The sequence below is a fragment of the Erithacus rubecula genome, assembly GCF_903797595.1.
Source record: "Erithacus rubecula genome assembly, chromosome: 28".
Lineage (NCBI taxonomy): Eukaryota > Metazoa > Chordata > Aves > Passeriformes > Muscicapidae > Erithacus > Erithacus rubecula.
In genome coordinates this window covers 3,839,249-3,900,196 of record NC_136680.1, presented here as the reverse complement: position 1 = coordinate 3,900,196, position 60,948 = coordinate 3,839,249, and the positions used below count along the sequence as shown (strand labels likewise).

General features: G+C 55.4%; 3 protein-coding genes and 1 long non-coding RNA gene across 6 annotated transcripts in view; 1 reads left to right on the top strand and 3 right to left on the bottom strand.

Moving 5' to 3' along the window:
* Positions 1 to 1,133: 1,133 nt before the first annotated feature.
* BTBD2 (BTB domain containing 2) lies at positions 1,134 to 26,117 on the bottom strand. The gene is made up of 9 exons (XM_079328572.1): positions 25,496 to 26,117; positions 18,801 to 18,920; positions 15,287 to 15,443; positions 11,618 to 11,723; positions 10,605 to 10,802; positions 6,905 to 7,097; positions 5,354 to 5,441; positions 4,281 to 4,427; positions 1,134 to 3,797 (listed from the first exon to the last, which is right to left on the bottom strand). The coding sequence occupies exons 1-9, from the start codon at positions 26,080 to 26,082 to the stop codon at positions 3,636 to 3,638; spliced, it is 1,758 nt and encodes a 585-aa protein (XP_079184698.1). The 5' UTR covers positions 26,083 to 26,117; the 3' UTR covers positions 1,134 to 3,635.
* Positions 26,118 to 26,152: 35 nt separating this feature from the next.
* LOC306813313 lies at positions 26,153 to 27,706 on the top strand. Its single transcript, XR_013776967.1, has 2 exons — positions 26,153 to 26,342; positions 27,287 to 27,706. It is a non-coding gene; the product is annotated as an uncharacterized lncRNA (long non-coding RNA).
* A 5,234-nt stretch (positions 27,707 to 32,940) lies between these two features.
* MKNK2 (MAPK interacting serine/threonine kinase 2) lies at positions 32,941 to 44,657 on the bottom strand. Its single transcript, XM_079328581.1, is given in 15 exon segments — positions 32,941 to 36,379; positions 36,381 to 36,534; positions 36,795 to 36,838; positions 36,939 to 37,103; positions 37,192 to 37,386; positions 38,830 to 38,925; positions 39,198 to 39,253; positions 39,591 to 39,695; positions 39,775 to 39,848; positions 40,841 to 40,920; positions 41,789 to 41,886; positions 42,004 to 42,105; positions 42,252 to 42,333; positions 44,259 to 44,449; positions 44,533 to 44,657. Coding segments are annotated over 14 exon segments (1,413 nt in total). The 5' UTR covers positions 44,307 to 44,449; positions 44,533 to 44,657; the 3' UTR covers positions 32,941 to 36,265.
* A 9,954-nt stretch (positions 44,658 to 54,611) lies between these two features.
* The window catches only part of MOB3A (MOB kinase activator 3A), a 13,376-nt gene continuing 7,039 nt past the window's right edge, over positions 54,612 to 60,948 (bottom strand). For all 3 annotated transcript variants that reach the window (XM_079328632.1, XM_079328631.1, XM_079328630.1), the window contains exons 2-4: positions 57,690 to 58,213; positions 55,744 to 55,946; positions 54,612 to 54,877 (exon numbers count right to left, since the gene is read on the bottom strand). In XM_079328632.1, the coding sequence (XP_079184758.1) occupies positions 54,848 to 54,877; positions 55,744 to 55,946; positions 57,690 to 58,107 (651 nt within the window). In that variant the 5' untranslated portion in view covers positions 58,108 to 58,213 and the 3' untranslated portion in view covers positions 54,612 to 54,847. The remainder of the gene's footprint in view (positions 54,878 to 55,743; positions 55,947 to 57,689; positions 58,214 to 60,948) is intronic.

The following is a 60,948-nucleotide window of genomic DNA, read 5'->3' as shown; positions in this document are numbered from 1 at the left end:
GCAGGAGGAAAAGCTCGGGGGAAACAGGTCAGGGGAGCAGCAGCAAAGCCGATGGCTCTGGGCAGCCCTCCCCAGGCTCCCGGCGGATGCTCCTGCAAAGCCCGGGAGTGAGGAAGGGGATGGTGCAGGGCAGTTCCCAGCTGAGCCCGGTGCTCCGGGGTTGGAATGAGGGTCCAGCCTGGAACCGCAGCCCAGAGACAGGAGCTGGGGGAGCCCTTGGCATCGAGGCTGAGGAGAATGGCCAAGACACGGTGCTGAGCCCAGCACACAGCACCGCGCGCCTTGCTGAGAGCAGATGGGCTGGGCCGGGCTGGGCCGGGCTGGGCTGGGCTGGGCTGGGCTGGGCTGGGGCCAGGCTGGGCTGGGCCGGGCTGGGCTGGGTTGGGTTGGGTTGGGTTGGGTTCGGGCCGGGCTGGGCCGGGCTGGGCTGGGGCCAGGCTGGGCTGGGCCGGGCTGGGCTGGGCTGGGCTGGGCTGGGGCCAGGCTGGGCTGGGCCGGGGTGGGCTGGGCTGGGCCGGGCCGGGCTGGGGTGGGCCGGGCTGGGCTGGGCTGGCTGGGCTGGGTTGGGTTGGGTTCGGGCCGGGCTGGGCTGGGTTGGGGCCGGGCTGGACCGGGCCGGGCTGGGCTGGGTTGGGGCCGGGCCGGGTCAGGCTGCACTCCCGTTCCTGGCACTGCAGCCAAGGAAACTGTCTGTCCCTGGCTCACCATGGCCCCACCGCTCCCTCCGGGCAAAGGGCAGGGCCCTGGTGGCCCCATGGTGCTGACAGTGGGAGCTGTGCTGGGCACAGCCCTCAATCCCTGCTCCAGCTGCCCCACAGCCTCTCCCTGCTGGGAATCACAAGCCAGAGGATCTGCCTTTCCCCCCCGAGGCACCTGCAAAGGCTGAGGCAGCTTTTAGTGCATTTAATTGTCAAAAACCTCCAATTCAGGTTTAAGAAATTCAGTCATAAAATGACATAAACCTGACCAGAGTTGTGCCATCCTGCTGCCCTCCTACCGCCCCCTCATCCCCTGAGGGTCTGCACTCCTCACACTGATCACTGGGCTCTCTTCAGGATGCCCGAGGATCCGGCCCAGATTTCCCCTCCACCCTTCCAGTGGCCATCATCCTCCTCCAATCACAAAGAAACTCCTTAAAGACAACCTCGATGTCTTTATTGTTTTCCTATTTACAAATCACAAAGCTGGCCAAAAAGCAGAGTGTGAACACGGGACGAGAGCATCGGATACATTCATCAAATAGCACAGGAGCCGGGCGGGGCCCGCTCTGCTGGAAGGTGACGTGGTACAACAGAATGGCTCATACTGCTGGGAACAGGCATGTCCAACAAGGAATTACATTCATCTATCTACAAAAGCCAGAATTGCAGCAAACTGCGGAAAAGCCATAAAGAACAGAAGTTGCTCAGGTGTAGTTCAGAGTTTGACTCCTCTCCCTCTGTGACAGGACAAGCTGCCAGACCTGCCCCACACAGGGAGGGCAGGAAGGTGGGATTAGAGAAGAGAGTTCGTGTAACAAAATAATAATAATGAGAACAGAACTTCCAGGGAACAGCCAGCGGGAGGCTCCTACTGCAGCTGGGCAGGGCTAGCCCGAGCCCTGCTCTTCCCAGAGCTCTGCTTCTCTCAAATTCCAATTATTCCACTATTTCCACCTGCACCCAATGCCCCGAGGTGCAGAACTCAGATGAGACCCCTCGGGGAAGGTGCAGGCCCCAGCACAGGCCTGGCTGCCAGCAGTGACACTCCCACCACCTTTGGGAGAGGGGCAGTGACAGGAGCACAGTCACTGACATCCCAAGGGACACAGAGCACGGGCTGTGAATCCATCTCACAACACTGTTTGCATTGCACAGAGTCGGGTTCAGTCCCCAGGTCATGGACCCAAGGTTGGAGTTTTTTCTATTATTTTAGTACTGGCCGTATTAGAACCATTACACCAGGGAGCAGGCTGACAATAGAGCTCACACCACCTCCCTGGAGCACAGAACACTCTGGGCATCTCTAACAGCTACTGGTGAGGAGCTGCAGGGCATTCCCAGGCTGCTGCTGCACGGCTCAGGAGGAGACTCCAGCCAGCAGTCTCAGGATCCTGGCTGGGGCAGCAGGAGAAGCCATGCTCCAGCCAAGGACAGCCAGGTTTTGCCTTCCAGCAGTGAAATCCAGTGGCAGCAGCTGCCCAGAGGGGCAATGGCTCCGTGTGCTGGAGCAGGAGGTCAGAGTTGGGGCCCTGAGGCAGCACCACCTCAGGCAGTCCCACACAGACTCCAGTGGCTCTAGTATTTCTGCCAGGCTGAGCTTAATTCCAGCTTCCTCTGCAGAGGAGAGGAGGAAGAGTCTCATCGTCTTCACTCGTGGGCAGTGAGGGCAGGGCTGGTCAGGCAGCCCAGGACCAGCCACCCTCTCTGTGGCAGCCAGGGGGAAAAGCAGCTGGCCCTGAACAGGTACAAGGGGTATCTTCAAGGTCACCGAGCTCCACAGCTCAACAGGTGATGTCTGTGATCTCCCTCCTGTGCCTGGCCAACAGGCAGTGTGCTAACACACATCAGCACAGAGAATATTCCACGTTTCCCTGAACCATTTGGTAAATCCTTGAACATCTGCTGCATTATAGGTAACAGACAGATGCACATCCAGCCTCTCTTCCTGCTTCCATCAGGGCAGCAGGGGTGGGGCAGCAATGCATATGAACAGAGAGAAATGCATGGAAACATGCATGGAAACTGCAGGAATGCCCAGGACCAGGTGAGGCAAGTGCCCTTCTGCTTCAACTGACAAACCCTGGCACTCTGCAAAGGACAAGGACCAGGAACAACAGAGCTGGGGCTGCCCAGGGTGAGCAGAGCACTACTCAGCCTGGGATGTGCCAGGGGTTTGGAAGCAGCACCATGGGGACTCACAAAGCAGGAGGGGCTGCCTGGCCAGGCTGCTGCCCCTTACCACCCTGCAGGGAGGTCACCTCGCTGCCACCAACTGCACGAGGTGGGATTGTCACAGGTGGGTGAGAAGAGCAGGAAATCGTCACGGTGCCTCTGGAGGAGCTCAGGGTTCAGGTCTCCAAGCCTGTGTAGTGCTGGGACAGCAAAACCTCAGGGAAAAGGCCACGTGCCAGGACTTGTGAAGGCGGCTCTGTGTGCTGAGGCTGCTGGGAGGGAGGGAAGGTGCCGGACAAGGGCTGGCCAAGCCCTGCAGTCTGGCCTGGACTGCTGAGCTGGAGCAGAGCAGGGGCCACCCAGCCCTGCCTGAGGCTGTCTGCAGGACCATCTCTCATGGCAAGTGAAACCACAACCAGAGCCACTCGCTGCCTCGCTTCTGACCGGTGGAAAAGCATCTACATTCATTACAGTCCAAAAAACGCACGTTGTTAGATAGGGTTAATCAGGAGGTGAAGAACAACAAGCCACAGACAACCTACGAATGGTACTGGGACAGCAGCTGGTCTGCACTGGGACACCAGCTCGCCTGGCACCTGAGAGCAGCAGCAGCACTAGCACAAGGCAGAACATGAGCTTTGAAATGATTTCACCGAGACCTTTGGCTAGTGTGGCTCCAATTGGTGTGGTCAAACTCAGCCAGAGATTTAGTTTGGGAGGTGACGGGGAAGAGTCGAGTCCAGGGCAGGCTGGGCAGTGGCACTATGTGTAGAAGATGATTTCTGGGATTTGTCCATCCTCCACAGAGGTGCCATTGTTGTTCCCAGCCGCGTAACAGAACGTAAAGCAGGTTTTGGCTCCTGTTGTTGGTGATTCATGGATCACTTTGCGCAGTCCTTTGGTTCCATAGTGGGAATCTGGACCCTGCAGGGGTCATGGAAGACAAGAACAGGTCAGGACCCTGCCCAGGCTCTCTGGTGGGTTTGGAGCTGTGGAGATCTCAGTTCCTCATTTTTCCTTCTGAATTTGTACCTCAGGTACTCTGAGCTCAATCTCATCTCTATCAGAACTTAATGCTAATTTAACCAGGTCTCAACAGCTAAATATGAACTTTTTGAGACCACTGCAGCAGGCTCTGGATTACACACCTGCAGAACTCACAGCTCAACTGCACATACCAAAGAAATCACCCCATCCTCTCCTCAGTGAAACACCTGTTTAGTGCTGTGAGACAAGTCAAAAACCAACTCTGAATGCTCACGGTGAACAAGCTCATGGCAGCAGCAGGTCAGAGACCCTGGAGATTGAACCAGTGGCCTCCAAGGACACAGAGCCAGGCCCAGGTTACACTGAAGGTGCAGAGCAGGTGCCTCAGCTGCCTGCAGCTCAGCCCACCCCGTGTGGTACCTTGAGAGTAGCACAGGCCGTGTAGTTGACGTTGGGCAAGATCTCCACAGGCTCCTTGAACATGACGCGGAAGGTGTTGGAGGATCCGTCGCAGCTGAAGCCGGTGTCGTTCTGCCCCAGCACCGTGTTGCTGTCTGTGTGGATGATCTGCAACACAGGCTCAGCCTTCAGCTGCAGGGCTGGGCACTGCCAGCCCTGCCCACGTCAGTCCCTGAGCTGGGCTGAGCCCCAGGCACTCCCAGATTGAGCAGTGCTGTGATGACTGCACTGCCCATTACTCGTGTCCCTCATCAATGCTACGATCACAGAACTACAGAATTCCACATTTGGGTTGGAAGGGACCTTAAGGATGATCCATCTCCAACCCCCTGCCAGGGGCAAGGATGTCACCCACTATCCCAGGTTGCTCCAAGCCACATCCTGGACCTGAACTTTCAGGGATGGGGCAGCCACAGCTGCTCTGAGCTCCCCACATAGCTCAGACAGCCCAGGACACCCCCTCCTCACCCCCCAGCTGCAGAGCACTGCAAGCCCACACTGTGCTTAGACCCTTCTCCTCCAAGAGCTCAGGGCAGCAGGATGAACCCTGACAATGAAGGAAGAAATGCTGACAGCCTGTGCTCATCACACCTGCCCTGTGTGCTGCAGTAACTCTCCTGAGGACAGCCCTTCTCCAGTGACCCACACTGGGTTGGCACGTGTCACCCACAACAGCCACACAGCACCCAGGGACCCACCTGGTCTTTGCACAAGATCATGATGGACTTGAGACAACTGAGCCTCCCCAGCCTGCTCAGGGTGGGAATCATGCACAGCTGCCTCCCAAACTGCCTCCCAAGTGGCCCAGACTGGGAGCAGGCCTGGGGAGATGCTGCAATGACGTGTGCAATAGAATCAAGAGCAATAATCCTTCAGATCCCCAGTGCCCCATCTGGCCCTTGCTACATCTGCCAGCCCCTCTCCCCAGGGACACACACAATCCCTCTGAACCTCAGGTTTTGTTACACATTCACTAAAATGTGTTTGCCAGCCCCTAAAACAGCCAGGATTTTTAAGGTAGCAGAGAGAATTACCTGTATATTTACTTGATAATCCGTCGGCCCGTGTATGGATCCGTATAATCCAAACCCAACTACAAATATCCTTTTGTTTACTGAGAACCTGCAGGAACAGAGCAGGAAAGTCACTCCAAACTTGCCACTCCTGTACTGCTCCAATATAAAGCCAATGCACAGATACCTCCACTTGTGCTGATTTTACATCTATGATTTCATCAAATCTGCACAGATTTATGTGGAGCCCTTACTAAGAGGTGAAACCCTGCACAGAAACCATCAGCTGCACACTCACACCTCTGACTGGCCCAGTGGGCTTGTGTGAAACACAAACCTGCACAATGCCATCACCAAATTTCAGGGTCCAGGCTCAGGAAGTGTTTCCAAGTTGTGGCAAAACATCAGCACCCCCCAAACACCTGCCAGGCCCAGCAGGGCAGCCTGGGAGTGTGGAACAGTGCCCACCTCACAGTGCTCTGTCCAGCAAACACCACTGGGTATTTCACTGCTGAGCCCTGGGGAACTGTTCATGTGCTGCTGGGTGTTTGCTGCATTCCAAACTTACCAAGAGCAGATATAAAGATTCAGTCACTCCTGAGTGCAGGAATCCCTGGAAGGAATCCCCAAGGAAGAAGGGGAAGGGTATTTACCCCACTACAGCTCCAGTGCCTTCCAAGCTGACAGCAGCATTTCTTCATCTATTCACCAACTGTTTTAGCCCTGTTGTGTTTGCAGAACAACACTTGGGGCAGGCTGGAAGCCTCTGCTCTGCAGCAGCATGGAATGTTCAGTGTTGGAACTGCCCCTGATGTTGCAGAGGCTGAACCTGAAGTCAAGCCCAAGCTCCAAAAGGTCTGTGAGCATTAGAGGTGGGAGCAGGAAGGGTTTGGAGCTGGCAGCAGTTCCCACTGACAGGGCTGAATGGACCAGAGGATCTCACCAACAGCTCCAGTGCAACAGAACCATCCTAAAAATTGTGAAGAGCTTCATTGCTGTGAGTCCCCTTCCACCCAAGATAAGCACAAATCAGGAAAGAACCAAGGCTTCCTGATTCCTTCCTGTCTTGCTCTCATTCCCTGGTCACACAAGCCTTGAAAAGTACCATTTTCCAGCCACACCTGCCAGTCTCTGTCACCATAACTGGGCTCTGCTGGTTCTCCACAAGCTCAGGTCTGAAAAACGGGATGTCCCAACCCCTCTCTCCCACAGGAGAGGTTAAGAGGCTTCAACGAGCCACAGTGACACCTGGAGCAGGGAACCAACCAGACGGAGCACTTGTTACCTGTGCTCCACGAAGCATGGCAGGGGGACAACTGATGACAACTTATATATGTGTCCCTAAGCTGCAGGAAGCCTTTGGGGGTTTTTTTCACTCCCTTTCCAGGGACCTGTGCTGGGAGCCACATTTTCTGGAAACCTTTGCCAAGTGGCAGCAACACACAGGTGAGTGCATCAGGGGTTTGGGGTTCACACGTGGGAAGTCAGGGTGCAGCACAGAACCTCGAGTGTTCAGGGCTAAAGCAGTGGGAAGCTCAGGAACAGGAGCCCAGGGTGGGGATGGCAGCTGACCTGATCCTGTCACTCGTCCCACTGTACCCCCAGCGGCTCTCCACCTGCTGGAAGCGGCTGATACTGCACTCCTTGCCCCGCAGGCAGCACCGCGGCCGGTCAATGAACTCCACCCGCGGCTTCGGGTTCACCGTGAAGTGCAGGAACAGGCTCACCACCTCCCGGTCCGTCAGGATCCCCGACTGGGCAGGCCCTGCACAGGGGAGGGAAGGGGCAGTGCTGTCAGCCTGAGGAAACACAGAGCCTGGGATATCCTACAGCAGGAGGGACCCTCAGGGATCATCAGCCCAGCCCCCCCAACAACCCCCCCTGAGCATCCCTGAGAGTGTCCAAACGCTCCTGCAGCTCTGGCAGCCTTGGGACCATTCCCTGGGGAGCCTGGGCAGTGCCAGCACCCTCGGGGGGAAGAACCTTTCCCTGAGCTCCATGCCAAGGCCTGACACAGCTCCAGCCCTTGCTGGGCTCCTGTTCCTGTCCCAGAGCAGAGCTCAGCCCCTGCCCCTCTGCCTCCCCTGGGCAGGAGCTGCAGCCCCCGAGGAGTCTCCCCTCAGTCTCCTCTGCTCCAGCTGAACCAGCCCAGTGCCCTCAGCTGCTCCTCAGCCCTTCCCCAGCTCCCTGTCCCTAATTTGGACACTCTTCAACAGCTCTGGGTCCTTCTGATCTCGTGGGCTCCAGAACTGCATAAGCAGAAGGAATCCCTCTGGGATTTTCATGGGGAAACAAGCCTGACTTGCATCTGGGAACAGGCTAAACCCCCAGCACAGATGGGATCCCAGTGCTGCATCAGGATATTCAATCCCAGACAAAGGTGCTGCCCATTATCCACAAGGCAGTCATGGGCTCCAGAGCCTTCATGGAACTGTGAATAACTGCCCAGCTCTGTGGAGCCCAAATGTACTGGGCTACCAAAAAAACCCAAAAGCTGATCCTTGACTGAATCCTTCTGGAAATTATAACATTGGTAAGAGACAGGGATTTCCATACATTCACACCAGTGGTTCAGACATGATGGAGGAGGGAGAGGGACTGCCATGCACTTACCATCAACTCAAAAAGCTGAAGAGTATTTTTACTCAAGACAAAGGTGGTTCAGCTCATTCCTTCAGGCATTTAATCCACGTTCTGCATTTTAATACCTTTATTGTAGAACCTTGGGAAAAATGCTAATGATTTTAGCAAGAGCTGGAGCACGTTCTCATCTTTTCTCCACTAACAAGACATTTTTTCCAGAGTGATCACAGAATCACAGAGCAGTTTGGGTTGGAAGGGACCTTAAAGCTCATCCAGTTCCACCCCCTGCCATGGGCCAGGACACCTTCCACTATCCCAGGGTGAACCAATCCCCAGGGTCCAACCCAGCCTTGGACACTGCCAGGGATCCAGGGGCAGCCACAGCTGCTCAGGGCAAACAATTCATGATGCTAAAGTCAATCTTTGCAAACTACTTCAAATACTTTCAAAAGTGAAGCTGGATAAAAATTAGTCTATCAGCCTAACACTCAAAAGCCTCTCTACAGCTGTTTGCACAAGGCTTTGAACAGAAACAAGACTCTGAGCACTGGGGAAACAACAGCAGTTAAATGCTCTTAAGTGTGGTGAGCAAATTCCCAGCTACTTGTAGGTCCAAAACTACTTGTAGCTGGTTAAATTCAGCATGATGTTACCCAGACATAACCTGGTCCAATTATGCAATGGGGAGAGACTCAAGAATTCAAGGAAGTTGACTCCTCAAAAGTAAATGAGCCTTTGGATCCTTTGTTCAGCAAAAATCAGCCTCATTGATCGTGTCTGAACTTATCCCACGTTGCTGCAACTCACTTCTGCAATGTTTCAAATTACCTGCTCTAAGGGGAGGGAGGAACACATTTGCCAGTTAAAACATCTTCATGCAAAACCCCACGTTTGATACCAGATTATACAATAAACTGGTGAAACCACTGCTGTAAAATTCCCTTTTTTTGGCTTCTGAGTAAGAGGGGTGTGGAGGGAAAAGGCTTCCCTCTCCTATCTCTACTGTGATCACACAGAAATCAGAGTGACTGAGAAAGCCAGCAAAAGGACAAAGCTGAAGGAATTCCAAGTTAATTCCTTGTTTAAGGAACAGCTGATAATTGCAGTCCCCCAGATTTAGGGGTTTCATCTTCTAGATTAAAGTGGATGAAGAAAACTTGAGAATTTCTCTTAAAGCACAAAGGTCCAAGAGGGACAGTTTGTGACACACAATATGGGGAGGGGCACTGGCACTCCCAGCTCAAAGCCTTCAACCCAAACACACCAAAATTAACACATTCCTGCCAGAGACAGAATGATACAAGGTCACAAAGAAGGGTTGAAAGAAATGGGATCTGCAGAAAAATGCAAAGACCTCTGCTTCACTAAGCAAGCTCCTTCTTAAGAAACCCACATCCCTAGGGCCACATCACAGCTGTGACAGGCCAAGCAGAGTGGGGACCAGATTTTCTCCTTACTAACAGCTCTCCTCACTGGGAACAGGGACATGAAGACTGACCAGCTGACGCCAGCACTGCCCTGAGAAGTGACCTGCAAAGGAAGGGGGTCAGTGCCCCTGTTTGCTTCTGTGTACACAGCACTGCAGTCTGAAATGAGTTACAGTCTGGAAAATGGCTCCACTGTGTCTTTTTAGCATGAAAACTACTTAAGCTATTTGCCAGCTTCCAATCCCTGGGGAAGCACCAGAGGATAAAGTGAAAGACAACAAAAAATGAAAACAAAACAAGGCAATCTATAGTCCAAGCTGTGAAATGAGTTAGACATCTCTGTGGATCAAGATCTTAATGTAAACTTGAAAAATGCTTTGAGACATAGACTAAACAACACCAAGCCTGAGCTCAAAGAACATTTTCAAAGTTTTTCAGATATGGAGCTCTGCTCTGAACAGGATTGGCAAGATGGGGCCAACACCACCACAGGAAGAGTATGGGGAGAAACATCCCCATTTCTCTTTGGGAACAGGATGTGATCAACACTAATTATTTGCAACTCCACTAGCTTTGTGTAATTTAAATGTTCAGGGTGGCTGGAAAGTGGAGCAGGTGAAGCCCAGTTTGGATCTTTGCTCTCAGCTGAATGGGACAGCAACCATCCAACCACCCAACCAAGCCATGAGAGCAAAGACAGCTGTGATCCCCCTGCTCCTCCCAGGGGAGCACCACAGACTGTAGAATGAGTAAATGGGCATGGATAAAAATGGCATTTTGACAGTAGATTTTGTAATCATACAATCACAGAAGAGTGTTAGAAGGGACCTTAAATCTCATCAAGTTCCACCCCTTGTCATAGGCAGGGACACCTTCCACTATCCAAGAGCACTCCAAGCCCTGTCCAGCCTGGCCATGGATGCTTCCATGGATGGTGCAGCCACAGCTGCTCTGAGCAGTCTGTGCCAGGGCCTCACACCTTATACTAGAGAATTTCTTTCTGATATCCAGCCTAACCCTGCCTTCCTTCAGGAGGCTACCACTCCAGGCCCTTATGAAATGACCCTTTCCAGCCATCTTGTAAACCCCTTTTAGGTTGAGAATGGGAGAGAATGAGGGAAAACGGGGAGGAATAGGGAGGTAATCTCATATTTCAATCACTACAGGATACACAGAGAAAACCTTCTTTGATGTGATTTGACTCTCTGTAGCTGAGGAAAAGCAAAGACCAGGATTGTCCAGAAACACCTTTGTTGAGTTACCTGCTGCAAACTCCTCAATAGTCATCAGTGGGAAGCGGATAAGGGAGAGAGCTTTGCCCAGAACCTTGCGCTTGTTCTCTGGAATCACCTGGAGCTGCTGCCGCTGACACTCGGCCTCCGACCAGCGCACCACGGCGTTGAACAGCCGAACCTCCCGGATCCCCAGCGTGTCCCTCTCCAGCACTGCCACCAGCGTGTCTGCAGGCACAACAACAGGCACAGCTTCAGCCCCGAGCCCCCAGTCAGCCCCTTGCACCTCGCCAGGAGGCTGCTACACACAGCCAAGGTGAAAGAAGAAGTGGCTGAACCAAGAGCATCTCCCAAAAGTGCTGCCTGCAGCCTCTGAGGAAGATTTATCAGCATATTCCATCAGCAAGGAACTTAGTGGAGCAACAAACAGAGCCCATTTAATTGGCATGTTAATGCAAGTGCAGGAGGATGAATTGCAACTTGCTTGACGTCAAATTTGGATGAAACAAGCAGCATGAAAGCCAGAAGGTGACCCGTGCCTTACCTCCACAGCCCATCTCATTAGAGGAAGGTTAAAGCCTGAATTTTAATGTTCATTAACTGTGCCCAGCAAGTTTGGAAACTGTAGATGGTAATTAAAATGGCCAGTCCTTGCTTCCAAAAACACACCACCTTTTTAACTCCAAAACCTGACGAAGACTTGGGGAACAAAGCCAACTCTACAAAAAAAGGCAAGTTTACACCCACCCAAAACCTGCCAACATCAACACAGGAAGCAGGCTTTGTGTCATGCCCAGAAAACTCAAGTTGCACCAAAGTAAGCAGACTACTAAAACCAGGGCATTTCTGCAGGCAAGGCAGAAAACTCTTTGGCAAATTCCCTGTCTCCAGCCACTGTGTGCCAGAGACTGTTCAACTGATTGCTCCAGAACAGCCAAGCCACAAGTGCCAAGCATTATTAACCTGTAACAACTTTGGAGACAAGCTGGTTATGAAAGCAGGGAGAGAGAGAGAGAGGGAAGGAGGGGTGGAAAAGCACTTACCCAGGTCAATGTCTGTAAACCCCTCTGCATTGATGGCATCTGAGGTGTTCTTGTCTATGTTCTCCAGGCACAGGCTGGCCAGCTGGGGCTCATCAAACAGCCGGGCCTAGGCAGGAAAGAGCATCATTAACAGAAAAGGTATTTTAAAGTTTACACTAAAAACCCCCCTTCCCCTGCCACAGCCCATCTTCATTAGCAATACCATGGCTGACTGCACCAGGAATCCACTGGGCCTTTCACAAGCAGTTAAGCATGACAAGGCAAACACTAGAAAATTCTGTGTTTGGCAGCAGCCCTGGTTCAGCTGTGCATGTCTTCAGGCACGTCTTTGTTCTAACACAGCCTGGGTGCAGGCACTGATCGTGCTCTCCAGCACCACACTGACCCTGTCAGCTGAGCACAGGCAGTTTGTACATCATTCTTCTATTTACAAGAAAGCTTTGCCCACTGACTCCAGGCCTGCTTGCTCCAGGAATAATGCAGAGGCAGCTTATTCTGTAAGAACAGCCACACTGATCTCGTGTATTAGCAAGAAAAAGCTGCAGCAGCAGTGCCAGTGTGTCCTGGGGAGCCCTACAGGGTACACAGCCTACTTAGTGCATTTCCATGTTTTGCACAGAAACAGCTACTCTAATCCAGTTACCTTAAAAAATCTGTCCCAAAATAGGTTACTATTCCAGCAAAGCCTGTACACAGCCTGGAGGGCCACTCAGAATTTTTCTGCCCAACTGAAGTGAAGTCCTGTAATGATTTGCCACCACTTCAGGTCACCCTGGACTGCCACGTGTGTCACCAGCCCTGTGCCCAGCATCAGCAGAAATGAGTGGAACACACAAAAACCACTAAATGACCTCTTACTTCAGTATTTTGGTTCTGTTGTTTAGGAATGAACTGCCTTGACATCACACCCAACAAGAACACACCAGGACTTGAACACACTGCCACAGGTAAGGTTTAAAACTCATGTTTTGGGCTGGGAATTCCATCATTCAGGAGGCACCTTCAAGCACCTTCTGCTTCTTCCCTGCTTGTGGCACACAGAGCTCAGCAAGTCCAACCTTTGTGCTGAGACATCAAGTGCAAGAAGCTGAAACAATTTCTTGGGGCCCAGGGAAACTTTAGCAGTTGTCACCTGCTCCAGGGGCTGGAGGGCTGCCAGTGCCTTTACACTCTTGGCATCAAGAGCTGTGACTGACTCAGACTTTACTACTCCAGTGGCTCTTCAGACATGTGAGGACTTTGATTATGCTCACAGAGCTCTCCCCCACAGCAGCTCCAGGCAAGTTTTATTTCCTTGCTGATCAAAGTGACACTTGGATGTGTGTCTGGCATGAGAGAGGATCACTGTTCACTATAAGGCACAATCAATGAGAAAAGCTGTTTGCCTCTGATATTTCTGCTACTGATCAGCAGCTGCTTGAGACAGACAGTGACACAGCTGCTGGACCAGCAGATTGGGCAAATACACAAAAGGAGGTTTGGGGCTCTACCTGGGATCTCAGGTCCATGATGTTAGGAGTATTAAGCAATGCCTTGTACAAGATACATCTCAGGTCTGTAATTTACTGAAGAGGTTGCTGGTTCAATGCAGTGGAAGCAGAAAACAGGCAAGTTTTCACACTGCAGAACCAGAAACAACAGGATTATGAAAAGAGATCCTTCCAGTGAGGTGCAGCCAGTCATGGAGATCAGGCACATTTCTCAAGCAAGACCTGCCTCAAACATCTCAGACTTGATACAGAGAAACAGTGAACATAAAACTAGATGGGAATCATCAGTGATGATTATACAGAATGAACAAGCCACAAACAAAAGGAATGAGGAAAGCCTTCCTGCATCCTGCATTTCACATGCCTCAGTGGCACCAAGAGATTGTCAGGCAGTATTTTGGTTTTGGTAACTGAAACACAAGGGTATCTTTCTCCTTTGCCAAAGGATCTTTGTGAACTGCAAGGAAGTCACCACAAACCTAAATATTATCTTGCCAAAGCTACAAACTCAAGTGCAGAGACACAGGGAGCCACAAAAAATCTCTGCAGAAAGAATACCTGCAAAAGCCAACACCTCTAACCCACTGTGAGGCAATGGCTAACTTAAACTGCCACCCCAAAACTTCAGCCTACAGGAAAGATCTGTTCACAGCTCCTGCTAACACCTTCTCATCTTTCAGATTTGCAGCTGCTGAACCCAAAGAACAGGGGAGCTGCAGCCAAGGAGCTGCAATTGTCCCACCATGCATCAGATGGGAGCACAGATTTGGCTGCCATTGCCCAATCAAGGCCCTTCAAGTCCTGAATCTGCTTCATGGAAGTGCAGTGTGGATCCCCCTCGGCCTCAGGGGCTGCCTCATCTGTTCATGGCCTGTGGAAAAGGGCCAGGTTAAAGAGGATGTGTGAAGGCCATGGAGTGTTGCAGCAGCAGCTGAACCCAAGAAGTGACAAGTGTCTGCAACAGCAGTGTGACATGGAACTACTCTGAGAACTGATCCAAATATTTAAACTAAACAAAAAAAAAATCCCAGCCTAATGCCAAGCAGTGACTGCTTCAGTATCTGCAAAACTGCCACCCACATGGTACCTACAGCCACAGCCTGAGAGACACTCATACTCCTGACAAGGGGGAGAAATGCAGCAGACAGGGATGCTGGGCAAGGCAGGCAACCCCTCAGAGTCAGACCATCTTAGTGTGCTGGTTCATAACTCAGTGCAGCTGGGAAACTCCTCTGCAGGCTCTATTTAACATCAGACATCCCAGCAGCTCTCCTGAGCTGGCTGATGAGAAATATCCCTCCAGAGCCACTCCAGGCTGCCATTCATAAAGGAAAGAAACTCACACACAATGCCTGTGTGCTTCTTATTCCTACAGCTCCCAGAACAGGGTGTCCCTGGCAGTGCCAGACTCCACCACACAGGTGACAGCACTCTGGATGTCACCAATATGGCATCAGAAAGAAGACAGGGCTGGGAAATGGGGAAGACAGTAATGCTCGTTTAATCAACCTGGATGCAAAGTCTGATCTTTTCCAAACTAAGCAGAAGTTGTAAACATTGTCTCCTACTTTGCTGCTTCAAGAGTCAAATGGAAGGTGGAGGAGCCCAACCCTCAGAGACTGGATCAGACCCAGGGCCAAGGAACAGCTGCTCTGACATTCTGGGCCTGTGAGCCTTCAGTGCAGGAGGCTGAGGAAGAGAGTACCTTGCTCCTCTCCCAGGAAAATAAACCAAAGCACTCAGGAAGAAGTTTTCTTTCACCCCCACTTCAGGGAATGTATTGCAGAGAAGTCCTTCAAGGAATGGCTGAGCAGCCAGACACAGCACTGAGAGAAAGCTCAGCATTACCAGTCCTGATTCTGTAACACACGGAAATCCTCTCATTTCACTTTTCTTCTTGGCAGATGAAATCTTTCCACCCTGTTAACTCCATCCCCAGCTCACACTCTGGAAGGAACCACCTGCCACAGTGAAACAGAAAGATCTGAAACAGCAGCAACGTTTGCTGTATTTTACTGTTCTTTCTAAGAACCTGCTCAGCAGTGCTGGACTCCTGGGAGGAAGAATTCAAAACAAACCACAACTGCTCCACTTTGGATGATCAACTCTGTAACATCCAGAAAATTCACATTTTCTGACAGTGCTTGACCTTGCTGAAGGCAGATGATCACAAGCTCACCTGAGTTAACAGCATGAATGCATTGTCTGCTCGGAGGTTTTTTTTGAGAAACTCCACACAATGAGCTTCAAGGGCTGGAACTGCATATTTCTTAGCTGTGTAAAGTGTTGTCATAACAGTCTCTGGTCCAATCTGAACTTCGTCTGAGTAAAGGAATCTGAAAACATGCAAACAAACAAGGCTGTGGTGAATTTAGGTAACAGAGTAAAACCCCTGCAATTCACAGAAAACATGTTTGTGCCTCTGCCCGTCACCCTGGTTCATTTCCTCTACTGAAGAGACAGAAGGGTTTTCACATCCTTTGCACTGACTCTGGTTTACCAAGATTTTTAATTTTTTTTTGTAACAGACATTTTACAGTGTAACTTTTAACAGCTGGGATTTCCACTGAAGCAGCTCAAACCACCTTGCATCCCACCACCAGTGAGCTCTTAGCTTGCCATTTATACCAGGTTAAAAGAGCTTCTGGCCAAGTGCACCCCTTAAAATTCGCATTTTTGTCTGTCCAATTAGAATAAACAAGGACAAAGATTCAACTTTGCCTGCCTCCCTCAGAAGAGAAACTCCATTTTACACTACTAATTCAGAAGTGCTGAGAAGCACTCAGACATATCCATCCACTCCACACAAGGTGCTTTACCCAGACCCCCCTTTCTCATCTCTTCACTTTATAGACTGAACTGTTTCATTTCATGACACAGATGTTTAAGTACAGCTCACAGTGTAACTTCAACATAAAACAGGAGTTAATTGCAGTGAAAAACAAGGAGTGCCATGCTGCAGCAAAGCACCAGCCTTCACTCTTAGGCCAAAACAAGGAAATACATTCATGGTCTGAAAAACAAAGGAAACCTGACTGAACCCCCTCATACCTGAACTCACTGACAGATATAGCAGGAACTGAGCTCAGTAAAACCAGTGACTGCTGTTAGTCCTTATCACAGAATCCCAGAATAGTTTGGATTGGAAGGGACCTTAAAGACTGTCTTGTTCCAGCCCCTGCCATGGGCAGGGACACCTTCCACAGGTCACTCCAAACCCTGCCCAGCCTGGCCTGGGACACTGCCAGGGATCCAGGGGCAGCCACAGCTGTTCTGGGCACCCTGTGCCAGGGCTCCCCACCCTCCCAGGGAACAATTCCTGCCCAATATCCCATCCAGCCCTGCCCTCTGGCACTGGCAGCCATTCCCTGTGTCCTGTCCCTCCATCCCTTGTCCCCAGTCCCTCTCCAGCTCTCCCTGAGCCTTCTCTCCTCCAGGCTGAACAGCCTATGCAGAGTTTTTTTTTTACTGTATCTCCTTTAGTGGAGAAGTTTCCAGTCAGGACCTCAAAGGCACAAAGCACAGAAATGCAATACTCTGTTAACTGTGCTTGGCATCCTTATTCCACAGGATATTTTGCAAACTCCAGCAATCTCTTGCTCTGCATTTCTCTGAAGGGCACACAGCAGCAGGTTGTGTGGCTGCTACTCCTGGAAGCTTCATGCAGCAGCAGGGCTCTTCCAGGGGGGTGCAAGGCAGCATTCCCATCTGCAGCAGAGCAGCTCCTGCTCCTGCAGCTAGAGGAGCAGGATGCCATTCAGGGAAGCATCAACAGTGTGATCCACAGGCAGGGAAGCACTCCCACTGCTGAAAGCAGGCTTTTGTGCTGCTCCAGGGCATTTGTCAATAGCAGCCTCATGCCACAGGTTCATCAATGTATTTGGCACACATCCCTTCCCAGCCCCATCTGCACTGAGCAATCCTTTCTGTTCCAAGATTAAGAGAACACAGTGGCTCTAAAACCAATTATTTGTTTACTTCAGTGACTGTGTCAGTATTTATTTACCACAATCCAGGATATGCTAAGAGGGACAACAAGAGAGGCTCAAACTGTAAAAAAGCCAAGTATCAATTTAAAAGAACATTTAGCCTGCAACCCCAGACAATCAGATGCATTCTCATCTTTGGGTTAACATGAAAAGAATAATATTGAAAAAGAATCTCTTACACAACTACAGCAGACCTATTAAAGGTGACTAACCCACAAACTCCATCACAATCCAGCATTCAGACTGGACCTTCTGCAGAACATTCAGGATGGGCACTTTGTCCCTGGATAAGCTCCTGATCCTACAGCATTAGATCATGGCTTGGACCAAGTCCAGAGACATATGTAAGGATCAGCTGCCATTCCAGATCAGTGTTTGGGGGGACTGCTTTTACTCCAGGAATTCATACCACATACTTGGTCAGCTTTCTCCTGGAAGCAGCACCCAAACTTCCTCTAGCACATTCAAGCTCTGAGCATTTTAAAAGCTATTTAAAAATTCTTTTCTAGATTTAAGCACCCAAGATGTCACTGAACCATGGGCACAGCTCAGAGGGCACTGTGGCAATCCACCAATAACTTCTTCCATAAAAAACATAAATATTTCTGTTAAAATCCACCTAAACACATCACTCTGTCTTTTGAGATGATGGGTCTGTTCTGAAATGTCTCTGTTTAACCAAGTGCTGAAATCTCAGCACTGGCAGGGAAACAACAGGATTTTTGCCTCTAATTCACTGGATATTTGGGCCTCACTAAGATTTAAAGATAGTTACAAGCTCTGCACTCCAGAGAGATCCACATGGCTGACAGGCACACACCAATTAGAAGGATTCCCCACCTGCTGGTGTCAGTGAGCAAAAGGGGAAGGGGCTTGGGGCTCCCAGTTATTTCTGCCCTTTCATTCTAGCCCAGATCAATTTTGAATTATTCCAAGGTAACACAGGCAAAACCAAAGCACTTTCTGAAGGTAAAGCAAAAAGTGTGCCAGAGCTATATATAGTGACTGCTCCCAGTAGGAAGCAAGGGGGGAACATGTCAAGAGCACAGGACTGGAAACCCCTGGAAGTAGGTTACAGAAATCCTATGGAAACAGGACAATGACTTTCCAGCATCCATTCAGGATGGCTGCTGCATGTTGTACAGTACCAGCCAAGCTTAAAGGAATTGGTGAATAGGATGTTACAGCCCCTTCCTCCTCCTCCTCCAGCACACAAACTTCCAACACACACTGGAAATGTAAATTCAAGCCCAGCTCTCCAAAAGAGGAATAAAATCCACACAAAGGGTGATATGACATGGAATGGCTGACAGTATTACACACCCCTGCTTACCTGTTACAACTTGCTCACGACCTAAACAAGCTCCAAGTCTCTATAACTTACAGGGCTTTCAAAAGATCACTTTTCCTCTCTTCTCTCAAAGAGCATTTGGATTAAACCAAACCAATTAATGAATAAGAAGCTATAACACAATGGCCAATATTATTTATATTTTTATATAAATATCTATGCAGCTACAGTAGACTTTTACCCAAGAAAACAGGGATTTAACTACCATTGAGCAAATCAAAGAGGCATTTCATTTTGGAAGTTAACAATCTCCTCCTCGCTCTACAAATACTTCCCTGCTTTCATTAAAAACATGTTTTTCTACACTAAATCTGTGCATCCCACAGTTACCCTGTGCTTTGGAAGCAGCTTACTTGAGCAGGGCTAGGAAGGCAGCAGGCTCCACATCAGGCAGCTCAATCTCTGTAGAGGTTGTGGCCATGCCACCATTGAACATGGCATCGAAGACAGCGCTGCCCACGGCCAGCACGAACCTAACGTGGAAAAAACACACATGCAAATAAAACCTTCTGTTAAATCATATTTATATTTAAAAAATAAATCCCAGGCTGGTTGCTAATCCCCAAAGCCACCCTCAGGGAAAGCAAATTGTTTGTGGAGTTAAAGCAAAAGTGTTTTGCAAGAGCAGGGAGGGTCAGGGTTGCTGCTCCTTAACTGCAAATCACCAAACTTCCTTCTGAGCCCTGTCCTGGCATACTGCACAGTAATGGTTCCCCAAAGGCCAGATTTGGGGAATTATGGCACAGAATACACATGGCTGCTTTTTAAGCTCCCTCTAGGAGCCTATGTATCATCCCAAGGTAGAGAAGCAAAGAAGTAGCAAAGTTAAAGAGTACAAGTTTTTCCTGTAAACAGAACCCAAGCCTTGCTGCAATCCCCCACAGTCACCTACTGGAAACACTTATGGAAAACTTGTCATTGCACACTATCCATCCCCTTCTGCAGGCCCAGGCACACGTGTTTGGTGATGGCAGAATAAACTCACAAAACACAAAATGGCACCAGCAACTGCAGATCCCAAGTCTTGGCACAGGAGCTGCCCTCCCCAGCTGCTGAGTCCTTCCATGGGTAACTGGGCTCAGCCCAGAGGGAAGAGCAATCCTCCCTCAGAGCCAGCCAGCACAGCAAGGTGCACACAAACCCTCCAGCACTGCTGGGAGCTCACGTGGGAATTACTGGCACAGAGAAGGATGTTACCAGCTCTAAAGGGACTGGAAGCAGGAACTTGCACAAAACAGGTTTGAGACCAAAAAGTATGTCCCAGCACTCCCATGCAAACAAGGTGATTCCCCCCTGACAGACAACATCTCCTGTTTTAGGAGGAGGCCCAGTCTGGGCTGCTGAGGGGCCTGTGTACATTTAGGCTGCTGTACCTGCCTCAGGACTTAGAAAGCCATTTTGAGAACTTTCTTGTTCAAAAATGCAGAGATGAGCTTTTGCCATGAAGGATTCTGTGTCTGTCACCGTGCAGCTCCCTGAAGTTTAACTGAAGGTCACAGCTCAGTGTGGGGAAGCAGAGCAGCCCAAGCTGCAGGAGATGGCTACAACCACTTCTCTACCAACCAGGAAAAGAAAAAAGCTGGAATATTCCAGGCTCTTGCTGCAGTGGTTTGATGCAAACTTCCAGAGAAGCAGCAAGAACTGCAGGCAGAAATCCATACAAGACAGCAGGCATGGGGCAGAAACCTCCAGCCCAAGGAATGTCCAGCACTAAAGGGGAATTTCAGTCAGATTTAATAGGAAACAACCTTTTAAAAGTAGGAAATTTCCATTCAAATAATGTTTTCATTTTCTCACTTTTCACTCCCCTCCCATCCAGAGGGGACTTCCCAGGGATACAATGGAGTGAAGCTCCATGGATGTGCCAGGCTTGTTTGCTGTGACAGAGTTTGGCTGAACGAGCTGGCTTATTGTTCCTGATGGCTCAGGGAGCCTGGGATAAACCACAGTGGCTACAAAAAAGTACACACATGCATATTTCTGTCAAACCATTCCTAAGAAAAATGTCAAGAACAAATAAAAACCTTCCTCACAATACTAGAATTGCCAGATGAAACAAAAATCCTTGTTCCTCCAAAAGCAGTGATGGTGGCAATACAATTGCTGGCTTTGTCTGATACTAAAAATTAACATATATTAATTGCACTCTCAAATTTTCATTCTCACAGCCAGCCCAGTATAGGTCCTCAACGAGCAAGAGCTTTCAGAAGCTATTTGAAAAGGGCATTCATTAAAAAAAAAAAAAAAAACAAACCCTCAAATGTTTGCTTCCATTCAGCTGGGGACAAATCAGTCAGATTTTGTAAACTGCTGAGCCTTAATAGGATTCCAGGAGGTGCCAGAGAAACACAGGACTCCACATTTGAAGTTCTCTTAAAACATTAAGAGAACATAATTAACATTAGAAAATCCCTCTCTTTCTCTCCAGTGTTTTCTTGCTCTTCCTAAAACAAACATTTAAAGCTGCTCTACAGACACTCCAGGAAAGCAGGGATGTACACCATTCCTCCTGCAGAGCTTCCCCCAACTATGCAGGTCTCAGGAGGAAGAGATGGGGTTTGTTTCAGATAGGAAAATACAACAGAAGGTTATTTTTAAACACTTTAGTGGCCAAAACAGAGTGGACTACTGAAAGGAGGCAGAAAAATAAGCTGAAACAGAATGAAAGAATTAAGAAAGCAACACCTGATTTCTCTTTATTCCCTTTGCATCAGGAAGAGCAAAAGTAAATTGACTGTCAGCAATAAGAGTCATGGGAACTTCCCTGAGATTAATTTGATTTGTCTTTAAAAGGATCCAAAGCTGACCCCATAGGCTGTCAAAGGCCTGCAAGAAAATGTCTTTCCTTCTGCTATTTTGCTTCCTACAACTTTCACTGCTCCATGTTCACCTTGGCATCTCCACCTGTCACCTGGTTTCATCTGCACACCCACCAGTGCTGTTCCCTTTCTAGGCACTACAGCAACACCAATGAAAGAAACCACTCAAAACCCACAACTACCCCACTGCTGCTGCACAGCTCCCTCCTCCATCTGCACCACTGCAGAGAAACCTTAAAATATCTATTCCAGAAGAGCTGGCACAGGAACAGAGCAACACGTGATGTGCTGGAGCTCTGTGACACCGTAGGTGATGAGAAGCTGCTGCTGGTGTGCTGGCTGAAGGATGCACACCCCAGGGGAAAGGAGCAGCAGCCATGGGACAGCTCAGCACAGCACTGCAGGGACTGTGAGTGAATGCATGCCCAGGAAAAGACAGGATGGGCTCAGAAGAGACTCCTGGAAACAACAGCCAAAATCTTACTCAGGCTGTCCCCAAGATATAGATCTGTCAGGCTGGAGCACACATGGGGTTGCATCCCCCCATGCTTGCCCTGCTCACTCTCAGGCCCTATTTTCTGGCCAATTAACAAGTTTAATTATGACACTTATGCAGCTCCTGGCTGATGAGGTTTAGACATTTCTAATCCCATTGATATTGTGCTCAATGAAGCAGATGTGGAAGAACACAAAAAACCCTTCCCTCTTACTGCTGGGTCCAATCAATGTGCTGACCTTGGCCATGCTGGCGCCGTGAGGCTTCGAGGCAGCTGCTCAGCCTGGCCTCAACATCGAAAAAAATTAAGGCCATCCCCATCTTCATGGCTGATTCAGCAGCAAGAGGGAATCAGCTGAAGGCTCAGAGACACAGCCTGCTTCAGGGAAGGCAAGGAACTTCCACAGGGTCTGGAGCCTCCTCCAGGTAGGAAACGCCTCATCTTCTCAAGGCTGCAGATACTTGGACAGGTGACCTTTGAGGCAAACCCATTTACACCTTTTATCTACAAACTGGGCTCTCACACAAAAATGAATGTTTGCTCTTAGATGCACTGTGAGGTTTCTTTTGTTTGTCTCTGTGGCTTGATACAAATTGCTGAGCCACAGAATCACAGAGCAGTTTGGGTGGGAAAGGACCTAAAGTTCATCCAGTGCCACCCCTGCTATGGCAGGGACACCTCCCACTGTCCCAGGCTGCTCCAAGCTCTGTCCAGCCTGGCCTGGGACACTGCCAGGGATCCAGGGGCAGCCACAGCTGCTCTGGGCACCCTGTGCCAGGGCACCCTCACAGGGAAAAATTCCTTCCTGACATCAAAGCTAAATCTCCCCTCCTTTCAGATTAAGACCATTACCTGAATTTGCCAAGTGCACTCAGAAACACACCTGAACCTACAGCTCAGTCAGAAACCTCTTCCTGGCACCAGCACCTGTGGACAACACCCCTGTGCTCACTGGGCACACACCACTTCACTACCTCCACATTCCCTCAGCTCCATCCAGAAGACTGACCAGGAATCACCTGCACCAGCACTTCCAGCTGCCACAGGATTGCATCTCTTGGATTATCTGTGCTGCCCAGTCTGCTGCCAAAGCCATTCCATGAATGGCACACCATGAAGGCACATCAAGGATGACAGGCAGGATGCTGCAGAGCACTCCTCAAGGCACCACAAGGAGCTGTCCAAGAGGAGTTGCTACTCCTGCAGCCATGCTTGGTACCTGACCTGGTCTGAAAATGTACACAATTCAACCAGGCTGCTGAAGTATTTACCTGTGAGCTGTGCACTGTTGTGCCAGGGGAGGTTTACACTGGATATCAGGGAAAAATTACTTACAGAAAAAGTTGTAAAGCATTGGAATGGGCTGTCCAGAGTGGTGGTGGTGGAGTTACTATCCCTTGAAGTGTTCAAAAAACCTACAGATGTGGCACTTGGGGACATGGTTTGGTGGTGAATGTAGTGGTGCTGGGCTGATGATTGGAGTTGATGGTCCTAAAGGGGTTTTCCAACCTTAATAATTTTGTGAGTTTATGATTTCAGACAAGGCACCAACATCTGCCCTAGTCACTGAAGCAAAACAGCACCTCTCCAACTGAACCCATGGCTGCTTTGCAACTCAATTCCAACACAAAGAATCTTCTGCTGTTGAGCTGCTGTGGGAGAACTGAGCACAGAAGGGGTCTGGGTGGTTTTATTTTAGGCTCTCTTTTTGCTGAAATAACCACAGTACTTCATGAATCACCAGGACATCCCAACTGTAACATCACACGGACAAGTTTTACTAAAATTTCTAGAACCCTTAGGAGAGATGTCACACCATGACACACTCCATTCTATCTTTACCACCCAGAGCACCAGAAGAATTTCAGAGCAATTAGGCAGCATCTCTCTTTGGGGACAATTTTTTTTCCCAAAGCTTCATTTATTTTCCATTTATTTCTGGGCTGAACATCACCTGTCCCCACCCAGCAAGCCCAGTTCTCAGGACAGGAGGAAAGGTACCCAAATACTAATTAAGTTTCAAATTATAAGAGAGCAAAGCAGACACCCTAAACGCTCAAACCAGCCTAGAACAAGTGTGGTTTGTTCTAAAGGTGAGAGAAAAAGGGGAAATTTGAAGGGGGAAATTCCAGGAATGTGAGCACTTAGAAGAAAAGCAATAGTTTGAAACTGTTTGGAGCAAGACTCCCTTTGCCAAGAACCACTTCCAGGCACACCAAGGAACCCAATTAAAGTTGGTTCCATCTCCGAGCTCTTCCTTGGGAGGCCCTTCCTGGGGCAGGGGGAAGAGGGTGGCACAGATGGATTCACTGGAGCTCCCCCATGGAACCAGCTGAATATCAATCAGCCACACCACATCTGCATCATCCAGGGGGAAGCAATTCCCAGCTCCTGGATTCACAGTTCCTCTAAGCTGCAAGTTCTTAAATGGCAGCTCAGCCTTAAACATTAACCTCCAGGGGTTGCTCAGGCTCAGGTGTCATTCTCAACACAGCTCTTCCAGCTCTTTATGGTAGTGGATTAATCCCCAAAACACAGAGCTTTGGAAAAGATTCAGTAAAGATAATTTTAAAATTAAAATGTCACAGCTGAAACTTGGGCTCTCAAATCACCGTTCTTTCATTTCCATCCCCAACACTCTCACTGATTTTGGTGATCCCTGTCAGCAGGGACCAGGCAGCCTGGGGGACTATTCCTCCTCTCCTCTGCTTCCCACCAAACCAAGGGTTACTTCCAAGCAAGACCCATGGATTTGAGGTTTTCCACACTGCACTGCCCCATTCCTGCCATGCCTCTAGTTAAAACACTCTCACCCAAACCCCGAACCCATCCCAGGAGATCATGACAAGAGGCACTGACCCAAGGGCTGGGAGAGATCCGGGGCAACACTGATTGACCACAGAGGGGTTCCTGTGCTCAGGATGTGTCCCAGAGCAGGGGATGAAATGTGGGGTGCAGTTATGTGACCCCTTTTCTCTCTTCACAGGGGAGGTGCAGCAGCCCAAACCCTGAACCCCTGTGCCCTGCTCGATGGCAAATCTCCACTGCAGGAGAGGCTGCAGCACTCCCAGGGAACCCCTGAGGGGCAGTTTTGGGGATGAGGGGCCATCCCTGATGGAGAGTAAAGGGATCATCCCTGAAAAGGATGAGGGGCCATCCCTGATGGAGAGTAAAGGGATCATCCCTGAAGAGGGCCATCCAGCAGGAACCGTTCTGATAATAAACATTCCCCGAGGAGCAATCCTTGGGGCACAAGGGGGCAATTCCCTGAGGAGTAACACGAGGGAGTAAAGGAAGCAATCACCGAGAGCAGTTTTGGGGGATAACAGTGATTCCCTGAGGAGCAACACAGAGGGGTGAGGAAAGCAATCTCTGAAGGGAAGTGAGGAGGATAAGGAGGCAATTCCCCAAGGGAATACGTGAGCAATTCCCACAGAGAATAACGTGGGGGGCAAAACGAGCAACCCTCGAAGGGCAATTTGGGGGATGAGCGGGTGATCTCTGACAGGAGGAGGAGCGACGCCTGAGGGGCAGTTTTGTCAAATAAACGGGCGATTCCCTTTATCAGTGTGGGGGGCGTGAGGCGAAGCCCTCAGGGCCATCGGGCCGGCCCTCACGACCCTCCCGAGGCCTGGGGCCCGCGGGCACCCGCAGGGCCGTGGGGCTGGGTCCCCCCTCACCCCTCATCCCTCCCGGCTCCCCTCGCCGGGATCCCCGCGCCCCCCGCCCCACCTGTGCGCCGGGATGCGCTGCGAGCCGCGGCCCTTCCCCACCAGGAAGTGCACGTCGCTGAGCACCTCGTTGTTGAAGAGGAACGCGAACCGCTCCTGCACCGTCGGCTTCGTCGCCTGCCAGTTGTACACCGGCTCCCGCTGCAGCGCCCCGCCGGGACCGCCCGCCCCGCCGGCCGCCCCCGCCGCTCCCGCCGCCGCCGGGCCCCCCGCGCCTCCGCTGGCCGCCGGCGGGTTGGCGGCGCCGCTCTGGTTGTAGGTGAGGCCGGGCGGCGAGGCGGGCGCGCCGTTGGTGCAGGCGGCGGCCGCGGCCCCGTTGCCCGGCGGGGGCGGCGGCGGCTGCGGGCAGGAGGAGGAGAGGCCGCCGGGGCCGCCGCTCCCTCCGGCCGCCATCTTGTGCGGCGGGGCCGCGGGGGCGGGCGGCGCGGGGCGGCGCTGCAGCAGCACCAGCACCAGCAGCGGCGGGCGGGACACGGCGGCGGGCGGGCCGGGGACGGGGGCGAGGGCGGCGGAGATGTCGGCGGTGGCGTCGATGGCGGTGGCGTCGAAGGCGGTGCGGATGCAGAGCGCCGGGCAGCAGCGGCGCATGGGGCGGGCGCCGCCGCCGGCCGGGCACGGGGGGAGCGGCGGAGGCGGCGGCGGGGCGGGGAGAGGGCGTGGGGCGGCGGGCGGGGCCGGCACGGAGGGGGAGGATGGAGGGCGATGCGAGGGGGAGTGAGGGGCGATCCCTATAGGGATGATTCCTGAGGGGGCGATCCTCGAGGAGGATGAGGATCCATCCCTCAGGAGCACTTCAGGAGATGAGAGGACGATCCCTGAGGGACGACCCCTGAGGGGCTCTTTTGAGGGTAAGGCGACATTTCCCTGACGAGCAATCCCTGAGTGGCACTTTTAGGGCGAAAGAGGATGAGACCCTGAGGAACCAGTGTGGAGGAGTGACAGAGACGATTTTGGTGGGCGATCCTTGGGGACAATTTGGGGAACGAGGGAACGATTCCTGAGGGACAGCAAGGAGACGATCTCTGATAAGGATGGGGACTATCCCTGAGGGGCAATCTGGGCGACAAAGGGGCAACCCTTGAGGAGAGCGTCAGTCCCTGAGGGATGGTTTTGGGAATGAGGGGGTGATCCCCGAGAGGGAGTAAAGGGATGATCCATGAGGGAGTAATCCCGGAAGATGATGAGGGGCCAAACCTGAGGAACAGTTTGGAGGATAAGGGAGCATTTCCCCGAGGAGCAACGTGGAGGAGTGGCAAGAGGAGCAATCCTTGAGGGGCAGTTTTGGGGATGAGGGAGCAATCCCTGAGGAGGATGAGGTGAAAGGGGCCATCTCTGAGGAGCAAGGAAAAGGGAGTGATTCCCCCAGGAGCAATGATGGGGGCAGGGGGTGAGGGAAGCAATCTCTGAGGGGCAGTTTTGAGGGATAAGGTTCCCTGAGGAACAGTGTGGGGGAGTGACAGAAGCAATCTCTGAGAACCAGTTTGGGAGATAATGGCAGTTCCCCGAGGAGCAAAGTGAGGAGGACAAAGGGGAGTTCCCTGAGAGGAACTTTTGAGGGATAAGATGAGCATCTGGTCAAAGGGGTTGTTCTGAGGAGGATGAGGGAGCTCAGAGAGCAGTTTGGGAATGAATGAGAAATGGGGGTGCAATTCGCAGAGAAGAGGTTGGGAGTTAAAGAGCTGAAGGGGGTCAGTTAAAGGGCTGGGGGTGAGGAATCAGGGAGGTTTGGGCCGTGTGGAGATGAAAGGTGGGGTTTCCCTTCATCATCTCACACACCAGCCATTCTCTGCAGCAGACACAGGCCTCCAGCATCCCCAGACCCCTGCTTCACGCCCAGCAATTCATCACAGTAACAAGCTCGGAGTTACTAGCTGCTGCTGCTCACACAGGTCTGGAGCACCACAGGACACCACATTACCAGGCCCACCACAGGTGTTACACTGCACTAACCTGGGAGCCACAGCACCCTGATCCCTCACCTGGTCATACCCTGCTGCTCCTGCTGGACCAGAAACCACTGGCCAGGGTTGTCCCCATCGGTGGCATCTCCTCACCAGGCAGCGTGAGGTGGAGATGGCGTGGGGGCAGGAGCCAGCTGCAAAGCAGAAGATTAATTAAGAGGCTGTGCCACTGCCTCGCTGTGATCTCAGTAACTGAACCGTTAAAGTGATTTATTCTTCAGAGGGTAATTACATTCCCCCTCTCTCTGTTATCCATCCCCTGATCTGTGCTGCACACACACCCAGTCAGGAGCAGGCGTGTGGTCCTTGAGTCGATGTGTCAGAGGGGAGATGGCCTGGCTGCCCCTTCTGCTTCCTGTGCCTTGGTGTTACAGCTACTGGAGCACACAGTAATGTGCTGTTTGTATGGACAGTGTGCTGTTTGTGTGGATTGTGTGCTGTTTGTATGGACAGTGTGCTGTTTGTATGGACACTGTGCTGTTTGTATGGACTGTGTGCTGTTTGTGTGGATTGTGTGCTGTTTGTGTGGACAGTGCTGTTAGTATGGACAGTGTGCTGTTTGTGTGGATTGTGTGCTGTTTGTATGGACAGTGTGCTGTTTGTATGGACACTGTGCTGTTTGTATGGACTGTGTGCTGTTTGTGTGGATTGTGTGCTGTTTGTATGGACAGTGCGCTGTTTATATGGACAGTGTGCTGTTTGTGTGGATTGTGTGCTGTTTGTATGGACTGTGCTGTTTGTGTGGACTGTGTGCTGTTTGTATGGACAGTGTGCTGTTTGTGTGGATTGTGTGCTGTTTGTATGGACTGTGCTGTTTGTATGGACAGTGCTGTTTGTATGGACTGTGTGTTTGTGTGGACACTGTGCTGTTTGTATGGACTGTGCTGTTTGTATGGACTGTGCTGCTTGTGTGGATTGTGTGCTGCTTGTATGGACTGTGTGCTGTTGGTATGGATTGTGTTCTGTTTGTGTGGATTGTGTGCTGTTTGTATGGACTGTGTGCTGTTTGTGTGGATTGTGCTGTTTGTGTGGACAGTGCTGTTTGTGTGGATTGTGTGCTGTTTGTATGGACAGTGCTGTTTGTATGGATTGTGTGCTGTTTGTATGGATTGTGTGCTGTTTGTGTGGATTGTGTGCTGTTTGTGTGGACTGTGTGCTGTTTGTATGGATTGTGTGCTGTTGGTATGGATTGTGTTCTGTTTTTGTGGATAATGCTTCCAGACCCTCACACAGCTCTGGGATCTCCCCATGAACCCCTGGGGCTGGACACAGCAGTGCTGCTACACCATTGATTTTAACTGAGGGCTTCCAGCCTGCATTTGTTATCAATACCCATTTCTGCTGCATTACGAGCTGTCAGGTTTCTTGCTGCATTTTTAAAACTGCATTTCACATAGACAAGTTTGGGAAACTCCTGTGCACAGCTCTCATCCTAATAGTCCCAGAGCAGACAGGAATGAGTAGGAGCCTTTAGAATCAGAGAACCACAGAACCATGGAATCATTAATACTGGAAAAAAGTCCAAACTGTAACCCCAGCAGCACTAAACCATGTCACCAAATGTTTTTTGAACATTTCCAGGGCTGGAAGCACTTACAGCATTTTAGAGTATCTATTTCGAGTATTAGAAATAGTATTTTTCAGAGGAACAGTCGTTTTTTCTGTGAAATCTTTCATTTATTAATAACAACCACGCATTTGGTAGAGCTGAATTCCCTCAAAACGCTGCATCCTTTACTCTTTAACACCATTTCAGCGTCACACTTTTCCCTCGGGGCGGCGCAGCCTGGCCGCCCGCCCGCTCCCTGCTCAGACCTGTCCTGCTTGCGGATGCTCCTGTCGGGCCAGAAACATTAGAGGGAGCTGGAGACTCGCTGTGCCCGGCCGATGGTCGGACGTGTCTGATGCTGGCAGGAGCGGCCTGGAGCCGTGTCCCAAGCACCGGAGTGGGCACTGGCTGTGTGATCCCGCACTTCTCCAGCTCCAGGAGTGCTGCAGGAGTGTCCCTGAGCGGCTCCTGCCCTGCCTGGGAGGTGCAGGATCAACCAACCCAGCCCGTGCTGCTGGTGGAGGCTGAACCTTCTTCACCATAATCCAAAATCCCAGCAAATTCATCCTCGACAAACTGTGGTGCCTCCGGGCGGTGGGTGTGCCTGCCAGGAGCACAGGAGCTTCTCCATCACTTGGGGAGGGGATTCCTGTTCAATCCTGATCTTCCAGCACCACCAGCCTGCTCTGCGCCGTGCTCACCGTGCCAGCCCTGCCACCCTGCAGCAGGCTGATCCTGGTTATTCGGCCTGTGGTGAACTAAATCAGGGTGATTTGTGTTGTGGCAGGAGCCAGAGGCTTAACTCGGGACCAGTGCAGGGAAACAGTGCCGTGGATATCAGGGATAATGGCCCAGAGATCTGTGTGGGACACTCCCCATGGCACTGTGGGGTGGGGTGAGGGTTTGCTGCAGCAACCCAGCACCAATTCCACAGTGATCAGTGCTGTGCTAGGCCAGAGAAATAAAAAGATGTGTCATACAGGAGACTTTACAATCCCAAAACCAAACCTGGGAACAAAAGCTCCTGTAAAAGTCCCAGCATCATTATTTCTGGGTCTGGCAGCCACCAGATTCCTTCAGAGATCAGGCACTGGGCACAGGCAGCACTGTTTTAGCTGGGCCACTCACAGGCTGAACAAAAGCCTCACCCCAGCAGTAGCACTGGGCAAGGAAGTTGCTGGGGTTCAGCTGGTGGGATGAAGGCTGACCCCATGGAGGGCTGGATGAAAGCTACAAGCAGCTGGAATGAAACCAGTGGGACTGGAATGCTCTGAGTTGGATAGTTCTTCACCTTGTGGAGGCAGAAAAAAAAACATTTAGCACGTATGCTCCAAGCAAAAGTTGGAAATGTGTATTCTCAGCAAAAGCCAGGCAGAGGCAGCTCTCCCCTGGCTGAGCAACTCACCCCAAAGGAGGCATTTTAGGATGGAAGGAAGCTCCAAGGAAGACTGCAGGGCAGAGACATCCCAGTGTGAGCCAGAGGAGGGCAAAGTGGCACCTGCCAAAGCCTGGGCCTTAGCACCAAGCCTTGGTCTTAACCTCCAGCCAGCTGAGAAGGTGACTCACAAGGCCCAGGGCCCAATCCAGCCACAGGCACAGCTCTCCCAGGTTTTGGGAAAACCTGAGCCTGCTCTGCTTCTGCTGACCACAGCTCCCATTGCCCCTGCAATTCCACCGAGCTGGAATCCTGTGGGAAAGCCACACCTGCACCCCATGGCTCTCCAAAATTCACACTTCATCATCCAAAACCACAAACAAGGCTGACCACGGCCTTTTCCAGACAGTGGAGGAAACACGTGCCATGCTGTGCCAGTGCCACTGAGCCTCCTGGGGCACAGGGAAACACAGGCAAGGCCAGTCTGTGCTGGGCTCTGCTGGGTGCACATGACTCACTCCCTGAGATTATTTCAGAGGGAGAACCAGCACACACCAGTCAAAATCACACCAAAATGGCACATCCTACCAAAAAAACCACCCCACACTGGTTTGTTTGGTTGCCTGGCAAAATGCACAGGAGTTCTTTCCTTCTCTGCACCATCAAAGAAATCATTTTAAAAGCACAACAAGAGAAATATATATTTTAATCAAAAGCAGCTGTTTTGCATTAAAACACACTTCACACCTCCCACTCTGCATTGTCCAGTGCTGGGGGTTCAGTGATGGTTCAGGAGAGTGCCCTGCTCTGAGGGAATGCATGTCACTCACTCCAGGGTGGTTTCTGGGGTAGATGTAAGAGTCAAAATGTTGGCTAATCACCTAAATCGTGCCACCAGCAGAGCCAGGCTCAGACCCAAAATACTGCAGACACTTCATCTTTGCTCCTGCCCAGCTGCCCCCATCTGGGCTGAAGCCAGATGTGACCCTGCTGGTCACCCCAGCTCTGTGGCCACTCAGACCCAGCAGTGACCCAGTGGCTCTGTTAAATCCTGGCAGCCTGGCACAAGCCACCACATCACCCAGAGCCTGACCCCCTGCATCAGCCAGGCCACCCCAGTGGCTCTGCTTCCCTCTGGGCCAGCGTGGGCAGCATCATGCTGCTCATGATCCTGCAGGGCTTTTCTCCAGTGCAAATCCACACCAGGGTATTTATAGTCCTTGTCCCAGCAGAGCCTATTTTGGGCTGATGCTCAGGCACCAGAGCAGCACAGGTTATTTTAACCCAGTGCTGGGTTATTTTCAGAGCTGCCCTTCTCTGCACGTGCTCAAGAATGGGTTACAGCTACCAGGCACTTTCTGGGGCTGGGGAAACTGGGGAAGGGGGAGAAGAGGGACCATGCAAAGGGATTTCAGAGATTTAAAGTTAAAGCAGCATCTGCAGCAATGCTGCTTTTGACACACATGGGATCCACCTAGAATTTTGGAAGGAGGATTGTCTGCAGGATAACCCTTGAGCTAAAGGCAGGAGGGGAAAGATTTCTGGAGCACAGAGCTGAGGGCCCAATGATGGTGAAACAACATGCAAGAAAAGAGCCAAGAGCTGGATGCTCCTAGAATGTCCAGGGTCACAGCTCGTGACCCCAGGCAGGAGCAATGGCTTTGTTCAACAGAGGCAGGAGCAGCACCATGGGATGGGAAATGCTCCTCACCCTCTGCTTGCAGGGAACCCCAGCTCTGTTCTTGCCACATGCCATGCACAGCCAGGGAAGGGAGACTTCTGGAGCCATCCTGTCCTGATCCACACACTGCAAGAAGCAGCTGCAGCATTTACCAAGCACTGAGCCTGGATTCTCAGCAGTGCTGCAGTGGGGCTGTCTCAGCTCAGAGCAGGGAGCAGCAGCTGGTCCATGGCAGAGCCCACAGCCCACTCCCCAAACCAGGGGTACCATGGATGGGGTTCTGCCAGAGCAGCAGCAGCATGGCAATAGCACCCTCAGGGACCCAGCTCCATCCCCCAGCACAGCAGCAGGGATAGAAAAGTCAAGATTTTTAATTCCTTTTTTAATTCCACAAGCTCTTGCTTTGCCCATGTAAGAAAGCTCAGCAGGGCCTCTACACCCCTGCCTCCAGTTCCCACTGCCTTCCCTCTCCCACCACACTTTCCTCTTGCCCGAGTGTCCCCCTGTGCCCCATGAGCCATGGAGGGGTGGGAGGATGGGCCAGGGAGTGTCTCTGGGGGTGCCAGGGCAGTCCCAAGGCCACTGGGTGCAGCTGGCAGGGAGCACAGCCCTGCCCCGTGGCCTCTGGCTCCCATTGGGATGGAGAGGATCACACCATGCTGCTGGGAAAAGTGAGTCAGGGCCTGAGCCCTGCCAGCCCCTGTTCCTGGCATCCCAGCCCAGCCCCATGGGCCAGCAGCAGGCTGGCAAGGAACAAGTGAAAGTTGGGAAGGATGATGGGGGGAGGAGCCCCTGGATGGAGTGCCACCCACCTTCCCAACTTGCCCAATCCCCCCCACCCCCAACTTGCCACACCTGCCACAGCCACCTGCCCACCATGTAGGTCTCAATGCATTTTTATTAAATTCTTACAAAACAGAATACAAAATTCTGGCATCAACAATTGTTATAAAGGAAAACTTCAATTCAGCTGTATCAGGTCACCTGGTACATACAGTAAAGTGCTTCTTTTTGTGTGGTTTTTTTTCTTTTTTGTTTTTGTTTTTTGTCTTTTTTTTTTTTTTTATATTTTCATTTTTATTTCCCAGCCAGCCCCCAAGCAGAGGCTGCTGTTGCACAAACCAACAGTGCGTTAACGTGACTCTTGTTGAACCAGCTTTGGCAGTCTTCATCAATTGTAAAGTGGAGAAAGTTTCTCCTGGTTTGATAAAAAAGAGTTAGCTTCACAGTAAACATTTCTAACCAGTTCTAAGTCGAGTTAGTTGGCTGGAGAAGGGTGGGGGGGGAAGGAGAGGAAGTGAAAACACTTAACATTTCCAGCTTAAAAAAAAAAAAAAATTTTTTTTTGAAGTTGGTTTCCAAGATAGATGCTCTATGGGGGGGAAAAGTTTGGAAAGAGAAGAGGAGATAGAAGGGGATGGTGAGAGGGGGTCGCTGGTGCTGGAGCATCTGTCTGGAAACCGCCCCGGGAGAGCTGCTGGCAGCGGGCAGGGGACCTGCAGCCCTGGCACAAGGGTGTCCCAGCCATCCCTGCCCTGTTGGGGCACCTGTGGCTGCCCAGCACTGCCACAAGCCAGGCTGGAGGCTTTCCAGTCGATCCCCAGCTCTGGAGGCATTTAAAGATTCTCTAGCAATGCACATGGCCATGGATCACACCCCCGAGTACCACACCAGGAGCGCCGGGTCCAAGCCAAACCCCACCCAAAATGTGAAGCCCAGCCCAGGCCGAGCTTGGATGCTCCCAGCACATCCTCCAACTCCCACAAACTCCCACAGCATCTTCTGGCTGCACATCCCTGGCCAAGGACACCCATGGGACACAGGCAGGTCACCCAGGCCTTCCCCAGAGTGCGTGGTGTACTTATATATATACAGATATAAAAGAGATCGCTCTTATTCATGGGGGAAAAGGGGAAACTCAGTTTGCCAACAAAAGCAGCACGGGGGACAGATCAATTTTGGAGACATCCCCCTGCCATCCCCTTCCCATGATTTGCTTTGTTTTTTAAAAAAAGGCTGCGGCGTGCAGCATCAACAATAGCTTCACAATACCAGCTCAAGGCATCGCGTACTGTACATCATTCAAGTATTTCTTAATATAAGACAACAAGGAATTATCTACAACTGATAAAACAAAATAAGCTATAAAAAGTAACAATGTACAATCAAGATGGATTTTTTTTCTTTCTGTTAAAGGAGGCCTCTCCAGGGTGTCCCGGTGCCTGCGGGGGACACTCCCCTCACCACTGCCTTGTTCCTCCCCACCCGGCAGGGCGGGACCGGGGACACATGGGGGAGAGGGAGATCGCAAGTGCGAGACAGTTTTGGGGGGTGGATGGGGATGGAGTCACCCTCCCCAACCCCCCTGGGTCAGCAGAAAGGCTGGGAAGGGTGAGAAGATGGCCCCTGCCCTAAAAACTCCATCAACACCCGAGATCATCATCTCCCAAGGTAACTCACACACACCTCCCTGAAACAAAAAACAACATATATTGCATAGTATTGCTGTCAGCAGTCTTAAAATAAAAAGGAGAACTTTCTTTTTTTTTTTCCAGAGACAGCGACTGTCTTCAGCTGAAGACCCAGGGAAGTCTGTTCCCCAGCTCAGAGCTCCCAAACCCTCACCTGTACACATGATGGGCCGAGGCTGCTTTTGCAAAATATAAAGCTCAAAGCACTGAGTGGGAAGGACAGGAGGTGGCTATGAAGGGGGCACTGCCCTCACAGCAGGATGGGGACTGGCAGCGGGTGCAGCTTGGTGGCACAACCCAAAGCAGTGCCTGTGGCAGGGAGCAGGGGGTGTCAGGAGGATCTGGAGGCATTGGGGGCAGCTGGAGGCCAGGATGGCCCCAAGCACGGGCAGGGACAGACTCAGAAACCAGCCAAGGGCCTCACCACAACTCAGCATCCCGAGTCCTTCCCACCCCGAAGCAAACTCCAAGGAAAGGACAATGCCACACACACCAGCACTCTCTGACTGCTGCAACCCTGCTGCCCTGGCCCCAACCCTTCCAGCCCCACATCCCGAGCTGTCCCCAGGCTGTTCCCCTGTTCCCTGGTCTTTGGATGCTGTCACCAGCCTGGCTGCTCACCCACTGGCACCCCTGGGGCATTGGGCACCCTCTGTGCCCCCCTGACCCTCCTGCCACGACAGCCTCGGGGCCAGCCCAAAGCCATGGCAGGTCTCACTGTCCTGCAGCAGGTCCCAGTGCTCTTTAAGGGGGTCCTTGCTTTCCACAGAGCACAGTTCCCAGAGTGTTTCTGGCTGCTCTGGCCACCCTGAACACCTCATCCCCCTTGCACCTCCCCAAGGGCACCAGCCCTTCCAAAACCCAGGGTGCAACACCTGACCTGGCACAAGAGCACAGCCCTGGATGCCCATGCATTCCCTGGGGAGCCGCCAGCCAGAGCGTGGGAGGAAGGGAAGACACTTCTCCATGCCCTGTAGAGAAGCACAGCTGGCAGTTTAAAACCAACAGTAATTAAAAATGGAAAAAAAAAAAAAAAAAAAAAAAGGGGGCAAAAAGAAAATGAGAGGTGAATAGCTTATTCTGGAAGCAGGATGCTGAGGAGAGAGAGTGGGTTGGGCGCTGTTCCCTTGCTGGCACCGTCTCTCCCCAGCCCAAGCAGTTCCCTGCACAGTTCCCACTGTGTCCCCCTGGAGCAGAGCTGGGACACCCCCGAGCACAGGACCCCCAGGAAGGGGCTTTTGTGGGATCTACCCCAACATCAGAGAGAAACCTGCAGCTCTGAGGGGAGGGACGAGGTTAAAACTCAACTCCTGTTGTTGAAAACACGACCGAGGGTCTTTTGTTCACAGTATGAAATGAGCTGAAATCGTCAAAGCAGCCGCGGATACAAGGAGTCCTTTGGTGTCAGGGAGGGGGGGAAAATGTCAGAGGAGAAACCAAGAGCCAGGAAACAAAAGTCTGTGTGTCTGTCAGATGTCCTTGAGTGTGCCCTGGGTGAAGCAACCTCACACTTGATTTAATACCTTTAAAAAAAAAAAAAAAAGAAAGAAAAAAAATATTTTAAACAAACCCTCCCACCCGCAGACCTACAAGATCAGCAAAACCTTGGAAACCAGCCACAGGGACGAGTCCTGATCTTGTCACTAGCCAGAAACGGTGGGGTCGGGGGGGGAAGGGGAAGAAAGAAAGGAGGAGAAGGGGAACAGGGGGTACAGCAGGTGCGAGGGGCACCGCTCAGGCTTGGTCGGCCACCAGGACCAGCGGGGCCACCAGGTGCTGCCCAGAGGCCACTGCCTTGGCCAGGCTGCTCTTCTGCCGCCGCTTGGCCAGCTTGGACTCGGAGGGGGGGGGAGAGCTGCATGGCCCGTGAGGTAGCTTTGATGATGATGGGTCGTGCTTCCTCCTCCACCTCTTCCTCCTCGTCCTCGTCGTGCCGGGTCAGCTGGCGGTTGACAGCGATGGCCTCAGCAGCAAAGGAGGTGAGCTCTTTGGCACTGCTGTTCCTGCAGGGGAGGGACGGGCTCAGGGGGGTGTGGGGGGCTGCAGGGAGGTCGGGGTCAAATATCTGGGTGTCCCTCCTCACATGCTGGTCATGCCAGACTGCTCAGACACCAAAAATATGTCCCAAACCCACAGCAGCAGGGCTGCCCAGATGCAGAGTCATGGCAGAGCCCCCCAAAAGCAGAAGGAATGCACAATAGTGCTGAGGAGTGCAGTCAGGATTCAGGGGGCTGGGGAGAGTCCCAGAGCAACCCACACTCACCTCTGCAGAATGATGGGGGTTGGCAGGGTGTTATCTGGAGCACACTGCAACAAAACACAGCCAGTCAGAGCCAGGATGTGCACAAAGGTGTTCCCCACCCCGGCTTTCGGGAGCAGAGAGCGGGGAGGGGACAGCAACACTCACCCCCTGCACCCAGGGGTGCTCCAGGACCTGGGCTGCGCTGAGCCGCTTCTTGGCATCTCTCACCAGCAGCTTGGAAATGAGGTCTTTGGCTCCAAAGGAGATGTGTGCCCAGTCCTTGTCAGGAAACTCATACTTCCCCTCCTGGATGCTCTCAAAGAGCATGTTCTGAGCAGGGGCACAAACAACAGGGGCTCAGCTAGGAGCGCAGCAGCAAACAGGGGCTGGGTTTGGGCGCTGCTGGGTCCCCACGCACCTGGCAGGTGTGGCACGCCTCGCCCCGGTCCCAGCCGCAGTCGGAGCCGCAGTGGCCCACAAAGGGAGGGTACCCACTCAGCATGATGTACAGGATGACACCCAGGCTCCACAGGTCACAGCGCTTGTCGTAGATGGAGGCCTCCTCGTTGAAGGCTTCCACCACCTCTGGGGCCATGTACTCGGCCGAGCCACACTGCGGGGACAGGCGGGGTGAGCCCCGAAGGGTGGAGACCGATGGGGCAGGGCGGGCTGGGAGGGCCCTGCCAGATTCCTGGGGCTGCACCTCTGAAAGGAAGGTGCAGACACTGCTGCTCCCCAGGTTTGCCCCCACCACATCATCCACTGGGTTTCCACCACAGAGAATGCCACAGACCCGTCTCTCTGCCGCCCGAAGGAAAAAAAAACCAAAAACAAAAAAACTCTAAAGGGTGCAACCCCTACAGTGCGGAACAGCCGGACCTACAGCAACCCAACCAGTTCAGCGGGGCAGCCCCAGCGGCCACAGGACACGATGGGATGAGCCTGCTGTGCCCGTTCCCCGGGCTGTTCCCGTGCCCTTTCCCCCATCCATTCCCGTGGCCAACAGTGCCCGTTCCCCGGGCTGTTCCCCTGGCCGACAGTGCCCGTTCCCCGGGCTGTTCCCCCGTCTGTTCCCGTGCCCTTTTCCCCGTCCGTTCCCCTGGCCGACAGTGCCCGTTCCCCGGGCCGTTCCCCGGCCCGACCCTGCCCGTTCCCCGCCGCTCCCGGGCCCGGCACAGGCGCAGCTGCCGCGCACGATCCGGGGCGGCAGGAGTTAACCCCGGTGCAGGGAGCGGCAGCGCCAGCAGAGCCAGCGGCCCCATTCCCCTATCGCTCCAGGGACTCTGGGGCTTTCCAGCACATGACCCGCAGCCCACACAGCCCCGTGACCAGGGCAGAAAAGAGCTGCAGCCAGCAGATAATCGCCCCGTAACGAGAGAGGCCTCCTGACGAGGGGCCGCTGCAGCCCCAGCGCTGACGGCACCGCAGGAAAACAAACCCAGGAAAACAATTCCCCCCCTCGCCAGCCCCGACCCCGGGAGATGCAGCGGCCCCCAATGGGGAGCTGGAGACAGCTCCGAGCTCGGATCCGCCCTGGAGGAGGGCGGACTGCGGGAAGGAGGGGCCCGGGGTGTCCTGCACCCCACACGGGCTCGGCTCTGCCCTCCCCGGCACGTCCGCACCCCCAAAAACTCGGGACACGCTGCACGGTGCGATACCCCGCGGCCGGCGATAAGGGGAGCGGGGCTCTGTGCAGGACACGGATCTGTGCGACACAGGGACAGCGGGGAGCCCTGGGGGTGTCCCCCTGCCCCGCACCCCGCGCTCGGCCCCCGTGGCTCGCCCCCAGCCCGGTGCTGACCCAGTTGTGCCCCAGGCTCGGCGCAGCCGCTCGGGCTGTTGCTAAGGCTCAGGGCAGCCCGGGCTCCGCGCCAGCCCCCCCGGCCCCCCCGCATTATGTAACCGCATCTCCCCGCCGCAGCGGGGGGGACGGGGGACACGCAGCACCCGCGACAGCAGCGGCGAGCAGGGGGTGTCACACACTGCCCTGAGCCTGCGGGGGGGTCCCCGGCGACAGAACCCCCCCCCCCAAAATGTGGGGGGCTCGCACGCTTACCGGGGTGAGCAGCTCTGGAGTGGAGATGGGGGAGCAGTCGCCATTCAGTTTGATGCCACTTCCCAGGTCAAAGTCACAGATCTTCACTGGGGAGACCTGGGGAGAGGGAGAAGGAGTGGTCGGTGACCCCCTGGCATCCTCCAGGAACCACAGCTGGTAGCCCCCCCGGGGACCACAACCCTGCTCTCAGACCACAGCTGCTCAATGCCAGGTTGTGTCATGCTTCACACCATGCTGTGCTGTGGCATATGGAGGGTGTGCGTGTCCCTGGCAGGACCCTCACACATCCCCCACCCCAGAAATCACCCCACTGTGCCAGCCCCCCCAGGCAGCACACCCTGCACCCACCCTGGCTGCTCCCCGCTCACCTGGTCCGGGCTCTCACACAGGATATTTTCTGGTTTCAGATCCCTGTGTGCAATCCCTGGGGGCAAAAGAGCCAATGAGGGTAAAAATCCCCCTCCTACAAGACTGCTGTAGTGTAAAGTCTGGGGGTGGCACAGAAACCCCTCCCTTCCCACCCCAAACCACTGCCTGCACCCTAGCAAAAGGCAAAATTTGCTGCTGGCCCCGAATCCCAACCAAACTGGAGGAACAGGATCTGCACCACAAAAGGTCTTGTGATGCAGCTGGGCCTGACCCTGTGAGCTGGGATGAGCACTGTCCCCTGGGGAGGGGGATGGGGGGAGGCAGTGACACCTCCCAGAGGGCCCAGCACACCCCAGGGTGTCCTCAGTGGCACCTGGGGAGCCCCAGCTCACCTTTGTTGTGCAGGAAGTGCAGGGCACTGGCGATATCCTGCACCACCACGCTGGCCTCCAGCTCGTTGAAGTGGCGTCTCCGGTGGATGTGGGTCAGGATGGAGCCTGTGGCCAGGTGAGAGCAGAGCTGGGGCTCCTGGGGGTCCTGGCACCCCAGCTCCCCCTGCCCCGGGGCCATACTCACCTCCCCTCATCTTCTCAAACACCAGGTAAAACCTCTCCTCCTCCTCGAAGAACTCAATCAGCTCCAGGACGTTTCTGCAGGGACCATGGCATCAGCCCAGCATCCCCCAAAACACCTCCTGGGCTCCCCCAAAACACCTCCTGGGGTCCCCCCACACCCCCAACCCAGTAGAGGACCCTGGGAGGGACATGGGATGGGAAAACTGGGCTTGCAGTGATTGAAACCACACGGCCAGGGCCCCCCTGGCTGCATTCCAGGGGGGAGAGGGGCTTGCAGCACCCGGCTCTGCTCCTCTCTAATTGCTCCCAGCCCCTCCTGGCTCACTGGCCCACTTAGCACACAGCCCTGCACACACACAGCCCTGCACACAGCCCCCCAACACACACACACAGCCCCCCAACACACACACACAGCCACCCAACACAGCCCCCCAAAACACACACACAGCCCCCCAACACAGCCCCCTGCACACACACAGCCCTGCACACACACAGCCCCCCAACACACACACACAGCCCCCCAACACAGCCCCCTGCACACACACAGCCCCCCAAAACAGCCCCCTGCACACACACAGCCCCCCAAAACACACACACAGTCCCCCAACACACACAGCCCCCCAAAACACACCTGCACACAGCTCCCCAACACAGCCCCCCAAAACACGCACACAGCCCCAACATAGCCCCCTACACACACACAGCCCCCCAAAACATGCACACAGCCCCCCAAAACACACACATAGTCCTGCACACACAGAGCCCCCCCAAAACACGCACTCAGACCCCCAAAACACACAACCCCAACACACACAACCCTCCTGCACATGCACAGAGCCGCCACAGCATCAGGGGCTCAGCTCAGCTTGGCCACAGAGATCCCGTTGTCATGGCAAACCACTGAACATCCCCTGTGGATGCTCCACTGGGCCAGTGGGGCCAAGGGGAGGCAGAGGGTGGCCTGGTTGTGCCCACACACACACAGACACACACACAGACACACCATCAGCCCGGTGTCAGCCCCCTTCCCATGCCCACAGTGGGGCTGCAGCGCTGCCCCACCATACCTGTGTCCCTGGCACTGATAGAGCATCTCCACCTCCCGGAAAACCCTGCTCCGGATGTGTCCCAGGCGCTTCTCGATGATCTGGAGGGGAAGAGGGGCAGGCTCAGGGCGGGGCCGGGCCCCTGCCCCCCGCCCCCAGCAGTGGGGGCCGGGGCGGGAGCGGAGCCCGGCGCGGGGGCAGCAGAACAGGCTGTTCCGGGGCCGGTGCCAAGCGGCAGCCGCGGTGCCAAGCCGCTCCTCCGGGGCCGGGGCCAGCGCCGCTCCACGTGATGCCGAGCCCGGCCTGCCACGGGCCCTGTGCCCCACTGGGCGCTGGCACCGCGGGATGGACAGGGGACACCCCAAACGGGAGGGGCAGATGGTGCTCGCACTGCCCTTTGGGGCACACGGAGCACCCACCACTACAGCCCTCCCTGCTGCCTCAGCTTCCCCTCTGGGGCACCCAAAGGTCCCCGCAGAGGGATGGGGGAGGCACAGCTCCCTCGGTGTTCAGCTGCACTTTGACACAGGGCCCACCCCAGAGCCCCTGTGCCATGGCTCAGGTTGTGGGGTGCAGTGCCATGGCAGCACCACCCCTGACCCCAAAAGCAGCTGGCTCACCCCAAACCCCTCCAGCACCCGCATGAGAGACATCCCTGGGGTGAGCAGGAGGTGACCATCCTGCCAGCACCACATGCCCTACCTGCCCCAAGTCCCCAGCCCCATTCCAATGATTAATTTAGTCTCTGGCACTCCCTCATTGGCAGAGAGAGGAGCGTGGATATGGGGGGGCAACCAAGAACCCCAAGTTGGTTGGTGGCAGAGGTCAGTGTGCCACCATCACAGCCCAGTCCTGAGCCAGCACCAGATGGTCCTGGGAGCTGGGAGAGCCCCAGATGTGGAGAGCAGCAATGGAAACTGAGGCAGGGGGTGGGGGGGGGCAGGTCTGCAGCCAGCAGTGGAGCTTTACCTTCACCGCGTACTCCTTGTTGGTGATGAGGTTCACGCAGGACTGGACTCTGGCGTGGGCCCCTTCTCCCAGCACCTCCTCCTGCAGCTGGTAAACATCTGGAAAGGGAGAAGTCACCTGAGCTGCAGCCTCACCACCCTGTGGGGACACCAGAAGGGCCCAGCCCTGCCCCAGGCCAGGGGGAAGCCCCGGGGTCCCTGAGCAGCCCCGCTCACCTTCGAACCTGCCGGAGAAGCTGTCGGTGGCTCTGCAGCGCTTCTTCTTCTTGTTCCTTTTCTTGGCGTCGGGGATGTCGATGGGTTGACTTGAAGGCATGTCTGGGCCATGGCAAAGCCAGCAGGGTCAGCCATCCCTGTCCCCCCACAGCTCCCCCAGCACCGCCAGGGCTGCGCCCACAATCCCTTCAGGGCCAAAATCCCAGGGAAGGATGGGAGGAGCCCCATGGGGAGGCAGCCACACTCACCGGGACGGGGCGGGCACTCGAAGTTGAAAACGGGCTCCAGGTGGTTGGACTGGTCGAACTCCAGGTCGAAAGGGTTTTGCCCCTGTGGGAGTCAAGAGCAGCAGTGAGGTGGCAGCTGCAGGATCAGCCACCACTGGCTGCCACCCTGAGCCCAGCACAGACACAGCACAGCACGCTCCGGCTCCCGGGACACATTCTGCTCACTGCCCCATGACATAGGACACCAGCTCATGGTGGGACACAGCAGAGCTCCAGGGAGAGCCAGGGGATGAGGAGGAGGAAGGCTTTGACCACATCTCCTGATGGGGACAGTGCTGCAGGGTCGCTTCTCCAGCCAGCCCCAGGCCAGCACACAGGGGATGATGAGAGGGAACGAAGCTGCCCACACGAACCCAGCCCCAAATCTCCACCCAAACCTGAACCACAGTGAGGTAGGAGGGGGAGGAAGAGAAGCCACAGGGCAAGACAGGCTCCAGAGCCACCCCTCCGTGTCCTCCCAGCTCCCTGCAAGGTCACGGTGGCTGGAGCCTGCTCTGCCCTGCTCCAGTGGACATCGTGTCCAGCAGGCTGCAGGACAGCCCTGACCCGGCAGGCTCAGGCCTCACTCCAAACCCTCCTGCAGCCCGGGATGCACGGAGGGCACGGGATCTGCTCCTTCCCGCTGTGCTGAACCGCGGCGGCACCCGCGGGGACACGGGGACCCTCTGCTCCTGCTGCCCCGGGCCACCCCTGGGCCGGGCCAGCGCTCGGGGCCACAGGGCCCCATCCTCCCCAGGATTATGAAATCTGTTTGGGTGGAGGTGGCAGCTCCAGCGGCGTTCCCAAACCCGCCCGGTGCCCGGGCCGGCTGCCAGCCCAGCACGGCCAACCCCGGCCACCGCCAGAAACACCCAGAACGCGCCTGTTTACTGCGGCCTGGGGGGAACGGGGGTCCCCGGCCGGAACGGGGGGGGGAGTTCACACCAGGAACACCCCCCACCAAGCACCACTCCGGATCTCCGGGGCCAAAACTCTCCTGTGCTGCATTTTGCCAGCTTTCCTCCCCTTCAATGCCCGGATTTGGGGAGCGCAGCATCGCCCCGCAGCTGCTGCCCCCCGGGACGAGCCCCGGCAGGACCGGGGGGGCCGGGGCCGCCGGGAGAGGTACGGGGAGAACGGGGAGGCAGGGGAAACACGGGGGACACTGGGGGGCAACAGGGGGGAAGGGGGCCCTGCCAGCTGCCGCAGCACTGCCACACAAAGGTCTGGGGGATGGGAGGCTGCGCACCGGCTCCATCAGCACAACCGAGGTGTCCCCCCCCGCCACCAGCCCCGGCCACCGCGGGGGGACACAAACCCCGGGCAGAGACCAGCCGAGCAGAAGCGGGGGTACCTGCAATGAGGGGGCGGGATGGGGGGAGTCCCCCGCACCCCGGAGCTGGAGCGAAACGGAACAAAGGACCCCCCCAACCCACAGCCGGGAAGCGGCTCGGGAGGGGGGGAACCGAAAGGGGCGGCAGCACAGAGACCCCCCCGCCGCAAAGCCCGAGGTGACAGCGGCAGGGGGGACGGGGGGGGGGACGGGCCCGGGCTGGGGGTGCCCAGCGCACCCCGGGCGGGCGGCGCTGCGGGACCGGCCCCTCGCACGGTGCCCCCGGGCCCGGGGAGCCCTGAGACCCCCCAGACACCCCCACATCGGCCGGAGCAGGCCAGAGGGGCGCAGCCGGGCGGGGGGAAGTGCAGCCCCCCCAGCCCCGGGGATCCCAGCGGGAGCCGCAGCATCCCAGCGCCCACCGAGACACCGACCCAACCCCAGCAGCACCGCGGCCTCCGGGACGGGGGTCAGGGGGGTCCCCCTGCTCGGTTCGGGTGCCAGCGCTCCCGGAGCTCCTCAGTTTGGGGGTGTCGGGGGTGGGGCAGGAAGCGGCCGGGCCCCCTCCGTTCCCGGGCAGGGGATGCGCGATGCGGGCGCACCCCGAACCAGGAGCCCCTCGGGCATCCCCATGGGGGCGGGGAGCACCCCCTTACCTTGAAGGAGCGGTGGAATCCCGGGATCTCTGATTTCTTCTGCACCATCTTGCTGCGGGGGGGGGCGGGGGGCGGCGTTGCTGGGAGAAATGAGGGGGGGGCGGCAAAACAAAAAATAAAAAAGGGGGATGGGGGGGAGGGAGGCGGAGGGACGGGCAGAGCCGGAGGGGAGTCCGGGGGGTGGCCGAGACCTGCGGGGAGAGGAGCGGAGCTCAGGCGGCTGCGGCCCCCCCGGACCGCGGCCTGACCCCCCCCAGCCCCCGGCGGCGCTCACCGGCGCGGCCCCGCAGAGCCGCCGCTGCTGGTGGTACCGCAGCCCGCACCGCCGCCCGCTCCGCTCCGCGCCGCTCCGCCGCCGCCGGGGGGGGACGCGCCGCCCCCGCCCCCGCCGCCTTTATCGGCGCGGCCGCGGCCCCGCCCCCCCCCGCCCCCGGCCCGCGGACACCTCCCCGCCGCGCCCCGGCACCGGGACACCCCGCCGGGGACACAAACACCCCCGCCCCGGGTCACCAACACCCCCCCGAGGCACAAACACCCCCCCGGACACCCACCGGGGACACAGCCCCCCCCACCTCGGAGGACACCGACCCCCCTCCCCCTCCCCCCCGGGCACGCAAACAGCCCCCCGGGACGCCCCAGAGCCCCGGGCACACTCCGGGGACGGGAACACCTCCCCCAGTGCACCCCCCGGCCACAACCCCCCCTGCAGCACCGGGAACACAAACACCCCCTAGACACTCAAACAGCCCCCCCGGACACCCCAATTCCTCCTGGAGACACAAAGACCCTCCCGGTCACTCAGTGGGGAAACAGCCCCTCTAAGGGGACACCCCAAACGCCCCCCGGATTCCCTCTGGGGACACCGCACCCCCCTACCCCCCTCACTGCACCTTCTGTGCTGCTGCGGGGACGGGGACCCCCCCGGCACCCTCCTGTGGTGTGGGAGAGGCTGGGGACACTTCTCGGAAGGGTCCCTGCACCCCTACACCTGGCACCCCCCTGTGCTGCACCCCCTGCCACCCCCCAGTGCTGCACCCAGCGACAAGGACCCCCCTGCCACCCCCCTGTGCTGCACCCAGGGACAGGGGCATCCCCAGTACCCCCCAAATTGCACCCACAAAGGAGGGCACCCCCCCCCCCCGCATCCCTCAGACCCCCCCTGCACTATTTTAGGGGGCACCCCAATTTCCCCTCCCCCTTCAGACACACTTGGGCGCAGGGATGGGGACAGCTCTGGACACCCAAAGACAGGGGCACCTCTGGGGGACCCCCCTGCACCGGGACAAGGACATTCCGTGTTCAGAACGCTGATTGCAGGGGAGTGGGGTCCCCTGAGCCCCCCCAGCCCACACAGGTCACGAGTGGGGCAGAGCTCAGCCTGTACGGGGGGAGGGGGGGCAGAGCAGGGGGGTCACGTCCCTCTGTCCCCGCGGGCCAGCACGGGCAGTGGGGAGCAGGGTCGGGAGCAGGACCCCCCCTCCCGGGCCCGTGACCCCCTGGGAGCCCCTGAGCACGCGTGGGTGCGACTGTCCCCCCCCGCCCGGTGTGACGCCAGCGGGGGCTCGGAACAGACGCGCTCGCTGCGCGCAGCGGCTGCGCCGGGGCCGCGGCTGCGGCACCGCGGTGACTTCACCGCCCGCCCCGCGCATTGGCTGCGCCGGCACGGCCGCGGCACCCCCGGACCCCCCCGGCACAGCCACGGCACCCCCGGACCCCCCTGTCACCGCCACGGCACCCCCGGACCCCCCCGGCACGGCCGCGGCATCCCCGGACCCCCCTGTCACCGCCGCGGCATCCCCGGACCCCCCCGGCACAGCCACGGCACCCCCGGACCCCCCCGGCACGGCCGCGGCATCCCCGGACCCCCCTGTCACCGCCGCGGCACCCCCGGACCCCCCCGGCACGGCCGGGGCACCCCCGGACCCCCCTGTCACCGCCGCGGCACCCCCGGACCCCCCCGGCACGGCCGCGGCACCCCCGAATCCCCCGGCACCCCCGGACCCCCCCGGCACGGCCACTGAACCTCCTCACCCCCCCGTCACCGTCATGAGCACCCCTGGGACACCCCTCACTGCCACAGCACCCCCAGACCCCCCCTCCACCACTGGCACCCCCAGCCCCCCCTTACTGCTGTCAACACCCCTTGGACCCTTCCCCATCTCCATAGACCCCCTTCACTGCCATCGGCACCTCCCCCTGCCCCCCCCCCCGGCTCCCCTGCTCTGCCCCCCACCCTCCTCTCCCTGCTGGTGAGGGTGTTTGGGGGGGGATTTGCGTTGCCCCAAATCTCGGTGCCAGCCTGGAGTGGGGACACCAGGGCCATCCCCCTCCCAAAATCTGCCGAAATTCCTGCTTTTCCAGGCCCCGATGGCTTCTCCTGCATCCCCCCACCCAGGGCATACCCGGGCCTGTGTTTGTTAGTGCTGCTAATGAGGGCTCCCAGTTAATCCGGACTGGGGGGAGGAATGCTGGTGTCCCCACTACTGGGGGGTCAGGGGGTACAGGGAGGGCCCCTTCCCCTCCTGGGGCTCCTGGGGAGCCAGGTATCCTCAAATCGTACCCTCCACCATGGGAGCCAGGAATGACAGGGCAGAGCCACAGCCCTGGGGCCACCCAGGGGTGCCTGTCGTGCTGGGGGTGCCCAGGGCTGGGCTGGGGGCTCCCCGGCCCACGGGGGTCCCTGTCACCGTGTGGGAGGCTGGGCCAGTGGCAGCGTGTTCGCTGTGTGTGCCACGTGTGCTGTGTCATGTCACCTGTGTGTCCTCTGAGTGCTCCCCACGTCACTGTGTCCTCTGTGTGCCCAGTGTGTGCCCAGTGCCCACCCCCTGCTGCCCAGGTGGTCCCGGTGTGACATGGGCGTGTTTGCCCCCTGTGCTTGTCACACACTCAGTGGGATGTTTCCAGCTGGGTGTGGCAGCATCCTTGTGTCACAGCAGCCAGCCGGGCACAGGGACACTGGGACAGGCTCCTCTTCCCCAGGCTTCCCTTCCCTCTGCTCATCCCTGTGGAATTGCTGCCTGTTATAATTGTGCACAAAACCACACATGTGTGTGCAAGGGCAGAGCATCGGCCCGGGGGTGTTTGCATAGACACACAGACACACACAGACACACACAGAGACACACAGACATATAGACACACACACAGACACACAGACACAGACACACAGACACACACAGACACACACAGACACACACAGACACACACAGACACACACAGACACAGACACACAGACACACACAGACACACAGACACACACAGACACACAGACACACAGACACACAGACACACACACAGACACACACAGACACACACACACAGACACACAGACACACAGACACAGACACACAGACACACACACCACAGACACACAGACACACACACAGACACACACAGACACACACACACAGACACACAGACACACAGACACACACACAGACACACACACCACAGACACACAGACACACACACAGACACACACAGACACACACACACAGACACACACAGACACACACACAGACACACAGACACACACACCACAGACACACAGACACACACAGACACACACAGACACAGACACACAGACACACACAGACACACAGACACACACAGACACACACACAGACACACACACACAGACACACACACAGACAGACACAGACACACAGACACACACAGACACACACAGACACACACACAGACACACACAGACACACACACACACACACAGACACACACAGACACACACACCACAGACACACAGACACACACAGACACACACACAGACACACAGACACAGACACACAGACACACACACCACAGACACACACACAGACACACAGATACACACACACACACCTGTTCATGTGTTTTTTGTTGCCTGCACATGTGTACCACCCACGTTTCCCCCACAGGATCAGGCCTCTCCCTCTCCCCCTCTCCTGCTGGGTGCAGGGTCCAGCCAAAACATCCCCTGGGATATCCCAGCTCTGGGGCCACAGCAGATCCGTGCTCTGGTGGCTCCTGCTGTGGGGACACACATGGACAGGCCCCTGCTGGCCCCAGGCAGTGCTGGCACCTCACTGGCAGCATCTCAGGGCTTCCTAATGTTTTTTCAGGGAAACACAAATTTTGATGCATTTGAGCCCCCCAGCCCCCTCCCTCCTGATCACTTCCAGCATCCCAAACATGGGGGCTGGCAGCAGCAAATTCCCCATGTCCCAGTTCTCCCCAGGATCCACTAATGCTGAGCCTCCTGCTGTGTCCCCAGGCTGTCACCTGTCCCCACACCTGTGTTCCACCAGCACACACAATCCTGTGGGGTCTGCAGGAGCTGCTGGGGCCCCACACTGCAATCCCAGCTGAGGGAAAACAGGAAAGCGAGCGGGGCTGTGCCGGAAGGCGGCTATTGTTGGCCAGGGAGCAGAGGGAGAGTGAGGGGCCAGGGGATGGTGGCCACCCCTCTGTGCCCTGAGCCCCTCGTGGCTGCCCATTGCCCCTGGATGTGCCCAGCTGCTGGGGGCTGTGCAGGGCTTCCCCTCCCACCCCACTGCTCTGCTTTGGGAGGGAAAATAAACAAACCTCCTTTTTTCCGTGTGTTACTTCGCTGGCCCAAGGAGGGCCCAGCTTCCCGCCCCTGAGCTGGAGGATTTGGAACCCTGGCTCTGTGTCAAACGAAAAAATCCTGCAAAAAAACCCTGGAATTTCCTGCTGGGCAGAAACCCGGAGGTTTGACACTCCTGGTGCTGGGGTGGGACAGGAGGGGTGGGAGGGACGGGGAGCAGGAGGGACACAGGGGACACACACAGAGACAGAGACACACACACCCCACCCCTCCCCACACCCAAAGCACACACAGGCTCGGGGCTGAGCTGGTTCCTGTGCTGGTGGATCCGTGTTCTTTCTCCTCAACTTGAAGCCACTGGGAGAGTTTTGGCAGCTCCTGCCAGGTCTCCAGTGCACCCCAAGTCCCCACCCTGCCAGGGGTGCCAGTGCACCCATATCTCCCAGGGACAGGGCCCTGGTGCCTCACTCCCTTCTGCTGCAGGGAAAGGGCTGGGGTGAACCCTGCTTGGCTTTCCCAGCTGCTCCTCTGGGATGGGGCTTGGCCCAGGGATCTATTGGAAAGATGGACCAAGTTCCTCCAGGAGGGAAATCCCTGCAGCCCCCAAACAAGGGGCAGGGGCTGCAGGAGCTGTGGTTTTTGGGGTGTCTGGGAGAAGGGCAGGGAGAGGGCTGATGTTGTATCACCATGGGAGTCCTGTCTTAGCAGATAGCAGCAAATGGGAAAAGCATTTCCAGGAGGACTTTAAATGCCCCAGGCTCTTTTCACCCTCCCCCATCCTCCCAATTCCCTGGGAAGGGGAAATCTGCAGCAGCAGCTGGGTCACTCTGGGGAAGCCCCAAGAGAGCAGGGATGTGGCAGGAAGAGGTGCAGGCTGGCATGTTGCACATTTTCTTAGAAGGAGCAGAAAAACTCCCAAACCACCAAAAAATCCCCCCTGCTCCCTTGGAAAGGGCACTGAAACCAGAGTACACCCTGTGCTGAAGGACATGGGTGCTGGTGGTGCTGGGATCAGCAGGGGTTTGTTCACCAGGAGCAAAAATGATCCTGGGGCCCCTTCTCCTGGTAAAGCAGAGGGTGAGGAGGCCTGCAGCAGGTGCCCTCAGTATCAGTGTCACCAGGGGGATGGGACATGTCCTCCCAGCCCCAGTGTTTTCCCAGAAGCATTCCAGGTCCTGCCCATGTTCCTGGAGCTGCTGGCCCCTGGCCTGGCCTGTGCCATACAAGGGAGAGGGAGCACGTGCCATGCTGGTGACTGTTCCCTTGTGCCAGGGCTGTCACCTCCTCCATGCAGCCCAAAACTGGAAGGGAGCAAACCCTGGGCCCCGCCTGGGAGGAGGGCTGGAGGGCTGCCAGGGACCCTGGGGAATCTGGCCCCAGAAGCATCAGCTGTCCAGGGAACACAGAACAAACAAAAAGCACATTTCAGAGCTTGGAAAGTGTCCACTGCCCGTGCAGGGATGAGGGACAGAGGCACCTCCAGGGTCTGGGGGCTGAGTGTGACAGCAGAGCTGTGCAGGGACATGTCCTGTGCCACCTGTGCTCTTGTTCCTCCAAATCAAGAGCTGCAGGGAATGAAGGAGCAGCTCCCGGGGATAGGAACACAGTCCATGGCCCATGGTGCCCATGGCCCCTCTGGAGGGGTCCCCCACTGTCCCTGGGACAGTGCCCAGGGCTGCAGGGGCAAGGCAGGGCAGCCTAAGGACATCCTTGTGTCAAAGCAGAGCCCCAGCACTGCTCTGAGCAGGATCTGCTGCCCAGGGAGGTGGTGGCAGGTGGGAACATCCCTGTCCTCCCCCAGCAGGACCTGGCTCTGGCACAGACCCCACAGACACAGCCCCAGGTCCCACAGGAGACCCCCTGCCCCTGCCCCCCCTTGGCTGCTTTCCAAGGGGCCGTGCAAAGGCTGCCCCCACTTCCCAGCTTATCACTGCAAGCAAACCCTAATGGGATTTGTGGTGGATGTGCTCAACCCTTCCACCAAACCAGTGATGGTCTGGTTTGGGATCCAGAGGAGGAAAAGGCCAGAGCCCAGCCAAGAAGTCCAGGAAACCCATGAAGGAGCAGAGTGTCCCAGGGAGCATTGATGCTTGTGAGCTCAGAAACAAGGCTGGGATTAACACTTGGAGGGCAAGTGGCTTTCCAAGATTATTTATCAAGGAACAATGAAAGTTTGGATACAAGGAGCCCTCTGCACTTCTCCTTGTGAGCCAACTGCTTCATCCCATCACCCTGCCACCAAGGTCCCAGTGGGTGCCTGGAGCTCTCCCTGCCTGGCAGTGTGACTGTGGTGGTGTCCTGGAGCAGGGACACCTCCCCAGCCTGTGCCTCAAGGAACAGAGACCTTTCCACTGCCAACAGATCTTTGGATGAGTCCAATTTGAGTTCCCCCCAATCTGCAGCTGGACTGCACATCTGTGATGGCCTGGAGGTGGGACACATCCTGGAGTTTGGGAAGAGACTGAGACATCCTTCACCCAAGGTGGAGAAATCCTAACTTGCAACAGCTCCTGACAACACCCCAAATTAACACCAATGAAATGTAGGTATTCAGTTCTTTCATAAGTGAACCACTGTCCAAACCTGAGACTAAGACTGGACCTGGGCTGTGCCTAAGGTCCATCAGGAGTTTAGGAAGCAGGGAGGGGGTTCTTGTCTGAACCTAACAGAAAGGTCTCTCTTACTCTTTTACATCTTCAGTTTCAGTGTAAATCATTCCAGCTCAGTTCTAATTTGATTTCTTCAGTCCATGTAGGAAGTACCACAGGGAATCTCACCATTGTGCTCTGTTAAATCACACTTTCACAGATTCCTATTAAAATAACTTCTGCTAACAGCATTGATGGTGACTGGCTGACCCCAAATCACTCATCTGTGACAAATTGATGTTGTTGTCAGGATCCTAAATCCGGATTCATGGCAGAACCGAGGCCCTGAAGCTCCTGAGCTCCTGAGGGTTTAGGGGATGAAGCCCAGTAGGGGAGGATCAGGGCAAGGCACAGCTTCTGGGAGCAGCAGGAGACCCTGCTCGAAGCACAGGGCAGGAGCATTTGCCGGGAATATACGGCAGCCAGAGCCCCCTGCGTGCTGCCAGCCCCGCCCCAGCTCCGGGGCAGAGCCCATCTGTGCTTTTTGGGAAGGGATCAGCCCTGCTGGAGCCCTGGGCACTGGACCTGCTCGGCACAGGCCCTGCAGTGCAGATCTGCAGAGCTGTTCCCTGGGCTCTCAGCACAGCCTTTGTGGTGCCTCTGCACCCAACCGGTGCCGGGGGAGATGAGCAATGAAAGGACCAAGAGCTCCTGGTCAAGGCTAAACCCCGTCCCTAGGCTGGGCTCAGCAAGGGGAACCCAGTGTAGGTGGGCTCAGCACTGGGGGCTCAGCTTGTGGTGCTCAGCCCCAGGGGCTCAGTTTGTGGGGCTCAGTACTGGGGGCTCAGTTTGGGGTGCTCAGCCTGGAGGGCTCAGCTCGGGGTGCTCAGCACTGGGGGCTCAGATCGGGGGCTCAGTTTGGGGTGCTCAGCACTGGGGGCTCAGTTTGGGGTCTCAGCCTGGAGGGCTCAGCTCGGGGTGCTCAGCACTGGGGGCTCAGATCGGGGGCTCAGTATGGGGTGCTCAGCACTGGGGGCTCAGTTTGGGGTGCTCAGCTCGGGGGCTCAGTTTGGGGCTCACAGCTGCCTGCTCCCTGCAGCACTCGCAGCTGCAGCTCAGGAGTGAGCACACACGAGATGAAAGCCCGGGGAGATGAAAGGGGAGCTGGGGCAGAGGCAGAGCTGTGGCTCCACAGACCTGTCTGGGCAACATCCTGCACTGCCGGGCGTGGGGGCCGGGCTCAGCACCGCCAGCCCTGTCACATCTTCTCCCACAAAGGCGCTTTTCCTCCTCCCCCTTGGCTGGGCCGGTCTCCCATGGGAGGGTCTTTCCCCCACAAAGAAAGAGGAGGGCAGGGCCCTGCAGCCCTGCGGGTCACAGCTGATGGGTGCCACAATCCCCGACTGGGCACCCACAGCATTGCAGCCGGCTGGGAGCAGCGGCAGGAGCTGCCCTGGCTGCGAGGGCTGAGCCAGCACCGCCACCACCCACCCGCAGCCCCAGCACAGCTCAGCACTCGGGGCCCTGCAGGTGTCCTGGTTTCAGCTGGGACAGAGCCAGTTCTCTCCCCAGGAGCTGGTACAGGGCCGTGTTTGGGACCTGGGATGAGAATAACGCTGATAACACACCGATGTTTTGGTGTTGCTGAGCAGTGCTTACCCTAAGCCAAGGACTTTGTGTGTCCCGTGCTCTGCCAGCAAGGAGGGGCACAACAACTGTGGGGAGCAGGGCTGGGACAGCTGAGCCAGGCTGGCCAAAGAGATATTCCACACCAAGGAACAGCACGTTCTCCAGCTGAGCTGCACCCACAAAACACCGGGAGAGGGGCTGGAGGGTGGTCCCAGCACCTGCACTGGGCAGGGGAACAGGCAAGAGTCAGTGCTGCAGGCAGGGAACAGGAAGAGCTACAGCTGGCTCCCAAATGCATCCCCCAAATGCAGTTTTTCCCAATTTAGTCCACCAGCCTCAATGACTGCCCCCCTGGCTCCTTCCCATGGCAGAGGAGCCTCTTGGCAAGTTGGTGAGCTGGAATTCCCCTCCTCTGCCACTTTCCCCTGTGTTTCAGAGCTGGGAGAACCCCTGGGTACAGAGACACTGCAGACACAAGTCAGGACAACCCCAGGCTGCTGGTCAGGGCCCAGGGCCTTGGGACCCAGCACAGGGCTTGGAGCAGCCTGGGCCTGGCACCTGCAGAGCAGGAGGAACCCAACCAACCTCCCAGGAGCTGTGCCAGGAGCACACATCCACGAGCACAATCCCCAAGGAGCCCAACACCCTGTGTTTGCTTTGCTGATGGGAAGGGCTGATGAACGTGCAGTCACGAGACGCTGAGCAGCAGCGTGTGCTGTGTAAATACAACATAATTTATTACTGGTTCCATTTCAGAGCACGAGTGGTGTTTGTACGAGTGTCCAACGGCAGCACGAGAAATGAGAGTCAGGTATGTACAGAGATTCCAGGGCATGGGAATGCTTTGGAAGGAAGAAGTGGTTAGTGGTGCAGTTTGGTCACTTACTGGTCCCCAAATCCTAGGCAGACCCACTGCCTACCTGGGGCACTGCCAAGGCAGACGAGGCCAGGGGGGCTCTGGCTGCACACCAGAGCTTTTGGTCCCAGATGTGCACAGCTGTGTGGAGTGGTGATGCTGGGGAACAGGGAGAAGGCTCTGTACCCCAACAGGAAGTGGGATGTGGTTCTGGCAGGGTCAGGGTACCACGAGGGACAGGAGGGAGGGGATGGAGGAGAATTCTTGGTGCCTGTCCCAGCACCTTCCCTCTGGTGCTGCCATGAGGAGCTGCCAGTGTGGTCTGTGTCCCTGTGGGGACAGGGCTGAGCCACAGCCAGGCTGTGTGTGCAGGGGCACACACGAGGGCAGATTTCCACTCCAACTGCAGCAGCCATGGGATGAAGCCCAGTCCCAGCTCATTCACAGGGAATGCAGCAAAGCCAGGCCTTGGGGACAGGTGGGCACAGAGCAGCTCTGCCCCACACCTGGACTCACAGCCATGGAAGAGGTGCTGGGGGATCCATGCACACCAGTCCTGTACCCTTCAGAGGTGGGAAATGTGTATCCCAATTCCATGGCAGCACCAGCCCCAAGCACAGCTCTGTCTGAAATGTCTGGCTCAGCTCACTTGGGGCACACAGAGGAGGCAGCTCAGGCAGCTGCTCCCCACTCCAAGAGCCAACATTCCCATCAAGTGGCCCACAAAATATTTTCTTTCTTTTTTTATAGAAATTACTATAAAAATTAGTTAATCTAGAGCATCTTTAAAAAAATATTCCTGCAGTATCACAGTTTTACATTGAAACTCATTAAAAATATATAATTTCTTCAACGAAACGTCTCTGTTCTCCCCTTGAATCATGTCTCCAATATGGGATGGGGGCCTGGAGTCCTCAGAAGAGGTGCTGAGGTGGGAGCAGGCAGGCTGAGCTCAGTGGCACATCCGGGAGGTCATTTCCTTCTGTCAAAGGGACACAGAAGGTAAGGGGCTGGGAAGGAGGATCCAGGTTCCCAGGTGAGGGTGTGGATGAAAAACCCATGTTTAGCTGTCAATACCAGTCCTAGGCATGGGGTGACACTGCTGCCCACAGCTCCAGTTTGGACAGGGCTGTGTTCACCCCACCATTCCATTCCCAGCACATCCCACTCACATCCTGCCTCTCAGGCTCCTGACAGTTACACTGCAAGGCCAACTGCTCCTGAATTTGGGCAACCAGATTCAGAAGAGAATCACAGAATCCTTAGGGGTTGGAAAGACTCCCAAGATCATCAAGTCCAACTATTACCCCATCACTGCTGTGTCACCACTAAGCTATGTCCCCAAGTGTCACATCCACATGTTTTCTGAGCACTTCCAGGGATGGTGACTCCAACACTGCCCTGGGCAGACCTTCCCAATGCCTGTCCCACCCCTTCAGTGAAGGAATTTTCCCTTAAATCCAATCTAAACCTCCACTGGCACAGCTTGAGACTGCTCCCTCCTGTCCTGTCACTTGTTATCAGGGACAAGACTGAGCCCCCCCAGCTGTCCCCTCCTGTCAGGGAGTTGTGCAGAGCCACAAGGGCCCCCCTGAGCCTCCTTTCCTCCAGGCTGAGCCCCCCCAGCTCCTTCAATTGCTCCTGGGTCTCCAGACCCTTCCCCAGCTCTGCTTCCATCTCTGAACATGCTCCAGCCCCTTAACATTTTTCTTGGAGTGAGTGACCCAAAACTGACCCAGGATTTGAAGTGGGGTCACCTGAGAAGGTTCAGAGCCCTCTGTGACTCCCCAGCCCTGTGCTGGCCACAGACCCTGAGAGCCCCACCCGTACCTGAGCCCAGACACTCACCAGGGGCTCCAGCTCCTTGGTGTCTATGAGATTGAACTCTTTCACAAAGTAGTAAAAGTGCTTGTAGCAGGTGTTCACGTGGGCCTCCGAGCCCATCTGGGTGATCCTGTCAAAGTGGTGGATGTAGACATGGACAAACACCCTGAAGAGCCTGGAGAGAATCTTCTTCACCACTGGGAGGAAGTTCTTGGGGAAGGGAGTACCTGGGAGGAGAGAGTGCCCATGACAAACCTTCAGTCAAGTTAAACCTGGTTGCTTAGGGCTAAAATGAATTAGTAAAATGGACAGATTGAGGTAAAAGTGCTTCTGTCCCTGGTAATTTCCATCTCCCTGCTCCTTTTTCCTTTCCATTGGATCACATTTTTCAAAGCACAGATTTTTTAAGTGACAGAGTGATGCACTGCTGTGACTGAAAGCAGAGCCCACATTCCCAGCAGTTGTTTCAGTCAGCCTTCCAGTCCTGTTTGATGTATTTATATAAACAGTGCAAAACACCAGCTACAACCAAGCAACTTCCCCAAGGAAAGGGCTGTTAACTCCCCACAGTTATCCCTTGGTACATCTCTAGCTCTTTGGTTAAAAATTAAAGCTGTTAAGGTCCTCTTTGAAGGCTCCAGGACTGTTTGGCTGGGCCCCTGCAGCAGAGCAGTCTGGCCATGCAGCCACCTCCATGGGACATCAGGGTGTAAAGTTCACACTGTTTCTGGAGGAACAAGGATGAGTTAAACCCTTTCCTTGCTCTGCCAGAGCTGCAGCATTTCAGTTGTTAAAACATCTGGTAAAAGCTGAGCTGAAGACAGTAACAACTAGAAAAACCCCAAACCACAACCCTCTGTTGGAAGCTCGTGCTGCAGCCCAGAACAGAACCAACAGCCCCAGTGTGGTCCCCAGAGAGCTGCAGCAGAGCCTGTGCAGCGTGAGAAGAATGGCTGGGGAGGGTTTGCTGCTTCAGCTGCCTCAAGACTGAGCACTGTTTATGGCTCCCCTCCCCTCTCTGCCCCACTCCACACCAGGTTGAAGCAGAATTTTGGCACAGTGGATGATCCCTGTGGATGCTCAAGTGGTAGATGTGCCCCAAATAGAGACTAACTACATCCCATCAGAGCTCCAAAGGGATGAACACAGGAGCAGGAGGGAGGGAGGGAGGGAGCTCTGCTGCACCTCATCTCCTCCATCCCAGGAGATGGAAGCTCTGCATAGGCTCAGCTGTATTTACCTGATCCCTTAGAGACTGAATTCTTCCATCTTCATCACAAAATAAAACCCAACAATCTCTGTCTCAAAGCTGTGTTTGGATATGGAGATTGAGGTATCTTAGGCCAAACTCCTGTTGCCACGGTCCTGGCAGTAGATGAAACAAGGCCCTTCCCTTCAGGCCTGTGCCAGCATCCCACCCCTGAGGAGGGGCAGAGGCAGCCAATAATAACAGAGGAGGTGATTATGGCACGTGGCACCATCACCAGGTGACACAGAGCTCTGCCTCAGACCTGGGCTGGCCATCAGCTCCAGGAGAGCCACCCTGCACTCAGCATGAACCACTCCAGAGCCACCTCAGAGACTGACTGCTGCAAGGGCAGCCTCCTGTTCCAGGTATCCAGGGCTCCCAGTGGCATCTGGCACAGCTCTGGGCATTTCAGCACTGCAGAAGAGCTGCCAAGAGCTCACTGCACTGCCCTCCTGTGAAGCACAGAGGGAAATAGATCTGCCATAGGGTTCAGCTCTGTTTACAAGTTGAAAACTGGAAGAATAGGGAAAACTCCTCTTCCTCTTCCAGACTGCAGAAAAGAATCAGCTCCAAAGGTGAGACACAAGCTGAAGGGGACGCTGCTGACAAACACAGCTCTGTTTATCTGCAGCTCATCACCCCTCCTGGAACAGCACCAGGGGCTCCAGAAGGCTCCACAGGCACCTCCCTCCCCCCAGCCCCAGCTGGCACCCAAACTCACCAACGTTGGTGGGGAAGATGTCCTCGTTGTTGATCTGCACCTCGATCCAGTCCATGAGCAGGTTCATGTACTGGGGCGCCGACAGGGCGGTGGGTTTGCGGTACTTGTGCTCGTCCTGCCAGCGGTACTCGTACTTGGGCCCGCCCGACATGACGGGGCACGAGTGCTCCGTGCAATAGTCACTGATGGTGCCGTAGATGAGGTTGATGCGGTTGAAGAAGTCCACGACGTGCACGGCCACCCAGTCGTTCTGCTCCTCGCCCGGCGGCAGCTGCACGGCCACCTTCAGGTCCAGGCCGGCGTTGAGCGAGGCCTGTGCCTTCTTGTGCAGCTCGAAGCGCTGCGTGCCCGGCTCGAACTTGCGCTTGGGCCGGAAGGTTTTGTCTTTATTGAACACTTGCTTTAGCGCGTGGGACATTTTCCTTCTCTGGGGGCGCTGACAGCCCGAGGCGCGGCCGCTTCCCAGGGCAGGGCTGGGGCGACTGATCTTCACAGAAACCTCCCTCTGCTCATCTGCTCCTGATCTGTAACGCAGCACAGAAGGGCAGCGATTAGGAGCAGCTCTCTCAACAGGAAACCTCATTTAAATCCCATAGGAAGAGATCTGGGATGCCATCTGGGCCCTTGCCCCACATCTGAGAAGGGGGGGAGCTCACGGCAGCTTCCCTTCCTCCCCCTTCCCTTCCCCGGCTGGAGCAGAGGGGAGGCTGCAGGAGTGACCTGGGCTGAACAGAGCCACCTCCTGTTCCATGTGGGATGGGGGAACAGGCTCCACAGCCATGGGAGGGGCTGCCACTCCCCCTGACATTGCCACACCCTGCAGAAATGCCACCGCCTGCCTGCCTCACACGCTCTGCCAAAGAAGGGTAAAACCAGCTGGGTTTCCCCCAAATCCCACCTTCACCCCTGCATCCCCCCTTCTGGGAACAAGGCAAGGCCAGGCCAGGTCATGCCAGCCCACAGCAGAGCTCAGAGCTGCTGCCAGACAGCCCCCACCAAGGCAGCCACTGAAAGTGAGAGACAGGAACCAAGGGGTGCAGGGCAACGAGAAGAAGAAGTCACAGCTCAGGCACCCGGAAAGCAAATATCCTGAAATAACACCAGCCCTGAGAGCAGCCACAGCCTCTTCTGCAGGTGCACACAGACCATACACATATTTCCCATTTCCCATTACTGTTTACAAGTTGAAAACTGGAAGATTAGGGAAAGCTCATCTTCCTCTTCCAAACTGTAGAAAAGAATCAGCTCCAAGGGTGAGACACAAGTTGAGATCTGAAGGGATGCTAACAAGAAACACAGCTCTGTTTATCTGTAGCTAATTATACCTCCTTTGTTCCCACATCCAGCCCCTCACAGAATTTGTGACAGGCTGCTCTTTGATGAAAGCTTAAGGCAGAAAGCTTTGTGTACCATAAATATTATTTTACATGTGCTGGACAGAGAAATGAATAAAGTAATAGAAATTAAGCTGATGCCTTAAATAGCATAAATAAGTTCCCATAATTTCATAAGCAAGCAAAAATAGAAAACCTTTCCCCAAGTAGAATCTGCTTAGATTTACATGAGGCCACAGTGTTGTTCCAATAGGTAAATAGTGTCCTCAGATGCTGGCAAACACATCCCAAACTCAAGGTCATGACTACCACGGCTGCAACCGAGCCCGTCTCCAACAGATGCTGCAGTGCTAATCAGCAGTTCTTCTCTGGAGAAAGATTAAAAAGCTTTAAAGCCAAGGCCTCTTGTTTCCTTATTTAATTACAGTGAGGAAGAAACCCCAAACCACTCCAGTTCACCCCACTAAGAACAGGCTCCACATTTCCTGTGGGAATGGGCTCAGTAACCTCTTCCATGCAGGAGCTGAGAGATCCAAACCCCAACATGGGCCAAGATGTGTTGGGAGAAACCCTAAAAGCATTTTAATGTGGTTCAGTGAGATCCACCACGGGCTGAGAGGTGAACCCAGAGCAGATATCATCTTGGAATGGTTTGGGTTGGAAGGGACCTCAAAGACCATCCAGCTGCAACTCCCTGCTATGGGCAGGGACAATTTCTATGGGCAGGGACACCTTTGGTGTGCAGGTACACCTTCCACGAGACCAGGCTGCTCCAAGCCCCATCCAACCTGGCCTTCCTGCTGCCAAAACAGCTGCTGTGACCCCATGAGCCACCTCAGGGGAGGCAAATGCAGCATGAACCCCTGGCAGACGTGTCCTTTGGAGTGTGATCCTGCCCCAGACGTGACAGAGGAAGAAGTGGAGGGTGTGGAGAGGCAGCTGAGCAGTGCTGGTTACCAGGAGCTGTGTCACAGCCTGGCCACATCCTGTGGCAGAGCCGGAAGCTTCAGGGACTGCGCCCACCCCAGAACTGAGGCACAGCCCCAGGAACCAGCAATGTGGGCAGCAGGTGCTGAGGCTTCCAGCAGAAAGTGCAGGGAAGCACTTGTGATGAGTTCCTTGCACTGGAGATGGAGGAAAACACATCCTCTCACACAAGGAGTCACAAAGCAGCAGCAGCAGCACCACCCTGCACAGGGCTCCCTGGAGCACCAGCAGCATCCCTGGTGCAGTGTGACTCCATCCCTGCTTCTCTTCTGGAGGATGTGCACTGCAGGGCCTGGCATGGATGTGGATGGAGTAAATCTCAAGGGTAAAACCAAACATCCCCTGGTTTTGGCCCCACACATCAAGAAACAAACACCAACCATGTTTCTCATCTGAGCAGGATGGAGAGACTTTTCATAGAATTCCAGAATATCCTGAGCTGGAAGGGACCCTCAGGGATCATCAGTGCAGCCCCCAGACCCCCCAACAACCCCCCCCCGATCATCCCTGAGAGTGTCCAAACGCTCCTGCAGCTCTGGCAGCCTTGGGACCATTCCCTGGGGAGCCTGGGCAGTGCCAGCACCCTCGGGGGGAAGAACCTTTCCCTGAGCTCCATGCCAAGGCCTGACACAGCTCCAGCCCTTGCTGGGCTCCTGTTCCTGTCCCAGAGCAGAGCTCAGCCCCTGCCCCTCTGCCTCCCCTGGGCAGGAGCTGCAGCCCCCGAGGAGTCTCCCCTCAGTCTCCTCTGCTCCAGCTGAACCAGCCCAGTGCCCTCAGCTGCTCCTCAGCCCTTCCCCAGCTCCCTGTCCCTCCTTTGGACACTCTCCAACAGCTTTGGCTTCTTCTGACCTTGTGGTGCCCGAGGTGCCCCAGCACTGGAGGTGGGGCTGCCCCAGTGCAGAGCAGGGTGGGACAATCCCTCCCTGGCCTGGTGCCCC

Excerpts from the sequence above, each read along its gene's own strand:
- BTBD2 (XM_079328572.1), bottom strand. The coding sequence starts at position 26,082 with ATGCGCCGCTGCTGCCCGGCGCTCTGCATCCGCACCGCCTTCGACGCC. Across the intron at positions 7,098-10,604 it reads TATTGAGGAGTTTGCAGCAG|GGCCTGCCCAGTCGGGGATC; the intron begins GTAACTCAACAA and ends TCCCCTGTGCAG. Across the intron at positions 4,428-5,353 it reads ATTATCAAGTAAATATACAG|ATCATCCACACAGACAGCAA; the intron begins GTAATTCTCTCT and ends CCTGTGTTGCAG.